The sequence below is a fragment of the Solea solea genome, chromosome 13, assembly GCF_958295425.1.
Source record: "Solea solea chromosome 13, fSolSol10.1, whole genome shotgun sequence".
Classification (NCBI taxonomy): domain Eukaryota; kingdom Metazoa; phylum Chordata; class Actinopteri; order Pleuronectiformes; family Soleidae; genus Solea; species Solea solea.
In genome coordinates this window covers 4,293,170-4,361,960 of record NC_081146.1, presented here as the reverse complement: position 1 = coordinate 4,361,960, position 68,791 = coordinate 4,293,170, and the positions used below count along the sequence as shown (strand labels likewise).

The 68,791-nt window shown below is 41.2% G+C and overlaps 1 protein-coding gene and 1 long non-coding RNA gene across 6 annotated transcripts; one reads left to right on the top strand and one right to left on the bottom strand.

The window, feature by feature from the left end:
* Nucleotides 1-8,967: 8,967 nt before the first annotated feature.
* On the top strand, nt 8,968-51,713 carry map7d1a (MAP7 domain containing 1a). Of its 5 annotated transcripts, XM_058647634.1 has the most exons (20): nt 8,968-9,338; nt 24,566-24,775; nt 29,406-29,474; nt 30,242-30,262; nt 33,148-33,311; nt 33,400-33,511; nt 36,283-36,387; nt 36,593-36,679; nt 37,540-37,662; nt 37,747-37,892; nt 38,188-38,318; nt 39,085-39,311; nt 40,656-40,938; nt 41,827-42,007; nt 42,597-42,701; nt 44,319-44,369; nt 44,459-44,519; nt 45,971-46,052; nt 46,418-46,656; nt 50,791-51,713. In XM_058647634.1, exons 1-20 carry the CDS (start codon nt 9,269-9,271, stop codon nt 50,799-50,801), a joined length of 2,478 nt encoding a protein of 825 aa, XP_058503617.1. In that variant the 5' UTR covers nt 8,968-9,268; the 3' UTR covers nt 50,802-51,713. The 5 variants fall into 5 exon arrangements, with proteins under 5 accessions (XP_058503617.1, XP_058503618.1, XP_058503619.1 ...); XM_058647635.1 differs by lacking the exon at nt 30,242-30,262; XM_058647636.1 differs by lacking the exon at nt 36,593-36,679.
* Nucleotides 51,714-54,650: 2,937 nt separating this feature from the next.
* On the bottom strand, nt 54,651-56,104 carry LOC131471608 (uncharacterized). Its single transcript, XR_009242005.1, has 2 exons — nt 55,651-56,104; nt 54,651-55,373 (listed from the first exon to the last, which is right to left on the bottom strand). It is a non-coding gene; the product is annotated as an uncharacterized LOC131471608 (long non-coding RNA).
* Nucleotides 56,105-68,791: the final 12,687 nt, after the last annotated feature.

The window sequence follows — 68,791 nt, the reverse complement described above, 5'->3', positions numbered from 1 at the left end:
TAACTGTTCTGGCAAAGCATGTGTTTATTTTCCTTTTCCATGGCCGGATATCACTCATGTTCTAATTAAAAGAAGAGAAAAGAAGAAAATGAGAGAAAACAAAGTCTTTGTGATTACATGTATCTTAATCATTTGGATAAATATGAATTATTATCCTTATCTATGTATTCTTATTTGTCTGTCAGTGATCCAAGTGCTACTGGGTGTGTTGACCTTGTTTAACCCACTTGAGTCATGCTGCTCAGAGACACAGCTGAAAACATGAAAGTGAATAAGTAGATAAAATAAGCCTCAGTTTCGTGTAGTCAAAGCATTTCTCTTTCTCGCGTTCATCTATTTATAACATCCCTTTATCATTCAGCATCAAATAAAAAAGCTTGCCAACACCATTTATCCCCTTAAAGCAAAAATACTGATGAAGCTTCTCAGAGAGAGGAGAGCACAGCCTCTGGTTCACCTCTGAAAGAATCCACTCTGCTCCACAAATATGGAGGAGGACAGTAAATCAAGGCAGGCGTCTTCCTCGTCTGTCCTTGGATTAGGGTCATGGAAGAAAATGAACGCCCCGTTTCATCGACAGAATTCAATTTGGGATGATTCTGTCCTCTCATTCCACCCTGCAGCTTCTGTAGTATTCGTGTAATTCCTTAATTAATATTGGGATAAGTACACAAAGAAATATTCTTTTGATGTATTTGAATTATGGATGTGCATGTAAAGCTTCTCAGCAACTAGAGGACTAGGGGTTTTGGCAGAAATCCTTTTGTGTATAAATATAAGATCACCGTAAAATAGAAATTGGTTGAATTGCAGCCAAAAAGCAGTCATGGAAACAAGTGACTCAACAATGCACGAAAACACAAGCACTGAGGTGATGAGTCAAAATTTGAAATATTTGGCTGTAGCAGAAGACAGTTTGTTCTCTTCAGGCTGCAACATACAGCCAATGTCATTCGTGTAAAGAAAGAAACGTGGAAGTGACGGTGTGGCCCAGACAGAAGGATTTAAGACAGCCTACATCCACAGAATAGTTGAGTGCACCATGACTTCTTCAAGGCCTTGTTTCTTTCATAAGTTATCACAGGCTGAAATGACATGCTGACATATCCGCAGGTGCTCACACATGCATGCACTGGTCAGTGTTCATGGTTCATCCATGTCCACTGCACTCAGTTTCACAGTGAAGTGTGAAACACGATCACCTGACGCACTAAGAGCAACGTCTCCGGCCTTGTTGCCACTCCCCTGGGTGTTGATGACACACAGCTGTGTTGGAATTTTAATCTGTGATTAGCTTGCACACGCCTAAGATTTGTGGATATATTTATACATGATTATTATTCAATTACGTGATCTAGTGTCACACCAAGTGCTGCCCACTGTGATGCTGACACTGACTGATGTACAGTGTGTCCGTTACATTCAAACCACTGTCTCTGAGGTGTGAGGTAAGTAGCCACAATAGCAGTGTTCTGGTGACTGAAGTTACATAAAGCAAAACCAATTCATTTATTTTCCATTTAATTCTGATATATTTAAGTATGTGTGTGAAAAACATATATCTGCACAGCTGTTGGATAGATTCTTCAAATCACTGTTAAACATATTCATATTCCCAATAGAATAACACAAATAATAAAATAATAATACATTGTGGGAACCTGTATGGTTTAATGATTCATATGAAGGATTTAAAATAAGATTAGGATTACAGCCAGTGTTGTTAGCCACTCTTTTTAGGGTTAGGGTTAGGGTTGTTTGACTCATTGAGGTTAAACAATCTTTGAGCATCTAATATGGGGCAGAAAATCATGGAGGGAATATTTGGAGTAATGATTAGACTAATAATTGATTCATAACCAATTATCTGCAAAGGGTTGTCATTAACCTGTTAACATGCTGACATAACATCTAGCTCCCTGTAATTATGACCTCACATGTTCTCTGCCTCCTCCCTCTCTTCCTTTTCCTTTATTGTGAAAAGCACAAATACAAAATGACGTAAACATGCAACAAACGTGGAAGAACGTGTGGACTGAGCTTTGGTGTTGCTGCTGGTGTTCTGTTGATCGGTCAGTTTAACCTCACGGAGACTCAGGCTGTTGTTGTGGACGTTTCCCTCCTTTACAAATAGAACTTGGGGTCATTCACGTTTTTTTTCCCCCACTTTCCTGCCACTGCTGACCTCCCCCCTCTCTCTCTCTCTCTCTCTCTCGCTCTCATTGTGGGTTGTCATGGTACTGGAAGCACAAAGGTGGGTGGGGGTGGGGGTGTGTGGGGGGGTTCTATTATAGAAGCAGTTGTGGGATTGGTAGTGAAATGGAGCGAATCACGCACTCATAAACAGGGAGTGCGTTGGAGCATGAGAGGAAAAAAAATCAGGAAAGAGAGAATAGCTTGGGGCCCCTTGGGGAGAGTGGAGCCGACTCCACGTGTTTTGGCCCCGGGGACTGACTGATAGCACGTTTGAAGCATTACGTCATGGTCTGTCAGGCAGGCTCTTACTGCTGCTGCTGCTGCTGCTGCTGCTGCTGCTGCTGCTGCTGCTGCCGTGGAACCACATTTCTCATGGAAGATGGTGAAACGAGCCATGTGGTAATGCCACCTGTTGGTAGTGGAGCAGTGGAAATGGCATTTATTAGCTGCTGTGCTCACTGCCATCATCACTGTGAGCCATATGAGGAACAGTGTGAAGTCAATGGACATGGAAAATAGCCCTGACATGTGCTTGGTTTGTTGGTTTTGAATTTGTAAATTATGGCAGAATTGTATTTGGGTAAAGAGGAAAAGGTCTAATCAGCAAACACATCTTTATATATTATCTATGCTGCATTCAAATATAATTAGAATGCCTTATTTTTGCTCACACACCAATTAGTGACCGTAAATTCGACCTCTGCATATAACACATCCTTGTTCAGGGGCGCCCCAGCCCTTTTGAACCCTGCAAACCCTCCAGTTACAAGCCCAATTCCTGGCCAAATAGGTTTGTTTACAGTTATAACAAGACCAGCACAAGTGAACACTCCTACATCACATTCACAAGTGGTTAAACCTGAGGTTACTGAAGGTGGTGCGAATGCTAATTGGTCCTTATTTATACACTGCTTTTGTAAACTTGATGCTCAAAAGTGCTTTACACTAGTTTCCTCACACTCATGCTTGAGTGCATCACAGCCACCAGGGACACATAGTTCTAGTTTAGTTTATTAAACTAGCACATTATATAAAAGAAAAACTGAAATGAATATAGATCAGAGTCAAAAGGGCTCATAAAGACACCACTAAATAACAACAGTCACACTAGCCAGCAATGAAAAGCAGGACATCAGCATGTAGACGAGTGGAGCAGATGATTGAACCCCAACTTTCAGGTTGTAAAACCACACGCTTCTTCACCACTGAATCACAGCGAGACAGTGACAGCTCTGTCGTGTGATACCGAACAGTGATGCTTTGATTCGGGCTGATGAACGTCCGTAAGTGTTTCAGGATGTTTCCCACACATGATATTATATTTATTTATTTCAAACGTTTCTGTTCGAAAGAGAAAAAGACAATCATTTTGAACACCCTTCACAGGCTTTAACAGGTTCAAACCAACTGTATCTAAAAACAAGCCAGTTCTAAGACTGTGAAAGAATGTGAAACGTGTGATACAGCGAGACCTCCTGACTCTATGCGACACTGCAGCCCACAATGACAGGCAGACTAAATTCAGATGATTCAAAGCAAACACTGCTCCTTTTCCCAGCACCCTAGAGAGAAACACAAAGACACAGGCAACTCTCCCACACTCCATCTCTCCCTACCTCTGTGCCCGCACTGTCACACACATTTTGTCAGGGTGACATGTGATGCAGTGGCCCATTCCATCACGCGGCAGCAAACAAAACATAACATGCTCGTAAATTATTTGTATCGGCGGGGCCCCCTACAGGTGATGCTGACCTCTGACTCCCGCTGAGTGGAGACAGTGATGTGGTGACAACATAATGTTGTCACTTTCTGAAACGAGACCACAGGCTGAACCGGGAACTGTTCACCGACTTGAGCTGGAATGTAAAAAAACTGCCTCTGCTGAACGTCTCAAATGTCTCCGTCTATGCTGTGACGGATTTACCAAACACACAAATGTGTTTCAACACTAAATCCTTCGTAGTTAATTAGACCTAAATCCACCCTTCCCTTCTGCTGCTTAAAATACTAAGAGTTGCTACATGGAGAGATAGTGAGTTCAGACGTCTATCACACAGGCTGAGTCCACGCTGAACATTCCTGCTATTGCTATTTCATTATGAGACTGAGGGTTGCCGTTCACTGCAGCCGACCTCTGGACTCACTGTGGTGGAGGGGGTGGTTGATTTCTTTGGCTGAGTAATGACACAAACATGTATTTGGTGGTTTTTGTAATATGCTTGCGAGGACAACATTATTTACATTTACTATCATAAAATGGACTGTGTTTCAGGGTTAGTTATTTAAAGTGTGTTGTATGAGTTATTGAAACATATAAAACATGGCAGAAAACCAGAATTCACAAATCAGGCAGGGACACAGGAGCTGCTGGTCTCCTGTATGGAAAGTTTGATCCATTTACAAAAATCCAAATGAAGAATTTCAAACACTTTGGTGCAGGGAGTGAACAGATTCAAAAGTAATATACTGTAAACTTTGCTTTGCACTCAGAAAAGGCTGTCTAATGGTGAGACAAAGCAATAAACATACTGATAAGACTTTGTAGACTTAAAGCTGCAGAGTGGAATCTCCATCGCCCCCTGTGGATCTCTGAGCAATTACCACAACACTGCAGTGCTGATTTGACCCAGTTTTCCTGCCACGCCTCTCCCCAGTCACACACACACACACACACACACACACACACACACACACACACACACAGAAACAGAGCCAAGTTTTTTTTCTACAGTTCTTGGATAAGTTTTGTGTTGTTTATCTGTATTTTACCATCGTCTTACTTTTCTGCATCCAGGAAACTTAAAGAGTCTGGGTCTCAAGCTGGTTCTCAGCACAAGGAATGTCAGTCATCATCATCTACCGCTTTATCCTCAACCAGAGGGTCGCGGGGGGTGCTGTGCCAATCTCAGCTACATCGGGCGATAGGCGGGGTACACCCTGGACAGTTCGCCAGTCCATCGCAGGGCCACACACAGATAGAGACAAACAACCATTCACTCTCACACTCACTCCTATGGTCAATTTGGAGGGTCCAATTTACCTATCCCCACATTGCATGTTTTTGGACTGTGGGAGGAAGCCGGAGTACCCGGAGAGAACCCACGCACACACGGGGAGAACATGCAAACTCCATGCAGAAAGGCCCTTGTTCCAACCGGGGCTCGAACCCGGGTCTTCTCGCTGCAAGGCGAGAGTGCTAACCACTATACCACCGTGTGGCCCAGCACAAGGAATGAATGAACAAAAAACCTAAACTATCACTTCTAAATGTGGATTCAGCCAGTGTGGTATGGGATGGGACGACGTTTCATATAAACGTGCTTTGAGCCTCGTCTCCCTCACACAGTAAATCTAGGAAACAAAAAATATCACCGCAGCATCTCTGGCAGATTTATACTGAATTAGAGTTGCCGTGTAGATGAAAAGCTTCCTTTGAACTCCCAAAGGTCTCTTTCAAAGAGACATAAGCTCATTTATGTGATGTGTAAATCAGATAATGTGCCTTCGACCTGAGCGTCCCTGAACACTTTGAGTTCACGGGGTCATTTGTTCTTCTGTGGTCCGGCTGCACCTTGACCCATCCAGGAGCAAGGGTCCTCTTAATCTCTGCTCGAACAAATCAGTGCTCAAAGATGAGCAAAGGATGAGACAGCACAGGCTTCACAATGCTATCTTTCTCCAGATAAGGCCTCATCATCATCATCATCATCATCATTATCATCAGCAGCAGCAGCAGCAGCAGCAGCAGCTCTCTTTTCTGCTGCAGTTCCTTTGAGTCTTTTTCCCTCTGCTTCATTTTCTAACAGTTACTTTTTTCAGGATGTGTATTTACCGATGCGATCATGTCCTTCTGTTTGTAACTGATGTTCTGTGTCTTACTCCTTGCCTGCTCACCTAACGGCCCTATTTCACTGTGTGATCCACTTTCAGCAATCAGTGGCACTTTAATGAGATCTGTCTTTCTCCCTCTCACTCTGTGAGACTGAGTGTGTGTGTGTGTGTGTGTGTGTGTTAAGTAGGGAGTGCAGCTGCAGCTCCGATACCAGGTCCTCTCTTGAGCACCCTAGGACTGATAGATGAGGAGGGGGCTCCTCCACTTCCTGTGCGCACACAAGTGGTTTACTTATGGAAGGGGACGTGGGTTCAGGGGCTGCTTACAGAAAACTGTCAAGAAATCAAAACAAAACAAGAGTGAAAGGCCTCACTCAAGACACCAGACTGCACGTTTGTGTCTGTCGGTCAATGCCAACGTTTAAGGACATGCACCATTTCAACACATGCGAGGGAAGCCAACACTAGTTTCTCCTGTTTGCATCCACCTTATTTTGAATGGCTCATTAGAACATCATGGCACAGTGAAGAGTGATAAATGGGCACATGCCTCCTGACTTTGAGGTATGCTTTCATCCCCGGCCCTTTCATTTTCCTATCAGACAGTTGGCTGAAAGCACAAGGTGTTCTGTCTAATGTGCAGAGTTGAATAGTATCGGTTTATCTGGAACTCTAAAAAAACTTACACAGTGGATGAAGTTTTTTGTTTTTTTCCATGCGTCCTAGGTTGTTCATATCCAAATGATATGATGATGATTTTTTACAGTTTATATTATAAGCATTATGGCTCCTCATGGACAAACTGAATGTAATGAATAGGTGAAACTCCTCCATCCTCCCTTATGTCCCACACACACATTTCTCTTGTTATTACCAAACTATTACTTGGTGGTAACTGTCTAAATAAGAGGGTATTACCAACTCGCCAACTTTCTTTTCCCCACAGAAAGTAGTTGTGCGCATGTGTGCAGTATGTGCACATGTGCTGGCTCAACAGGCCGGTAAAGGGATGAGAATGAAAGGATGAAAGGATCGGAGGGTTTCAGTACTTGGCTTAAGAGGCAGCACAAAAGATCTGTAAACGTCCAAAGAGCTTCCACAGATTACTTAGAGAGTTGAGCTCATTCTTACGACCTCTGAATCATTTCCTCAACACATTCACAGCAACGTTTTCTTATTACCAAGATGAATTATTTAGTATTTGTTTTTATTTATACTCTGTTTTCTCTCCAGAGGATTCAAAGGATACTATGAATAGGAAACAATGATGCTTCATTGCTGTTGGATTCAGTATACACACTCTGATGGGGAAGGAATTGATCCATTTTTCTCTCATTTTTCTTTCCACTCTACATTTAAATGCTCAGATCCTAACTTTCCAGTGTCTTGAGTGATTGTCCTTTAGTAACCATACTTTACAGAGTACTATATTATATTTAATTGTTGTTATCTATTTTCCTTTTTGAATATACGTTTTTTTTAAAGAAACTGACATACGAAAGAAAGTTTTCTTATATTTACTCTAAACAAAATGTTTTATGTGTAGCCTTTGATTTTAATGGGCACTTAAACACATTTCCTGCTCTGATTTGAATCTTTTGTGAACCTGAAAGGACAGGAAACGCGTGTCTTTTCGATGTAAATGAATAAAATATAGTTATCTGTGATTCAATCACAGAATCAACACACTGCAGTGTATTTACAGATACAGAGGGATCTTTGGCAGAAACCATTTGTTTCAGTCAACATGTGAATTAATCACAGTGCAGTTAAGAAGGATGTGGATGTAAAGTTGGAGATGCAGTCGCTATCTTGATTTGAATTAAACAACCACACACGCCACACTCTGTACCCAACCCCCCACATCCTTCTGCTTCCCCCACTTTCCAGTTGCAGTGACAGGTGGCTCTTGGGGGTTTGAGTGACCTCAAATCAACAGCTGCACAAAAGAGCCCCACTGGGGTCTTTTTTGACGGGGTGTTCCCTCTCAAGTGTGCCGGTCAGCCCCTGGCCCTGCCCCCACCTTGGCAGATGCTTCAAGACCGTCCACAGGTGGTAAATGAGAAGAGACAAACTCTTACATAACAAAGAAGCATTTCAAGTAACTGGTTTACATTGTCTCTGCTTAAGAGTATATGACTTTTATAGCTTTACTTTGGGGGGAATTCACATGTTTAACATGTCAAACGCTCATCATTCAAAACAAAACAAGTAGCAGAAAATGGCTGACGTAACAAGTAAAAGTGGTGTTTGTCAAACAACATTGAAGAAGTCTGTTTTTCAGTATTTTATGTTAAAGTTGTAGAAAATGTGTGTTTTATAATTGCATAATATGTCATGTATGGACAACACTGTAATAGGCGTCAGTTTGATACATAACTGCCTTGTGTGTTAACTTAATTTAAGAGGCAGAACATAGATTCACAGCTTTTAAAGCATCAATTGAAAAGCAAATAAAATGATTTTTATAAAACCATTACCCTTCAAAAATGTGTGAAATTCTGTATTTAAATAAATAAATATTTGATTTTCAGGTTATTTAAATATAACACTTTGTTTTTTTTATATCAAGTAACTTTAAATGACACATATTTTGGCAGCATTGTGTCTGCACACATGCCAGTAAAAGGTGTGTTTTCCAAATCTAGTTTCCAGCAGTGAGCATGTGAACTGTGGACTCTCTGTAGGAGCGTTGCAATATTACAGGTGACACGGGTGTACTTAACGGTGTATTTGTCTCAATGTAAACGTAACGCTTCTTTACAAACTCATACGTTATTCTTCACGAACCCTAGCGATGCATGTACATGTATTTGCTAAGGTTAAAAACGACACATTCTGTAATAAAGTCTTGTAAAGATAACAGCTACACCCCCTTCTTCTGATAATGGTGCAGTCCGTACTGCAGGCTCGTGCGAGACTATCATCATCTGCAGGAGCGGTGCATCAGCCGTGTCGTGTCGGTGAGGGAGAAAGTTCAGTCTCTCCCTTTTCTCCCTCATATTTTCTCCGACACATTTGTATTCAACTCCCCTGAGGAGCGAGCGGCCTCCGTCAACAGGCCGCCACTGTTGTTTTTATTTATTTGACTGTTTTTAAGCTTATTTTGGACGCTCTTGGGAGAGATTCCTACCCGGTGCGTTCAGGACAACTGGAGACTGGAGAGACTCGAGCAAGTTTCCACCCCCATACACTCAGCGTGAGGAATGAGAGGAAGAGAACTAACTCGCATGTTTGAATGAACAAAAGGCAGGAAAGCGAGGCTACTGGCGCCCAAATGGAAGAAAACACAGAGCCAGGAGCTGCATGTAAGTCTCAAATGAAATATTGCTGACTGTCTCACAGCAGAGTGTTTTATTTTCTTCAATTCATGCTTTGTCACGTTGGAACAACATGTTTATGAACGTTTTTATCGCTGGTGTCAACTTGAAAGCCAGGGTAATAAGGGCTGCGTGTTGCATTTGAGGGATTATGTATTTTTGTGGCATGGACAATGAATACTTTATGAGGAGAGGATGAGGATAGTCAACAAATCATGAAGCCAGTGCAACTTTCCAAGGCAGGTTGTCCTCAGTGTAGTCATGAGAAATATGACTCATGCATTTTCACATCCAAAACACCACGTCGATCATCACCAGACTGCTAATGTATGTCTTTTTTTTAATGTGAGCACAGTAGAGCTTAATAATAGCCCACACACAATGTGTTCTTGATGAGGTAATCTCACCCATCCCATCCCATCCCCCTCCTTATGTCCTGTTTAGCTCACTACTAACATGATGCAGTCCCCTCACATCTCTCCTCTGCGTCCACAGGATGTTTTTTCTCCCCCTTCACGTACACAGTGAATAGTTGCTGATGCACAGGTGCAGTCTGTGCTATTTTCAGATGCTGCAAAGACGCATCAGGAAAACTCCTGTCACTGAAATCTAGGGCTCGTACTGCACAATCAGTCCCATTTCAAAACAGAACCACAGTTTGGAACTATGCAATTAACAAAACCAAACATGTGTGAAGGAATTCATGTCCTTAAATATATGAATATGTTATATTTTAGCATTATAATATCCACAAAAATGGCAAGACTTAACCTGTGCTATATAAATAAAGACTAATTTGTATTTTGTTGAGTTGTGTACTTGAATTAGTCTAAATGTTTTCTATATGCCCTCTATCCATAAACATCTGTATTATTATTCAAGGTGATGGTCTGTTTCATTTTAGTCACATTTTAAGGATGTCACATATGAAATATATGAATATTCCATAAATATAGTTAACAGGAAGTTGTCACACTTTACATGCGCAGAACAAATTGGGTAATGACAGAGCCCTCTAGTGGCAGGAACTACATTCTGTATATTTAAGTTCTCATCCCAGAGAGTAGAGTTGCACCTAATGATTGTTTTCTCCTTTTAATTTATTACTTGAGTCATCCATACAATGCAAAAAATGGTTGATCAACGTTTCTCAAAACTCAAAATGACAACATGCTTTAAACCTTTGTTTTGCCCACAAACAAGATATATCCAAGCTACTGTCATCATAGAGTAGCAAAGAAGTCAGAACATCTGAAATCAAAGTAGTGATTTTTATTGTACTAAAAGAAACTCACTCACTTTGTGATTGATTTAGTATTCTATTATTGACTTGTAATTAGGATTGCAGGAATTCCCATAATTCCCATGGAGAGTTTACTATTTGGAATATTTCCTGAATTCCTAAACTCAAGATTCCAATCCCATGGAAAGTTTCTGGAAATTGACCCGAAATTGTCCACCGCACTGCAACACTATTAGTAATTGATTAATATTTCAATGCTGTCAAAAGGATGTAATGCTCCATCATGTTATCTAATCAATACACAGAAAGTATTGAAATGAAGCTTGATTTATTTAAAACATTATATCACAAAGCAAATGCAATATCAGTAAAATTGCAATTAGATATTTTCCCCCAAATCATTCAGCCATATTTAGAACTAAGGTGTAGGATAAAGAGTCACATGTTACACTTTTGATCTAGTATGTGATACAGTGATCAACGTCATATCTACTTGCTCAGTAATGACAAATATCTCAGTTTGAGATGAGATTAAATACCCGTGTTAGTGTCTGCTAGTGTAAAGACACCTTGCTTTTGCTCCATGACAAAACATTGTGTCTCGACATGTTTCTGGAAATAGAAGGGGACGCACAATGTGACCGCCTCCTGACAACAGAAAACTTCCTTCCTCCCTGCTGACATGGAGGGATGTCAACACTGTTTTGGCCCTGCATCAAGGAGGAGGAGAGTTGTGCTCCACCCCGATCGTGGGAATCAAAATAGTGTGTTCTAAACAGCCATGTTATATAGAACCATGATGCTGGGAAAAAATAATAATACATCAGGTCATTTGATGACTGATTGACTTTTCAAGAAGAATGAACAAAAACCTTTTCTGTTTGGATTTTCCTAACAAGCTCCAAAACAAAGTCTCACCAATAGCAATAATGTGGTTTTCACATCTGTGTCACACCAGGATGGTGACATTCAGAAGGGGAAAAGACCATTAAACCTCTTACAGAGACATGTTTCCCTGCCACAACAACTCACTGGTATAACCTGTCCACCTTCGTTTGAGTTGACCCCCAAATACAACCATTAGGAGCGTTTCTTAATGTTGGAGAGATGTGACACAAGTATTTGTGTCATTGTGTTTGTGAAGTTAGGGTTAAAAGAAGATGGGTAGGCAGTAAGTCACAGACAATGGCAATAACGCATAAAAAACAGACTTACCTTGGTTCAATCAAATAAACTATTTAATGACGACACAGCCAAGGTACCAGATTGCTGTTATTTATGTGACCGATAGGGGCGCCTATTCTGAAAATGTAACTATGAGTCATAATCCGCTGCCAACAACCAATGGGGTTGTTTGAATTGGAGGACAGACTCCACTGGTAGGTTGAAAATAAACAGCGTTAACACCTATTAGTGAGATATTTAAACCCAAAAAAGCAGAAAAGTTTCTAGTCTTTGTCGAAAACCAGCTCTCTAAATGTGTCTTGGTTGTGAACCAGATGCCCGTTCCCCGTGGCTGGTGAGGGCCTGCACTGGCATTGTGAAAATCTGCTGTCAGGACGTTTGGAGAAGATCTTTTAATCCCTCCATTCTTCCCTCTCCGTCTTTGCTCCGCATCCTACTACTCATTGACATGGAGCACTGTATGGTCGTCTCCTTGAATTTCTGTACCTGAACAGATAAGCTGTGACCAGCTGAGATGAACAGAATCTTTTATTTTGGTGGTTAGCACTCTCGCCTTGCAGCGAGAAGACCCGGGTTCGAGCCCCGGTTGGAACAAGGGCCTTTCTGCATGGAGTTTGCATGTTCTCCCCGTGTGTGCGTGGGTTCTCTCCGGGTTCTCCGGCTTCCTCCCACAGTCCAAAAACATGCAATGTGGGGATTAGGTCAATTGGACACTCTAAATTGACCATAGGAGTGAGTGTGAGAGTGAATGGTTGTTTGTCTCTATCTGTGTGTGGCCCTGCGATGGACTGGCGAACTGTCAAGGGTGTACCCCGCCTATCGCCCTGATGTAGCTCAGATTGGCACAGCACCCCCCGTGACCCTCTGGTGGAGGATAAGGCGGTAGATGATGAGTGACTGACTGACATTTTTAATGGGACATTTTGCTAAATTGTTTTGAGCAAAACAGACTAGCTGCTTTACTACAGCCATATTGAGGATAAAGGGCTTCAGAAGACTTGAGGCTACGTCACATTAGTCTTTTTTGTGCCTAAATTCAGCTATGGAATCCGTAGTATGGATGCACCTGCTGTTCACACTAACCTGAGGATATGGAGTCCCTAAAATTAAGAGTTTAAAAATGCTGTTAGCTCCATCAGCTTCTTCATTAGCTGAAGAAGTATATTCAGGTGATATACTTCTTCAGTTGTGAGTACAGAGTACGTCTGATACTAATGATCTATTGTATGATGTGGGAGAATCCACCTGCTTTTTGTTGTTAAGCCTGAAGTAAAAACAGGATCAGCCAGCTACACATCTTCAGTTGCAGGAGCTGTCACGCAATCAGAGGTGATTTATGCAATGAACTCCCATTTTTTTAGCCCATGCTTCACTGTCTTTACACTGTATAATGGCATTGGATAGGTTCCCAATAAGATCTCCACTGTTGGAGACACTGTTGTGAACGGTGTAGTGGTGACATTTTAATAGTATATGGAGTAAGTGTGTAAAACAACAGTTACAACATGAACATATTTGACATTGATTATTTAGACAATTATACAGTTCCAGTTAATTTCTTAGTTTTATTCTTACTTATTCTTATAGTTTTTAACTTTGTAATTTTCAAAAAAATTGCTGCTATAAGATTCGTTTCTGCTATAACATTCGTTACCTTTGTACACTGGAGCGCTGTGACGAAAGAATTTCCCGCAAGGGATTAATAAAGTATATTCTATTCTATTCTATTCTATTCCAAATAGCACCAAATCTGCCATGATACAGTTTGTTTCTATCAACAATTCAGGGTTCTGTTTTCACTTTTGCAACACGACATTATATTGTTTCAAAAATTAAAATCCAGTGAAGTAATAGGCTTGGTTATGCCAGTATTCTTTTGTAATGTGCTGTGTTGTAGGCTTGGAAATTGGAAACTAGAAGTTGCAAATAAGAGAAAGTAATGGTACATTATATTAGTCCAGCTGTTGTTCTTATGTTATTTTTTACTTCCAAATAATTCTGCATTTATGGCTGTTATAATCATGGATAACTTTGTCATGCAAATGCATATCAAAAGGTATTGTAATCCTTTAAAAGTGCATTTGTTATTTAAAGGATTTAAGTAGATTGTGTGTGTTGCTATAACTGATAATTTATCTAAAGCCACCTCATGGTGTAAGGTACTCTTTCCTGTTCAAAGTCTTCACTGAACCCTGAACCTTACAGAGGGAAGAGGAATGAGCAGTAACATCTGAGTCACAGAAAGTTGACTGAAGTTGTGCCAGCACTGTGGCGCTGAGGTCTGCTTTAGAAGCTACAGTGCAGTTTTTAGAGCGTGACACATCTTCAGCTGTTTTGACTTTTCTGTTCTCTGTTCTCCATCACACTGGATTCAAAATGAAAACACTGAGCTTCAATACGTGACTTTACAACTTCAAGAATATGAGACTTTTTCATATCTAATGCTATATATGACTTGGTCGGGCTACAGTTCCGGAACTGTTGAGTCATTGTTTAATTTCAAATCAATATTGGAGAGTACGAGCCAAAACATTTGGCACCATGCAAACACTGGAGGAGAGCACTTATGTGCGAGTATGATTGCCTGGTGCCAAAAAGAAATTGAAGGAAAGTCTATCAAATATGTCTTTTAATGCACTATCCATAGATTTGCTAATCTGTATGAGCATGCATGTGAGACACAGAATGAGAGACATTCATTTTTAGTTCAGTATTATCCAGAGGTGAATGCAGCTACTAAATCAAGACAGGTAAATACAAGAGTAGGAGGAGACAGAACTCTTCCTCAGAACTCTCCACGTCATTGCCATTCTATTCTGTAGCACTCAGATGGTGTAAATCAAACAGCCCAGGCACTGACCTTTCATCGAGAACACATCAGGTGAATCTCAAAGCCAGGACAGGAAAAGCAGATGATGTAACAAACAGTTCAATTAAGCAGCACTTTACGTGGTCCAACTCTGTCTCTGCAGTATTCTACCAGGAAATGACTACTGACCGGGGTCAATACATGTCTGCAGCCACAGTTCATGTCTGTATGTGTGAGCATTAGTGAGACTTTCATGAAAAGTTATTTGAGATTTTGAACCTGTGTAAAGTTCTTCAAATCTGGAGCCTCTTTTTTCACAGTGTAAGAGAAATCATGAAAAAATACAGTGCTTTCAAGTTGAGTTGAAGCTTCTCATGAATCACCTCTGACCTCTGTTTAACCCACCTGGTTACTTAAGTAACACAGGGGCAGTTTGTTCGTGTGGTCTTGTAATACATTATGGCAAAGGTCATGTCAAAGCAAATGTGACAATTACTTAAGTATGTGTTTTATATGCCCAGTGTGATAATGACTATAGTAACCGAGTCTCATATGTGTTGGTCACACTTAGGCCATGGGCTGGAAAAAAATGCACTTAGATACTTAGAACTTACATTTTTGCCCTCAAGAACATATCTGGGTTTTGGAGAATGTGTTTGAAGAATGACTTGAATGAATGATTTATGACCTTTCTTCACTTCTTCAGCTGTTTCCTTCAGTAGTTTTCTTGTAACAAGACCCTTTGATATATAATACAGTTGATGATTCATAGACCTATGCCTTGTTGAAGACCACCTGTAATTTGCTTTCAGGTGCAGGACTAAAAAAACTGACATAGATCCCAGATCATTTTGGGATTAATAAATGTGTTCGGAGGTGAGTTATTATATGGAACTATTTAGTGTAAAGTGTGGTTTGGTGGTGTTAGGGTTTATGGTGCTGTTGCTTCACAGCCATAGGGTGCAGGTTTCTGTGGCTACATCCACATTTATTCCAATTTCATATAAAAATTCTGGATAAACCTGCTGCCATTTCACCAACATGTTCACAACGAGTTCTGAATGATGTTGTAGGATCTATTTTATTTGAACACCCTGGGGCTGCTTGTTATTCTGGGCGGTCAGAAACAGACGATGCAGTGACCAGCTTATGGAGACTGTCCTCCAATAAATCGTGCATATAGGTCGTATGCAGGAATTACGACCTATGTTTACGTTTTCAAAACATGCGCCCCTAGCGGTTGTATACATAACAGAAACCACTTCCGCCTTAGACGCCGTATCTAGTGGCTTCGCCGATGTCAGCCCCGGCAGTCGGCTCAGTAGCGAGAGCGCTGCGCCGGAGCACGGTCGACAATGGTTCGGTCCCTAACTATACCACCTTTTTAATATTTTTTTTATTTTTACTACCTAACCCTGTCTTTTTGCCCTAACCCTACCCTCAGTAACATCTGTGCATATTCGAGTTGGAAAATACTACCTTTACGTCGCATTCAGGGGTTTGAAAAAAACCACCCACAGTCACGTTTTCAGAAAACGACCTATATGTACGATTTCAGGGGTTGAAAAAACGACCTATATGTACGTTTTCAGGGGTTGAAAAAACGACCTATATGTACGTTTCAGTTGGAGGACAGGTTGAGCTTATGATTTGTGATTGGTTCACATTGGCCACAACTCGGCTATGAATGAATAACTAAAGTTTTCACTTTGTTACTTGCCAGCCTTATAACACATATCCTTGTTCTTACTTTTCAACTTTGTTTCTCATCAGTAGAACTTTCTGAAACTAAGTAGAGAAACTGTTTGGCGTTTTCACCAGCATGTTTCCCCCTGGTACATGAATGGTGATGTGATATAAATTTTCAGGCATCTTGGATAGATATATGTATAGTATATCTGAAATGGAGCTGAAATGCTTGTCTGAATGCAGATTGTTTTTATCTGAAACCTCAATTTTCAAATAAAACCAACCAACCAACCCACCCACTCCACCCCGGCATAGCTAATTGTCCAACTAAATAACCATGTACTCTTGAAATTATTTCAAAGAAAACGCATTAGGTGGTCTCTGTGATATTAAAAAGGAAAGACAAGGCGAGTATATTGGTACAAAGTGCATCATATTCAGTAGACGGAGACAGTTGGAACTGCTTTAAAACAACAACAATCAAACACACTATAAGAGATCAAAACAAAAACGAGTCTATGCCAGCATCTGGTTCTAGATGCTGCACAGGCACTGCAGCTGTGCAGTATGAAAGTGACTGAATGGCAGAGAAACATGCTATTCTTATAATAATTTCCCTTTAAAAACATTACATGTAGACCTGCTATGTAAAATGCATCTGCTTGACCCAACCACTTTCTGCCTCTGTGTTAAGAAGGCACATGCTGCAGTGCCATTGTCAGCAATGCCTTTCTGGGACATTAAAAAAAGGACAAGGGGAGGGAAGTCTGGATTTGGGCTGCGTCACTTGTTCCTGCCACCTCCATCAAGTCCGAAAATATCAGCAGACATGTCTGCCCTGTGCTGCTTGGTTGTCTGAAAGTTCCAGTCACCAGACCTATCTGCTGATATTAGGTCACTCCCTATTGAGCTACAGTAAAGGGCATGTTTATTTTACAGCACATCTCGCTCTCCCTAAATATTCTTTGGCAGGTGTACCATTTGCCTTTTGGAGTCATTGTTCAGTCCATCTTGCAAGCACTTTTGATTTAATGCTTCATTTTTATTTTTTGAAAACATTGCGAATGCTAAATGGAACCTCATTGCTAAGGGATGAGGTGGGATTGGATGTTTACCTCTCTGTAATAACCTGTGTTTATAAAAGCCATGATTGGACCCAGAGAAGTTGTGGGTTTTTGTGTGGGCAAACAAAAATCCAGTTAATGATAACTGTTGGGTGTAATTGTACGTTGAACAGTCACAACATTACTGCGTAGGGTTGATTTTTCTTCGCTGTAGGTAATGTTCACGATAACAACACTTCTGGAACAAGGTGACAAGTAATGGCTCTGTGAGTCACATCTGACAAGAACACACATAGATCTTTGCAGTGGCATTAAATGTGCCACATGCAAAACAGAGTGCCACGATGTCAGACCAAAACAAACATGATTGAAATGGTATGCACATGCATAGCAGACATGTGACATGACTCTCTGCTCCAGACATCAATAATATTTGTTTGTAAAGCTGAATGTTGCACATTGGAGCTTTTTATGGATGATTGAGTGCTAACCATTTAAGCTAGGTCTATGTACCTCTTAACAAATGAAAAATTTTTATCGTCATAAATCCATATTCTTCTGAAAACAGTGTAGATGTTCATTAGTTTCAAATCCTGACCCATGAGAGCTCAGTTAAGAATTATTCTTCTTGAGATCAAAGGGACTTTTGTGAAAGGCAAAGTTCTCCATGTCATAGTAGCAGCTGGACTTTTATTTATTAGAGATGAAACATCCTCAATAAATCTCCAAGTCCAATTCCTACTAATACAACTATCTTTTGAGAGTTTTGTTAAAGTTGTATTAATTTCAGAATGAACGGATCAACAGTAATTGCATTACAGTTAAACTTTTACAACATTTTGATGCAAATGGGTTACACCCTATTCTGAAACACTGGTCCAGAACACCCCACACCCATTGACACCATTTAGAATTTGATCATGTTGTCACTTCCCAACCCCCAAAGGGGATATGAAGCAGGTTGCCAGGAGCAACTGACTGGCATGCCGATATACTGCTTCTAGTTATGAATGGCAGCTTGTGCACTCCAGGAACATTCTACCGCATCCTCTAATGTCACCCACAATGGTCTGAGTTTGGCAGTTCCTGACACAAGTCTCTCCCACAAGCTGGCAAGTCCGTTTAGGTTTCTTATTTGTTTATATGGGGGGCATTTTAGTGGCAAATGCGAGGTCCTCGTAGTGGAGCTACCGCTAATTCAGATAAGCAGAGCTTTTTGTCAGTGCTGCGGCTTTGGCACATATTCCAGAGAGAGCAGCATCTAAATGCCTGCCATTGTCTTTGGCCTGGGCCAGGTGATGGGATGAAAACTGTTCCAGCTACTGATAGAGACGTTAGGATTCATTGGCATGCCATGAAGGAATGCAGTCTTAGGAGCATCTGCCCTTTGCAGACCTTGGTTGGTATGCGGAACCATTTTTATCTATAAGGCAGACATCAGTCAGTAAATTTGCATGACATTAGATAAAAAAAACCCATCTAGGTTAGTCTGACTAAAACCAGACTATTAAAATCCATGTTGACACATTAGTCTGACTGAATTTGTACTAAATCAAATTTCTCAAAGGCGGATTAACACACCCAGATAATGCGATTGGGAGTTGACCTACAATACTGTGCAAAAGCTATACTTTCTTAAGCCACAATTATAGTTGTTTTTTAGCACAATGAGCATGCAGTATAATTATCCCTTTATTGGAAAAGTGTCAAGTATGTGTGACCCTTCCCGACCTTACACTTGAACATGATCTTACAATTTCATGTTGACAAATATCTGCTCTGTAAAAGGTTTATTACACCAGTTAAAACCCCATCTAATGAAAACTTTGGTCTCACACACAGGCATGGTTTGCTCTGGCATTGAGTCGGTGCTTGCTGTTTACACTGCGCTTCCTGTGTGTCTGGGCCCCCTTGCCCTCTTACGTCACCCTATTCGGTGCAGTAGGAACACAACAGGGTGAAGGGGTGATGGATTGGGGGTAAACGATGAGGTAGTTCATTAGTTTCTGGTCCATCCCAAATGAGATGCACATCCATTCAGTGTTTCCAGAGTTCCTCTTTTCTTTTGTTGCCGCCCTTTTCCCTTTCCAGTCTTTTGATTTCACACTCAATACAGCTTCCTCTGCACTTGTTTGCCTCATTTACATTTTTCTGGAGATTTAACTTCATTACACACTTTTTAATCATGCTCTTTAATGTATTGTTATTTACATTGTAATTATTATTATTTATAAGCCTTTAGTTAAATTTGTTGGCAGTTTGCATGCATGATAATACCTTTTCTTATATGTTTGGCTGGAGATGAAAAAGGGTTCCATTTTTAAAGGTACTATTCTTGACTCCATAAATAATCCATATCTTGCCCTATATTTTAACTGCACTGTGTCTAAACATGGCGTTGGCAGTGCGGGGTGTTGCTGTAACTGACCAACCAAAATCTAACTGAACCATTAGAATTACTTCCATGCATGTTCTTCACATTCCACATTGTTTTTTTTCAGTTCCTCCTCAGTAAAATACCTCCTTGTGCTGTTAAAAGGATAAACAGTGTCATATGAATGTGCTGTCATAGTTTCTGTCACACAGTGAGTCATGTGTTTTGCTCTGTCAGGGAGGACAGGTGCCATGTGAGGTTGATGAACAGGTAGAAAAATGTCTGTATGGCGTGTTGTCTGGAGGCTTTGCTTGAACAGTGCGTCAGATCCTTTAGTGCATGGAGCCACAATTACATAACTCCAATGATAGAGGGTACATACTGTTGCTCCTCCTTTTTTGTGACTTTATTATTATTTTTGAGAGTCTTTCCTTTGTATGGGCTCTTTTGTAATGCAGGTTTGGAGGTAAAGATCTCATTACATGAAGAAGCAGGCACTGCATGTGTGTCTTTATAACATGCTCTAATGATATAACATGGTGTGAAATTGGAATTGTGCTAAATCACGTTTTCTGTGACCAGTTTTCATTTTAATCATGGTGCCACAAGCCAAACTCCGGAGCAGTGAAGTAACTGCACGTTGGTAGTCAGTGAAGAATGGAGCCTTGCAGAAGCTGCTTTACACATTTCCAAATTAACCTATGGAAATATACAGTATTTACTGTAAACTGACATGCCTTTTATGATAGAACGGAAGCTACTTGCACCTGCTGTTTCCTAACCCACCATTCTGCTCTTTAACTGTGTGTGTTCATGCATACACCCACTTATGCAGGGGTTCTTTCACCATTTCTGCTGACTCTTAACAGATATCTTATCCCATTGTATCACTTTTGCATATCAACGACCAAAGAGGCCCCATAGGGAGACACCGTGGGGCTAACTGAGCTGTGGTGCAGTGTGACAGTGTGATGTTAAACCAGTGATCTCACACACACAACATGCTGCAGAGTCCTGACCTGAACCTCCTCTGACCCACTTTGTAGGTTCAATGATTCTAATGATGCAAAGAGAATTCTAATGTGATCATAGTGTTGACCAAACGAGGATTATCATGTCCCCTCTTGACACCTTCAAGCAGTTAACCACTTCAATACTTCTCTATAACATTTCTTTTTCTCCTGCTCTCAGCTCATATTTTATTTATTAAGTATTAAAGAAAAAAACATTGTACAAATGGACAATAATGGGTTGATTATACATAACCAAATTATTATATCAGAGTTGTGGAGATTTGGTTTAATTTGATTATGCTGTTTTAAGGGAGAGGCGCTCACAAAACAAAAGTGCATAGGTTATAATCATGGAAGAGTCAGAAATACCGAGCATGGATCCAGCTTGTGAAATGCTGACCAAATGTCCTTCTCAAACTAGGATACATCAAAGTGATTTTCCATGTTTAGGCTTGATGGAGACTCTAGCCTCTCAAAGGAAATTGTTTTGCATTGATTTATGAATATGAATAATGCAATTGTTTTCACAGCAGGGTGGTCTAAAGGCTTTTGGCTGTCGTGCAATTATTTAGGGAGCAGTTACTGAGGCGATACAAGCAACAATTTCAGTTGTAAAACCTTTAAAATCAAAACAGGCTGGTATGCAATTATTTCACAGTCCACATATGAACATGGATAGGTATAGAGTACTGATATTAAATTGATACTGGTGCTTTCTTGGTCAAAACTGAAGTGTGTGTATATATCAGTTTCTGGACAAACTATACCAATATTGATGTTTATGTTTGTTGTAACTTTGCTGTAAAATTGATTCATGTCACTTGTAAGCAAAAGTCTCAGACGTTTTCATGTTGAGCTAGGATTGTACCAGTTTTATATCATTGTAGATGATTATTTTTGTAATAACTGCTCAAAGCTATCTCTTTTCACTCCCAGTTGTCTGGTAGCCCAGACTGTTACTCACTGCATCAATCAAGCCCTTGTTTCAGTCCTCACCCTCAGCTCTCACCCCATTTTCCCCTCAGAGAGCTTCATCTTTCACTGGTATTCACCACCAGGGCCACGTACACACCAGAGCTAACGCTAATGTTAACGCTCGCTCCTTCACGTCACCATTGACAGGATAGATCTCAATGATTGACTCGTCTCCCTCAGTCCTGTCAGCCAGCCAAATCTGAGCATCTCCAGTTCCCAGGTGAATGACAAAGAGATCACTGGATATGAGACGACACAAAACCTGTCTGTCTGCTACTGCATCAGCTTTTATCACCTTTGATACCCCAGCTGTCATATCTGATCCTGGGGATCTGTGATGAAATTGTTTAATATGATAAGTTTGGCAATGTTTTTTTTACATGGATTTCCTTTGTAATCTCAGTGCTGTAACACACGTGCATGAAACAGAGCAACGATTAATCTTGTTTAATCTTCTTTAATTGGTTCCCGTAACGCAGTAAGAACAAGCAGTTGGATTTGAATGAAAACAGTGACAAAGTCAGTGTTATAATAGATACTGTATTTTCATCTGCAGAGAGCAAAATCATTTTTATTTCATCACTTATTATGTAACCGGTAACTATGTTCACATTTTTTCTGCTAGCTTGGATTTTGTCCTAAAATTGTACTCGAATTATCTAACAATCTTAAGTACAGGTTTATTTCTTGTCTTCTTTCAGTCTCATCACTGTCCTCTTCCTTCACTGCCACTGCAGTGTTTAGGCCACTGTCCTGTTGCCATGCAGAGACCACAACAATGGCTGCTCTCTGTCAGGACACTTTGCTGCCCCAGGAATGCTTATTTAATAGTGGCATGCTTCAACAAGGGAAACACAACGTCTCATCTCCCAGCTGAGCTCTTTCCTAGACTCGTACTGCTGTTCTCTCTGTGCCAATCAGGTTTTATCCATCTCAAAGTCATCGACTGCTTCCATTTCCTAAAATGGTGACTAGGGTTGCATATTTTTATGCACTTCCTTGATCAGATGCTATAGTAGAATGAGGTAATAAATAGGAAAGGGAATGAATATTTTATTATTCTGTTACTGTGAGTATTCGTAATATATTAAAAAGACAACAATTGTTCAGGGATTGAATTTATAAAAAATAAATCTTTCTACTTCATGTGGGTTTGCAGAATTGATTAAATTTAAGAGTGAATGCATCTTGAAGCTGCTCCTCTAAACTCAACATTTCGTAGATACCAGAACATTGATGAAATGTACCATGGTCCTTCAATGCATCTCATTAACTGCTCTTGTTAGATCAACACACTGTAAACCCTGCATTACTTTTCACTAGATCTCATTTGCTGGAAGGTTATGGTAAGCAAGGTACTATTACTGCAATGGTGTCTTACAGCATTTCAAATGCAGGCTCCCTTAAAAATTTACAGTTTTATACTTTAACTTGTCTTTATGTTTAGACTAGTTCAACTTTACCTTAGTAACTGCTGTTACTTTCTGCAGGCAGCAGTTCCATCACAGTAATGGCAGCTCTGCAGAACACACAGATGCAGTAGGTCATTAATTCAGTCACAGCAGTGATAAGCCGATGGCTAGCCGTGCAAACTTTAGCGTTTTACTCACAGTAAAGGGATAAATTAAAGTTATATGGCACTTTAAGGCAGGGATTTCACATTTTTTCCAATACAAGGAGCAGAAAGTTGTCCTGTTGTCATATTTCTGACAGACCAGTAGCAGAGGCCATAGGACTGATGATAACCAACAACCAATGTCATGTTTTTGTGGCTCAGCTTGGCCCATCCGAAGGTTCCCTGCCCTGGGGGTTGGGAACCTCTACTTAAGTGGAGATTCTTTGTGGTTTAAGAAGCACATTGTACAGTTTCATACTCTATTCAAGGATCATTGAAGTTGCACAGCATTTATCCTGCTCCTCATTGGTGCTCCTCTGTGCAAACTACTGAATAGCACAGCATTTGTGTAGTAAATCTTGAGTGCACTCACTGACTCAGTGTGACAGCCCCCTACCGTCTGTGTTGTTTTTAGCCAAAGTCTGAATAATTTACAGCATGTTGCCCCAGTGTTTACCTTCAGAGACTATGCAGAAGACACTGAGCTCCAGCATGGTTCCACGGGGAGCACGGGGAGTATGGTGCTGAGTGGACAAAGCCAAGTGTCCCTCCCATGAGGGTCTTTGTTTGGCTGTCAAAGCTTGGGCAAACTAATGTTTGAGTAGGAGATTCAAGTTCAGCAGCCTGTCGAGTGTGAGTCATGGTGCAATGAGTGAAGCTGATGTCCCAGCTAACCAACCCAGTTCTCATGTAATCCAACATTTTTCAAAATCTCAGATAGTTCAGATAATTATGCACATGCTGTAATTGATCGATTGTCATCAAAAAAGGGTGATAATTCTCATTCTGTTTTCCTCAAAGCAATTCATTACTCTTCTGCAGAAACATCAGAATGCCAAAAACAGTCACTGTGTTATTATCTTTTGGCATTTGCTAAAGCCTGTTTGTCGATAAATCAATCTCTATAGATTGAATGCCTTAAGACCTATTATCATGTGCTGTGGAGCAAATGATGTTATCTTTGTTCAACAGCTGAGATAAGCATTATAGAGAAACGCAAGATCTCATATTTAGTCCTTTGTTGTTGGTTGTTTCATTATGTTAAAATAGTCGTCTTCTTGGAGCCAAGTTCTCCACCCCTCACACTGATACACACTGCTCTTGTGGAAGTTAACGTCATCCACACTAAACTACCTCATAGGCCCAGTGGTGAAAGGAATGAAGGCCAACTGGTTTGAGCTCCATCTGTGCTTGTCTCACCTCTTACTTTGTCATTTCTCACTTGTTATTCTGTCTGTCTTCAACCAGCTCCCCACTCATATCTGGAAATAAACCCCACAAGGCCTGAACCAGAGGGGGAGAGCAGCCCCCTGAACACAGACAACTGCCAGAGAATGGAGTCTCCAGCTAAGAAGGACGCAGGCCGAAGACTGACTACCCCCAGGAAATCTGACATCATCGCTCGATCGCCTGGATCGCCTGCATCACCTGCATCACCTGCCCACAGGTCCAAACAAGGTACAGGACTAGAATCAGTCTTTCATAGTAGTATGCCTTCATTAAGCAGTGAGGCCTTCACTATTCATCCATGTCAGAGTCGTATTAGGTTTTAGACTGAAGGAAATAAAAGGTATTGCTCTTGTAAATTACAATTAACTACAATTAACAATTTTTTTTATGCTATATTTTAAGAAAGTCCCTTAAGATGTTCCTGAAACGGATTGTACAGACAGTTCTCTGTGTGCCATGACTCTCATGGAGGCATTTAAGCTTTAGATTTTGAAGTAGCCGTGCAACTTGTTAATAGTACAGTTGCTTAAAGGTAAAAGCTGCAGTGGAGGCTGTATTGGGCTTGACGGTGCTCTGATGATCGTGCTATTATGGATATCTAGAGTCAGGTCAACTCCCTTGAGGCAAAAATAATGCCTCACTATCAGAGTAACAGTGACCACATGCTTTCAGACATGATGCCAAATCCAATAGACGAGCTGCAGGTTGTCTTTTAAGTGCTGGAATGAGAATGGAAGAGAACCTTTTGTGAGAACAGTGCAGATTCTTGATTTCAAGATTTCAAACTGAATTAAATTTGTAAAGGAAATGAATGTCAAGTACGGACATGTGAGCTTTCTTATGGGGCTTTTCCAATATACAGTTCTAGCACTACTCATTAGAGATAGTACCTGTTACCTGGTGCTTTTTTTGGTACCTGCTCTGGCGTGGGTTCCAAGTGAGCTAAACCGATACTAAAATGTGACGTCAACAGACTGCCGGCCACTGACTGGTCAGAGAGTGTCGTCACTGGAAGAGTCATGTCCATGACATGCGACATGAAGAATCAAACCAGCCATTTTTTAAAAGAACAGCAAGAGCGTTGCAGCAATCATACATAAATCATACAATCAATACACAAACAATGTGGTCCGTCACAAGGGGCAGATATCGCTGATGAGAGGATCCAGAGAGAGTTGGACGGAGCTACTCCAAGTGAGAAGGATTTATCAGGAGGTCGTCAAAGCCATGGCACTTTTGTGCAGCCTCACTATAACGCCCCCGTCCACGTTAAGGAGGTACTTTGAAGTAATGGAAAACGATGTGCCTGACACCCAAACCGAGAAGAGTCAAGTAGAGCCGAGTGGTGCTAGAACTGTGTAATGGAAAAGCGCCATTAGGGAACAGCTAATGCTGGTCACTGCCATGTGCTGGTACATAATTAAGGGTGGGCAGAGGGAAACTGAATAAGAATGTAATGAGTGAGTGAAGTGAAGAAGGCATTTAGTGCTGGCCCTGAAGTTGAACCATTGCTCTGTATTGCCCTAAGTCTCTATTCTATATCCATTAATCCAATTAATTGTTGTCATGGTCTTTATTTTTTTTTTCCTTATCATGATGTAATGAAGATAAACCTTCAAAAGAAACCGTTCCCAGAAGTGTAACATCACCTGAAGACATTTGTAATTTGTTTGTTTAGGGACTGTTTTCAGATACACGTAGTTTGAGTCTTATGAGTAAAGGGTTTGTTCAGTTTTGTTTCAAGTCGGTGAATATGAGGTTCTAATGTCTGCGTGTTACATACAGTAGACAACATTCAGTGTTATATTTTCAGAGGGTGTTCTGGCAGCATGGAAAACCACTTGCAGTATATCACATATACTGTACATTCTTTTATGGGGCTACAATGTGTTTTCTTGGCTGCTAAATATTCACATCATAACAATGTGTATATCATGTTATGGTTCACCTATTTCCATTCCCTTTGCAATGCTGTAAGTACCTCATACACACCCACTTGAAAAGACCTGAACTATTTCTTTATGTGTCTTTATTCCAAATATGACCCATACTTCCATTTTGTTTGTCAGTTCCCTTTTACACTTGCTCATCAAAGCTCATTATGTGTGAGGTTTTATTCAATCCACAGGGGTGAGAGGAACATTTGACTAAATAAGGCTCCTTGATTTGTTGTTGAATCAGCTTTTACTAAAGAAAATGGTGAAAGAAACCTACTTCTTTCTTATGACCCCATTTATTTAAAGGCGCAGGACTCACTGCACTTCATTGTACCCCAATTTAGAGGTGAACACAAAAATCCAGAGGTGACATTTTAAAATAATAATGTGCGAACAGTCTGTACCTGACGGTATTCTCTGGGCCAGTCTGACGCTTTGTGCATATGACATTATGATTAACATCATGGCTGTGAGTTGCAAACAGCAGCACATCACAAACACTCTCTGTGGCCCTGTGAGTATCAAAGTGGGTCAGAGGTTGTTCGAGGGGAGGCTGCATGGCAGATTGTTTTCATGTTCATCATTCACCCCCCCCCCGCCCCCGCCCCCCCCCCCCCCCCCCCCCATTAGATGCTGCTGTAAGGATTGTTCTTTGTGTGTGATGCTGAACATCTGGTCAGTAAAGATTGAGGAGGGTAGCATGACGGCTCAAGAAAGATCAAGGCTGCAGTGAGAGTCACTTAATTGTCATTGTAAACAAAAAAATAAGATGTATGACCATTATTTTCAGTCTGTACACCTTTCAAACTAATTTATTAGGTTAGACATATGAAATAAAGAAATACAATGTTCATAGAGAAAGAAAATGAAATGACATGGGTTCAGGATAATGTTATCATTGTAGATATGATGATAAATATTTAACCTAGATCATATTTGAGTTGAACATAAACATAATTATATTTATTGAAGATCAGTTACAGAGAATCAATTATCAATACTTTGGTTTGTCACTAAATGTCATCTATAGAATATAAGGCTTTAACTACTAATTATTTTCTTGATTAATGACATAGTTGTTTGCTGTATATATGTAGGAAAATGGAGTAAAGCAAAAAGAAAATATTCCAATTTAAGAGCTGACATTTGAGAACGTTTCTTTTTAAATTAAAAAAGGCAGTGAAACTGATCCATTGTTAAAATAGTTGCTGATTCATTTTATTGATAACTCTTGAAGTCTTAATAGAACATTACCATAATCAAAAATTATTTTGTGAAAGATATTCAAGTTTTATTTTTTTATTCTCTCAGTCTTTTAACTTGAACATGCACATTTTATTTACTTAGAACATGTATTTGTTTTTAAATCCCTTGCCGTGCCCTACCTCCCCTCTACGAGCTGCTACACCCTCACCTCTTCTCATTGGCATTTATTTATTTGTTTTGATGTTGTTTTATTGTATGGCTGTTACTTAAATCCATGTTTTACGACTTGCATCACTTTTAAAGTGCTTTACAAATAAAGTTTGATTTATTTATTTATTTATTTTAAACACATCATCTTATTAAATCATTTCTTTGCCACCGGAGATTAGTTGTAATTTATTTCCTGTGGCATATTTTCAACAAAGGTCATGTTTTTTTCCGAGGAAGTAGCGCTAATTATCACAAAAAGGGCGCAGTTTGAATTCTTGAAATGGCTCGTTTGCTCGTACAGCTCTTTTCAGTCAGTGAGCTGTTTCTCTGGGGTATTTGGAAGGTGTGTTTGTATGAGCATACATCATGGATGTCACATGGAGAAGTGCTCCCCTGTTGTTACAACATGCCACTGTCACATACAACATACACCCAAAGCCAGATGGCACTGGAGATTAAGAGGGCCCTCCACATGATCCAGCTTTTATTCACACATTTCTTTGCTTGTTATTATTTAGTTTTTTTTTTTTAGAAAATCCAGAGATGTTTGTTATGGTTCTAGTTAATGTAAGCTGAAGCATACTCTGACTGTCACAGTGTTGTATTTGTTTTTTTCTATCCCCATGAAAACACACGCACACCAGCATTTATGAGTATAACATTTCTGACTCGCCATCAACAACAATCAGTCCTTCTTAATGAGCTCTTGTTGAACTGTTACCACTGATAACTGTTTACATAATCTAACCATTGTGGTTTATTTTGAGTTGTTAAATGGCTTTAATGGCCTGTGTGTTGCATTCAATGTGCTGTCGTGAATAGGAATCCCTGGTTCTAAACAGAAACACTAGGACAAACACTTCAAATCAGTTTCTACTATTTATTTATCATTTATCCTGTCTTTTCAATAAAGGAATAAAAACAAACAAACATTTGAATTCACCCTATTTTACTTTATAAGACTAAAAGATTAGACTGAACCCGACCTGAGCCCTACAATAACTTCAGGCCAGAATCGGGCTCGGGTCAGTTATCCAGGTGCTAGTTGAGAATCAGAGCTGTATTTAGCGATCACTCATTGTTGCCTGTTTCAGTCAGACAGAAACTCAGTCTCCAGTCATTGTCAGGTGTCATGCATTTCCTTGTGGTTTAAAAATAAAAAAAAAACCTTTGCTGAATTTGCACGAACATCTTAAGGTGCAAATACTAATCAGAAAAAATCTCTATGCAACAAATGACGCGTATTTCTCGTGCTTTGTTAATGACGCACAGATATTGATATTGTTGTAGTCGTGTGATGATTGGCTTGTGCAAAATAAATATTGTAACACACAGTGTCCTCAAGGGAGGAATGGTTTCAGCCTAAGCTTGTTTGACCAGCTTTACCTGGGTTTTTATTCTTCTGTTAACCAGGGGTTCTTAAGCACTACACGTGAAGTGCAACTAACATGAAGAAATGTCTGTACTTATTGATCATGTCCTTGTTTTTCCCCCTTCTTACTCAGACATCATGAAGTCAGAGGAGAGGCAGAAACTCGCCAAGGAGCGGAGGGAGGAAAAGGCCAGATATCTGGGTAAGTAAAAGCAAAGGGTGAGAGGAAATGCCCTTTAAACAGGAAGATAGTGCCCCCTAGTGTTGGGGTGATAGAGGTTGTATTGTGTCTCTGCTTGTGCTCTTACTGAGACGATAAAAGGCTACTTTTTGCATGCACAGAAAGATAAAGTGGACAAAATGGTAGTTTGGACTTTTGCAAAGAAATTAGCAAAAGACAAGCGACAATTTTACCAATAATAAGTGAGCATCAGTGTTGTGCATGCCTAAATACTTATCAGTGGTGTTAACACAATTGCTTAGTGTTTGTTGAACGACTGATAATCACTTCTGCTCACCTCTGCTCTAAAATGTATATTGTTACAAACATTTATTAGCGATTTTTTTTCTCACACTGTCAACTTTAGTATTTTTATGATGAATATCTTATGATAGCAAGACATAGAGGTGCAAACGTCCTATTGTTACTGGGGCCCACAGACTGTCGGACTGTATAATTTTTAGTGCCCTAGCACAGAATTTAGTATAGGCCCTATTGTATTTTTTCCCTGGAGATTATTTGTCTCCTTCCTATTCTCCTCAAATAATGACATTTTTGGTGGCTTCAACATGCATGATGAAACCTAATGAAACTTTAGGAGTCACATCAAATGACACAGCTGTAGTCGGCGTGGCACTTGATAATACTGTCCACTTTATTTAACCCTTGGCTGTATCACCTGGCTACCTGCGAGCCGTGCACTGCTTTGCATGAATGACTGTCTTTTCTCTCACCTCTTCCCCCTGCAGAAGAGCTCAGCAAGTTACAAGGTAAGCCACTCATGTATGTGCATGTGGTGGTGGTGGTGGTGGTGGTGGTGAAGGTCGATACTGATCATTCTGTCTCATGTGGGTGCTTGGAGAACAAAGAACCTGGATGAATGACAATTTAAATCTCTCCTGCAAAACTGCTGCTTTGACCTTAAAGTTGCTGTCAGTGATGTCTTTTGGCCCACATGACTACATTTGGGGGGGGGAGTATATATACTTAAAAAACTAAAAACTGGACTTTTTATTTGAATTTCTCAACACAAACTGTTTAATTTAATAGTAATATGTATGCTAATAATTTACGGTGAAACAAATGTGACAGAAGTGACAGAAGTGCCATCGACCGTGATCTCGGGATCATCGTGGCTCGGTCACTCCGGATGTTTGAGTTAGAAAATCGGAATTCCGAGGACATTCCTTACACATGACTTCAGAAATTCCAAGCTCTGACTACAAATGGAATGAGTGGTGCTCAACATGCTAACAGATAGCTGCTAGGGCTGCAAACTTACTGACTGATGAACAGCCAGACCTTGACAAGAGGAGAGGACAACCTCTTTTGTGGCTCTTGGATAAAGCATTCCGAGACTGAGAGATCCATGTCACGGAGAAGACGCTCTACATCAGTGAGATCTATTAGGATATAGAGCTATTTAGAACTCAAGGATTTCACTGACGGCAGCTTCTGGTAAAATATCATAGGTCATATGACCCAGCACTAGTGTTCCACTGATTCAGTCCTCATCGTGTTCCTTGGTTTAAGAAATTTCAACTAATTACATCATCGTCTTTCACATAAATTCATGTAGCCATAGAATACGATAATCATTCGTTTCTGTGTGAATAACCTTTTTTTTGTTTGACTTCCTGTTAAACAGGACTGGGTGGCTGGCTCAGCATTTATTCACACAGTGGATGATGTGGCGTGACCTGACTGTGACCTTTGTCTATCCACACGTTGTAGCCACACACGCCCCAGAACTCTGTGGACTTTATAAACAAAGACGCCATGTTTACAGCACATGTCATGAAACAACTGTGATTACCGGACAAATTGGAGGGTTTTAAAAATGCCTGCAGCCAAATTTATCACTGCAGTGAATTTCCAGCCAAACTAATTTGGATTGTCATGTGAAAATCACATCATTCCAAACCTTTACTGCTCAGAGCAGTGTACTGTAGAGAATGGACAGATATTTTTGAAGGTTTTGTAACTTTAAAGTAGGTCTTCCTCTCGTGATGCAGGATTATTTTAGATTAGCTGTCACACACATTTTCTAACCCAACTGTGTGTTCGCCAGCAACGAGAGGAGTTTAACTTACTTCATTGTGTGGTTCAGTCTAAATGGACAATCACTGGGACATGACAGATGGTACAGGGCTGATCTAATATTCTCCTTCACTCTTGGATAAAAGATAAGATCCTGCTAAAGCTTGTGTTTACAGTATCAGCTTAACAGAGATTGTGTTGTGGAGATGTGGCCCATCACCAGTGACTGGAGTATTTCTAGTTTAATCATGTGTGGGAGTCGCGTGGGAGGTTCAGAAAATCCCCTCAGATTCTTGCTTGTATATTACTGGATCCGTGTTATTTAGATTGAATCACTGAGAGATTTGCACCAGAGAATTTCCTGCGACTGCACAGCCATTACTCTTTCAGCCTTGGCTGTCTCCGGTGGAATGGTATTAAAATAAATACTTCATGCAACAGGGCTACAGTAGCCCTCTGTTTATGATTATTTAATAATCTTACTATATTAAGTCCTGATGGTCCTTGTCAGCACTGATCACCGTCAGCATGGAGATGAATGCTTTTTAAAGTAGGATATCCAGATTTGGACATTTGTTTATCATTTCAAGCCCTTAAATAGATTTACAAATGTCTGAAAAGTTACAGGGAAAATTGAAAATCATGTAAATTATTATCAGAAAAAGTATCCAGGGCTCAGTTTTCATATTACAGTCTAAGCAAAAAGCCTCCAGCCAATTTCCATCTCATTTTCCTTCCTGCAAGCAGCACCTGTCATGTCAGTGAGCCTCAAACACTGAATATGTGCACAGTCAGGGCAGTTTTCTTTGTCCCCTCTTTTCTCATCACAACACAAATGGTGAAGCTGCTTCTACTGCACTTCATGTACAGTATCCAGTATCAATGGAACGTAAAGAGACTTGTTATAAGTTAAGGGCATCAAGCTGTGACGAGCCAGAATCGCACTGCAGCAACCAGTGGCAGTGCCTCTCTATAACTCAGCCTTCTTTCAATTAATCTGAACGCCTCTAGCCTCTAGTCCACAGCCTCTGCAGTGATCCATCACCACAATCTGTTGTCCACAACCAGTGTCTCCATTTTGTTTTACTTTGTAGTTGAAAGAAATATGGTAAGTTGTGTACACAGAGTGGGGCAGCTGCAAAAGGCACCTTTATACCCTCTCTGAATGGACAAGGAGATGATTTCCATATCAAAGTGTCTGTGTTATTGAAACTGACATGCAGGCTTGATACGATTAGTGCAGTATTAGTCACTGCACAAGTACTGTATGTAAAGTCACATTATGCACATCTTTGTGGAGTCAAGTCACACAAAAGGAGACGGAGGAGGAGGAGGAGGAGGAGAAGAGTGCAGCTTCAGATGCAAACTAAACTGCTGAGAGGATTAACTCTGGATATGTTCAGATTCTTCTTCTTTTATTGTGTCGGATAACAGACGTGACCCAACGTTGTCAAGACGAAACTGACTGACACTGCTCAAAGAATGCACGTTTGAAAAACGATGTATATTATTACACATTTAAAAAGAAGCAGATAATAGAAAAAAGGAGCTCATTTGTCCTGTGCCTCTTTGGTAAAATCTTCCCCAACTGAACATTTGTTCTCTTTCATCTCAGCCGCCAAAAAGACCCAATGGCTGGAGAAAGAGGAGAAGGCACGGCAGTTGAGGGAGCAGCAGCTGGAGGAGCGCCGCAGGAAGCTCGAGGAGCAGCGGATCAAGACGGAAAGGCGGCGATCTGCCTTAGAGGAGAGGCAGAAGCAGAAACTGGAGAAGAATAAAGTACACCTGAATGAGACCATGAGCTTTGTTGAAAATAAACGTATTTGACACTTAAGTAACTGATGTGGGGTTTTTGTAACCTTTCCAGGAACGCTATGAGGCGGCCATCCACAGGTCAACTAAGAAGACGTGGGCAGAGATCCGCCAACAGAGATGGTCATGGGCTGGTGCACTGAGCCAGAACTCCAGCCAGAAAGAGGGTGAGTCCAGCTCGGATTACACTTCTGCATAAAATCACACCAGACAGTGATTTCTAATAATCACTGAATAATAAGTTGATGAAACATTTGTGTTATATCCTCTAAGGTTTTTATCGGTATTAGTCTGCTTGAGGTTTTTTATTTACTGTATCATTAATGACTTTTGAGTTTCAGGACTCTCAATTCAGTTAGAATTCTTCTATTAGATAGGGTGTCACAGGATTGATTATTTTCTCTCTATTTATAGTGCTGCAATAATCCACATGCAGTTAATATGAACTGCACGTGCTATTATATGGTCAATGCTCATTTTCCCTGATTATAGGCAGGCACAGTGTACTGTAAATGATGGTTCATCCAAACACAGATCTCAAATAAAAAGCCCAGACAACGTGACAGAAGTCAGCCCAGAACAGATTGTCATTCTGTGATCAGCTGTTCTGGGATGAGAGAAAACAAAGTAACACAATGCATCACGTTCCTTACGACTCATTTTCTCTTAAGGTGAAAAACAAAACTGTCAAAGTACACAGGACAAAAGAAAAACTTGTCAAGAAAAGGCATGTTTTGCTGTGACATAGTAGTGACTTTGACTCTATGTAATGGCAGTACTGCAATAACCATGATAGATGTATTATTTACCAGACTTGAATTATCATAGTATCCATCAGCCTTCAACAAATAACCAAACATATCGTGTCTACAGCTTTTTATGTTTGCTGCCTAGTGCACAGTCAGGAATAATGATGCAGGTAGCACTGGAGGATTTAGTTTAATTTTAGTGTGGTGCCTTTTTGCTGCGTCACACTCCTTCACCTCGCCACACCCTTCCCCTCTTATGTATGAGTCACTGCAGCATCGCCCCTGCAGACTGTTCACGTCGTGAATATTGTTTATTCATCCGTAATCATGATGAGACTGCATCAGTGTGTTCAGCTGCACTAAGTATTCTTAACTTGACTTGAGACATTATTGATGAATTCACGGCTGCAGAGAGGAAGTTATACTGTAGATCCAGGATACTACACCTATTCTTTTTTACGTATTATGTACCAAGCTCGCAGCTCGTCGCATATTTAGTGCATGTTATTTTTCTTTAGCCTTCAGATTTAAAAATGTGAGCCAAGCTGCACTTTAGTCAAGTGTTCCTCTCTTTATCTGTGGATATCATGGAGCTGTGAGTGTGTGACGACTGCTGCTTTTCTCTTTACACATTTACCGCAAAACACACGCACACTCTTTACTTTTAGCTCACAAGAAAGAAAATAATCGGTTGATCCCCGAATGTGTTTTTTGTGAGAAATTCCCACTTTCCCCTCTACCCTCCCATGGCTGCATATATATGAGTAGCCTGTCCACGCTCCTGCAGCAGACAGTCTGTTTGCACACACTATGTCTAGTTGTTACACCGACAATGCTGTGGATTAATGTGTGAAATGCACAATCATGTCAGAGCATCTGGTCGTTTGTGTTAACGGTGCAGCTTCATAGAAGCTTCTTTGTTCCATCCTCCCCGACTGACGGCTCAATCTGAAAAGTCTGTGGGGGCATCTTACATCGTGTAATCGCTTCTGCCATATGCCCGGGGAATTATTGAGACACAGATCAATCTCTCCATTCCTTCCTCCCTCACCAGTCTGCGGTCTGTCTCACGATGAAGGCAGACAAGAGTGAACAGGCACTGGAATCACTGACCATTCAAGATGCGACTCAGGAAATGCTTCAAAGCACCCATCTCAGACTCAGAGGAGCATGCTGTCTCTCGTCTCGTGTTAATGACACAGTCACTGTGTCTGCTTTCTCTAAAACCTCTACTGCTGCAGCGTTGTCTAAACCATGATTCATCACGTTCAACATTAAGGGGAAGAGAGTGCTCATTTGATTAGAGTGTATTAAATGGAAATGGGAGTTGATGCAAGTGTTGCAGTTGGATGGTTTGCTTGGAAACGAGTGTTTCCCGGCAGCTGCTGTCCATCACTCGTTTTGTTTTGTGCTTATTTTTAATTGTGTTTCACTGGACACGTGCAGCCATTAATTAGCTTTTTTTATATTGGTGTTGTTGCCAAGTAGACGTGAACCTGAATATATTCATTAGCAACTTGTTTTCACTGAGTTATATTGAATGAACCACATACCTCACTGCACTTGCTGTTAGTGCTGTGTGCATTATCAACAACAACAAGTGCACAGCTTCTGGAATAAGATGTTGTGGGTAAGGTCATTTTTTCTTTCTTTCGTTCTTTCTTTCTTTCTTTCTTTCTTTCATATTACATATTGTTTTTATCTGTTGTGTGTGCCAAATACTAGGTGTGTAAAGAAATGTCTGATACAATATCTGTATTCATGGTGATACTGTACTGATTCTTTGACGCACTACATCAATATGGAAATGTTTCAGTCGGTGTATTTTATGTATGCGTATAAAATTGTATCCCGGTTGTATCAGGATATGTAGAGCGATATACAGCTCTACCAAAAAGGTTAGGGAGGAAACGTGATTTAAATTGAAAGCACTGACCTTTTTTACGAAGTATTACAACATCCTTTTTTAATCACATGTTCTGTGCCACACGTGTGTACACACACCTTCAGGCTGTTTTGTGCTGTGACGCACTGAATGTGAATTTCCACTAATGGGGTCTTCTCACGTTACAAATACATCATCCTGTAAAGCGTATGCTCTGAGCACGCGGCCTCAGGATCCGCCCCGCCTCCGCTGAAACCCACGTGACCTGTCTGAACATCTGTGTGGCGCTCTCTTGGCTTCTTAGGCAGATGCTCTGTGTCAACGGTCAACCTCCCCAAACACGTGGACTCTGTTATAAACAAGCGTCTCTCCAAGTCTTCCGCCACGCTCTGGAACTCCCCCAGCAGAAGTAAGGCAACATGTGGAATGCCCCCTCTCCCTCCCTCCCACTCATTCAGTGTATCCATCGATCCGCCAGCGCCAACACCTCCGAACCCGTCCATCATTGTCCTGTATATTTTTTTACCTCCGTTCCTCCTCTCTGATTTCAGTCCCTCTCCTGTGCTTGATGGTTGACAGCTGATCCGTTTTCCATCATTTGTTTCACTCTTCAGAGTTTGGGTCGGGGCATGGCATGTTGGACATGCTCTGCATGCTCCGTGTTCGTGTGTTGTTCTGTTCCGTCCTTTGGTTGGTTTATTGTGAGTTTGAAATCATTTCATTTCCTGGTGTGTTAACCCTAAATGGGCCATGTTGTGGTTGGATGTGGGGGATGTGATTATTGATTTTTACAATAGCAGTGGTGTGATGAACGTAGGACGTGCATTTCTTTGAATCAACCTTTCTTTATACTTCACATTGAAGTAGCTCTTCTTAATCAGGTCACTGTGTACTCCTGCAAACACTAGACACTTCTATGTTTGAAAAAGTGAGTGGGTGAGTCAGCACTTTTCAAGCAATAATGTATTCTGCAAACTCCTTGGGGCAGGTGGTATTTCTGTGTGTGCTGCTGGGGGGAAACAAAGATGGGCAACTCGTTTATTTATCTTGTCAAGAGTTGCAAATAGAAGAAAGTTTAACACTGATGAGTCTTCTCTCATCCTCTCTGCTTGTATGCTCAAGGCTGTGGTTATAAATAACTCACTCCATGTCTAGACAAGCATTTCAAATAACTCCTTCTCTTGGGTGGTACCCATGCAGCCCAAGGTTAAAGTAGACACAGTAACTGGGCTCATTTTCCACCTCTCTTCCCCTCATAATCTCTTTGGGTGGCACATATGTGTCTTATAAGGATCAAGTCCCTAATAAGGGTAGACATGTCCTTTCAAATGTCCCTTTTCCTAAAAATAATTAGACATTGTTTTGAATGATGCAGTATATTTTCATTGGTAAATGGGAGAGTTTTACAGCCCACCTGAGGCCCACACTTTTGGGAAGTACTGGACTATGGTTTGGGGCTGGTATACTAACAACAGCGCTCTGGTTCAACATGCAAAACGACTTCTTCAAGGTTAATTTAATTAGATGCATAACTTCATGTTGTTTCCTTCTCCAACCTCAGCCCGTAGCACCGCACTGAGTCCATGGGAGAGCAGCATTGTCGACCGGCTGATGACACCGACGCTGTCTTTCCTGGCCAGAAGCCGCAGTGCCGCCAGCGTTCTCAGCAACAGCAAAGACGGCCGTAAGCTAAATATTTATCACTTTACTTTGTCTCGCGATACATTTGTAAGACTGGGATTACATTCTGTGTAATCTTCCTCTTCAGAGTCTCCTCTGTGCCCACGTTCGGCCTCTGCCAGTCCCCTCTCCGTCTGCGCCCACCAACCACACCACCGGTGCTCCGACCGCTGGAGGGTGACGTCCAGCACACCAGACATAACCCAGCGCCAAGGCAGGCGTAGCTCCACACCGGTACGTCTGTCATGTTTTAACTGTTTCCTACACTCACAGTCAAGTGTAGTTACAGTACAGCAGGACTAGAAAGGAAATCTGAATGTATATAGACATTTTCAATATGAGAGTTAGGCTAAAAAGCCATTCAATTAACAGCTGATTCTGTTTTTTAATGGCTTTTTAACTGATCTCTAATGAGATAACCTTTGTTGCAGAGAGATAAAAACACAACTGCACAACTTGCCTCATTATCTCTATCATAATTCAATATTATTTCATGAAAGTATGATGTTGTCCTCACTCTGTCATACAGCTGGATAAAAACAAGAAAGAAAAAAGAGACAAAGAACGGGAGAATGAGAAGGAGAAGAGTGCCCTCAGTAAAGACAAGGTGCTGAAGAAGAGACAGTCTCTACCCAGTATGAGACACAGACCTGATCCAAGGTAAAACTTGGACTATATTTATATCTTATACCTTTTATTGATTTATCTTCTTACATACTTTTTTTATTAACTCAGATCCTTCACATGATTTCTTTTTTCCTCATGTCATTTTCACCTCTTTTTTGCCCCTCTTCGTTACTCGCGTGCACACACACAAACAAGCTGATAGCAGACACATCTGTACAGACAGACTTGTTAAAAACACAATTCTGTTCCTGCAAACAGTCATGACGTCAGGAGCCCAGATCTGATCATATACAGTCACAAGAGAGATATCCAGGACGCATTTTAACGCTATATTAAGGCCATTTGGCCATGATTGAATCACTTAGAACGGATAAGAGATATGAACGTGACCTTACTTTAATCCAAAACAAAATGATCCTTCTATAGCTTGACCCACAGCTTGTTTCTAGTCGGTGACTTTACATTTAATGCACATTTTGAGTTTTGGCATCAAGTGAGCGATTTTTCAGACCTCTCATACCCCCAGGCCACTGGAATAAAAGTCTATAACGTATACACAGTTCTGTGACTCAACATTAAGGCACCAAAGAGCCTGGCAGAGCGGTCATTGACAGAGGCACACAGGGCAGAAAACACTTAATGGACTTTCCCTGTGGGATGCTGACAGAGGATGCACTTAAAGAATGATGCAATGTTTGAGTGGTGAGCCTGTTGGGTGAAGCCAGGTCTCCTCAGGACGCGTTACACACTTTAGCCCATTTCCCATCAGTCTTATATCACGTATGTTCCTTTCTTTTAGTCCCAGTCCTTTATCAAGACAACGGCCATCATCCCCAGCCACACCCAAGGGGAGAACCGCCTCCCCCAGCCCAGCTGCCTCCCCAAAACCACCGTCTACACGTGGAAGTCCGTCGACTCCTAAGGCCCGGCCCAAAAGAGCCAGGACCCCTGCAAGAACCTCGTCCCCCGTTCCTCTGGAGAGACTGAGGGAGCCTCGCAGGCCCGTCACCCCTGAGGGGAGAAAGGGTGAGTACAACAAAAGCACTTGATGTTTGTAGTTAAGTGAAAAGTTTCTCCATTAAATCACAAATAGACAGCGTCAAGTACGACTGTTTCCACGTATCATTACAATGTGAGGTGGATGTCGTGATCATGTGTTTGGTTGATGTCATGTCTGTGTACGAGAACAAAAATACGTTTATCGTGACTGTACAGATGTGTCCACTCACAGTGCCAATAATTGGTTAAAAGTGAGTGAATCAAAGCTCTACTCATGCTCATCTTTTATCTTTTCCGTGGACATGCATGAGTTCATGCAGTTCAGAATGTGACCCCATATCTTCTCAAACCACCTCCAAACATGTTTTTTTGTTTGATCTGAGGATGCATTCACACCTGTCCGCCTGTGATCGGATCATTCAGGGGAGATATTAATACCAGATCTGAAGACCGTCTTCAGATCCAAGCACTGACTGCTGTTTTCCAAACCACATGTCAGAGTGTATTAAGTTGTATTAAGGCACTGGCTCGAATGGTTGACAACACGGTTGATATTTGAGGTCATGTTTCCAGCTGCATTGTCACCGCTGATTTCCTAAATCGATTAGATTCCAGTTCACTCAAAGTCTCAATTTCATGTATTTTCCGACTTAATATTGATTCACTCAGGGATATTTGTGTTACAATACCATTGTAGTGCAGACATAAGCTCAAAGACATTGTCCTACTCCTCTCAGGTATCTAAGTAACTTTAAAATTTTAAATTCTGGTTTCACACCAGCAGATCCTGTGAGACCATCAGCGTTACGCACACAACAATGTATTTTAAAAGACTTGACATTGTGTTTTAAATGTTTGATGTCACTATACAACACATGAACTGGATGTCTGGGTTTGGTTTGAGTTTGACAGACAGCCTATGTCAATAAAACACAGAGCCTCTGGATTTTTGGGTAACTTCCCACTGTGGCTGAGTCACACACTGTTGTTTTATCATTGTGATGCACACACAGACATTTCCCACAGTCTCTTCCTGACAGTGACCAGAGTAATTCAGCTAAAGGAACATGTGACTGAGTCTCTTTGTTTCCAGGAGCAGTAGTTAAAGATTAGCATCAGTGTTAATGAGGCATGAAAACACAGAGCGCAGACTGAGTGAGCCACACACAGCTCCACAGATTAACAGGCTGCACTAATCAGCTGTAATTATGTAATTACTAAGTTCTTGGATTGAAGCTGTGGCTGTTTTCAATTTCAGGGATGTTTGACAGTGCACTGGTTCAATGTGCTTTTAATAATGATCATGTAGCTCCTTACTGGAGAAACATAAATAGTCTAATTGAATGTATATTTCATTTTTCCATGTTTCAGGTTCCCCCGTGGCTCCTGCTATAGTATTATCCTCAGCTGCTGCCTCACCCCGTGCGTCCAGCTCAGCAGTGACAACCACAGTCACTTCCTCCTCACCTGAGCCGGTCCACTCCGCTCCTTCTGTTCCCGCAGTGTCACCAGCGCCCTCTCCGTCTGCCAAACCCATGGCAGGCACCAACAACCCCGAGGAGGCCGCGCGCATCCTGGCAGAGAAACGCCGGCAGGCCCGAGAGCAGAGGGAGCGGGAGGAGCAAGAGCGGCGTGAGCAGGAGGAGAAGGAGAGGTCAGGGTTTTATACTCATTTTATTTGATTTATTTTTTTAAATATATACACTTAGAAGTCAGTCAGTGACTATGAAGTGGTATGAAAATGTTTATTTGCCATCATCCCCGCAGACAAAGATGATGAATTATTGTTAGTGTTTGTGTGATATTGTGGAATTAGCGGTGCATATGTTCTACTTATACTTATACTTTATAGTCATATTTGAGTGAGACTGTAAGTTTAACCTCAGGGTTTAAAGCTTGTGTCTTGATGCGATCGCTTGTTGGTAGATATACTCGTCATTTACTGTTTTGAGTATTTCACTTGCTTGAATAGTGTTTGTTTGTACATGACCCACTTTCGTCAAATAATAAACCACGGGAACTCAATTTACATCATAAATCAATTTCTGTAACACACGTTATTTTGACGAGGTAAACTTGCATTTCCAAGAGTTATGTTTGATAGTCGAATGAAAACATTGTATGCATGTTATTGACTTAGCTCAGGATGTGTGTGCAGAAATGCTTTTTTTACAGTATTTCACCTCACAGCTGCTAGTTTGACTTAAACCGCAGCTTTCTCTTCAGCTGGGTGCTTTGTAATGAGCCAAGCATCCATGTGTCTGGCTGCTGAAGTGGATGGATTATTATGGCAGACTGTGGTGGAAAAGGAAAGCTCCCTCATGTGGCTCAAAGTTGAACTGCATATGTAAATCTTTAGTAAAAGGCTGGAAAAATACTGTAAATTCATTTGGTGACATAAAAAAAAAACATTTTGTGCCATCTGGTTCTCAAATCCGTCTGTCAATGGAATCATACAGATTTTAAACTCTTCATTCAGAGTGTTTTGGCGAATGATTTTGTGGAAAATGCATATCCTCAGCCTTATGTCTGATGTCTTCAGGGTCCTGAGAGAGGAGCGAATAGCGAGGGAGGCAGAGGAGAGGCAACGCAGGGAGGAGGAGGCCCGTGCTATGGCGGAGGAGCAGAAGAGGAGAGATGAAGCCCAGCGGCTACAAGAGGAGAAGGAGGCTGAGGAGAGAGCCAAAGCTGAGCAAGAGGAGAACCTACGCCTGCAGAAACAGGTACGCAGAAGTCCCTGAAGCATCCTTACATCTTTCCATCGCACTTTGCCCTTCACACCACAAACCTCCACACTCCTGACTTTAGCAACTTGTCTGTTATTGTCTCAGCTCAGCTGTTCACCTCACACTGACCTCATGTAATGACAGACTCGCCTGAAAGCAGTGAAGAACAGTTCTTTTTGAGCTGCGACTCACACTGAATGTGTCAATTTAAGATCTGAGTTTCATCCCGATCATCCAGATCAACCATGGCATGTTCTCCATATTCAGCTCTTAGTCTTTGCCACCCCCTTGTGGTCTTACACAGAAGTGTCATTTGTGGTTAAACATGATTCAGTTCATTCATGCAGAAGCTTTAGTATTGTATTTCACGTGGTATGGTCCTTGTGACTCTGTAAATGTTGGAAATGGATATTTTTGGCTCACACGTACAGGAAAATATCCCTTTTGTGGTTGTAAACAACAATTGCAGGGAGCAACCACACCCTCGTTGCGTAAAAGGCATGCTATTTTGGCTGGAGTGTTTTTTTTTTCCTTACTTCTGCCAGCATTAAACTTGTGGTTGGATTCTCGCCTGTGTCTATTTCAGAAGGAAGAGGCCGAGGCTAAAGCACGGGAGGAGGCGGAGAAGCAGCGTCTGGAGAGGGAGAAGCACTTCCAGAAGGAGGAGCAGGAAAGGCTGGAGAGGAAAAGGGTAGGGCGATCTGTCGGTCCCTCCATCATTGCTCTTTTCTTTCAGCCAAGTTCCAGTCACATGAATATAATCTCTGTAGTAGAAACCGTATATAGTCCCCAAAATAATATAAATTGTACTAATAAAAATATGTGAAATCAAAGTCCCACCACTGCTCTGAGCTGCACACATCTCAGGCTTGAGACAAAGTGTATTCTAACTGTACACATGTACAGTGCACTCTCCCTCCCTCCTATTATATTATGTGCTACATTAACTCTGAGGTTTGTTTGACTTGACAAAAGCAGCCTTGACAACCGAGTCCCTGAAACCAAGATGAATGATGTATATGGGCTTTTCCTGGATTAGCTGTCTGCATGCCATGATTTAAGACGGCTCAGAGCGCGTGAGCTTGAAGTTATATAAAAACATTAATAAACTAGGCCTTTCTCTGCCACTCATCTTTGTGGGAATGTGTGTGCACCATGGCCGGCTCCTCAAGGACGCCACCCACATCTACACTGAACTCAGGCCTGTGTGTGTGTGAGAGCTTTCTTTCTTTCCTCATCCTCCACTTCTTATTGAAGTTTGCCAGGCCAGACTTCCTCCTGATCAACATGTTCTCTGCCCTAAAGACATTCTGCTTCGACACACTTTACAGTACATTGTTGCTGTCGTCGAACATAAGAGGGAAAACTTGGCAACTTATTAGTCAAGTGCAGATGTTTCGCAGCCAAACTAGATGCCAGAGTAATTATTGTATGAGTTGTCCATGGAAAAAAAAAACAAAAAAAACAAAACAAAAACACTTTTATGAGTGGCAGCTGGTCTGGCTGTGTCCTGAGATGAAGGTCGCATCATGTGTAAAACCTCTGTCTTCTCTGCATACAAATCAGCCATGTAGAGTGGTTTTGTGTTTTAGTTCAGCACAGTCCTCTGTCCTTCTCTTCACTGCTCACTCATCCTACGCTGATGTTCCAGCTGAATACACAAGAGCTGCTTCATCAGTGTTTAACACAGCTCGCCACCTGAAGACCCCAGAGCCACGGGTTAACTCTGTGTATTGTCTGTAAAGCAGTAGTTTCGGTTGATCCATAAATGTTCTGTTGTTTGAACCAGCCTAGGGACCAGACACTTTCTCTCAACTCGGCTGCCTGCAGGGACACAGATTTGTAACTCAACACAAAGTCTCACCTCATAAAATCTACACCTGCTTAAGTCTGTGATATTGTCACTTTGTCGCTGTTGGAGAGCTTTTTACAGCTGGGAAAGAAGTATGTAAACTCCTCTCTCCCAAAGTCCATAGAGGAAATGTTCAATTTTACACACTGGTACTCAGGAGTTGTTGATCCACTCCTGCCTCCATCATTCAGATCAAATTTTAAAACATTTAAAACACTGATTTTCTCTTAGGACTTTGGTGCAGTAGAGTGAGCTGTTTACATATTTACAATTCTAGCTGAAAAAAGACTGTCTAGTGTGATAATGTTGAAAACATACATTAAAGAAACGATATCTGACTACAGTCATGGTTTTATTGGAGAGTGTCTGCAGGTCCGTCCACAGTCGTAGGTATTAGTGTGTAAAAAAATAAAAAACAAAAAAAACCCTCAACTATTTTCCTTCTTCTCCTTTTAGCGTCTGGATGAGATCATGAAGAGGACACGCAAGACAGATGGAGGCGAGAAGGTAGATTTGTGGTTCTGCTTTAATAAGCTGAATTTTATCGTGCCATTAATAAGAAAAAACAAATGACTCATTATCTCTGGTTTTCACAGAAAGAGACAAAGTCCTCCCCACTGGCACATGTCAATGACAAAGAAGCAGAAAGCAGCAAAGGTAAGCACAACATCTGATGGGACTAACCCACCTTTTACCAAACATCCTCAAGGGATGAAGGGAAATCATTACCAACCTCAAGCCTTTAATCCACAATAATCACAAGGATAACGGGCTAAATTGATTACTCAGTAATCTGCTTGGGAAGTAGTTATCTCCTTCCTCTTTGAAGTGCAAATCAGCAATAACTACAAATTAAATGTTAGACTCCATTCATTTTTCCACTTATCCCACCTGTAGAGTGATGTCTGATGACACATCGCTCTCCTCTGCTTCTTTTACATCTTCCATATGTTTGAATAAACACACTCACAGGTTATTTGTTTCACTTTTGTTCTCAGTCCGCCGTGTGAGTCATCGTCACACCGAGGCCTTAAAGGGTTATTAAATGATCTCTCTGTCTCATATCCTGCACAGCTGCACTTTGAGATCTTCTTCGCACAATGGGACCCATGTGTGTGTGCTTGCTATTCAAGATCTGGGACTGTGGGGGTAGAAGTAGAGGAGTGGGATCACGACTCCACCGTTCTTCTGACACAAGTATTAAAATAAGGATAAACGTGACTTCACGTCTGCTCTGCCTACAACCTTATCGTTCCGGTTTTAACACAACCTCGCACAGCTCGTCACGTACAGCAGATTGAGAGGATCAATGTGGTCTCAGAGATATATATTGTTAGTGGGAAAATTCTCCAATGCAGGAAGACATTAGGCAGCCACTGATGTGGTCAGAGGTCTAGCAGGCATGTCTCCATTCTACTCCATTCAGGGGTGTGGAGGTCTGTTTCAACCACAGTCATGTCTCAGCAGAGCTGAATAAGGGGGTTCTGAACCCTCCAGAGAGGATGTTTCAGAGAAGTCTGGCAGCACTTCACTCAGTGTTAAAAATCAGCCTTGACAAAGCACATGGATGCTGATTAACAGTGTTAATGTGTCACCCTGTGGTTTATCAAACAGTGGATAGATTGACCATCGTGACATTTTATGCCAGGCCAAGAACAGAAATGGTAGATTACCGTTTTTCTCTCTCATAACACAACTATTCAGTGAGCAGATAAATAAGAACTTAATTGATTAGACAGTTGTAGAAAATGTTTCCTTTTTTTGGTCTATGGGATGCATTCAAAGACTCTGGTAAATATCATCACTTCTGTGGGATCTACAGTGTGTTGGGTTTAGAGGAGCGGCTTAAAGATGCATTCAAGGGACCTCTTCATTCTTCTGCAAATACACAAAGTCCACAAACTAAACGCTTGCTGCCATTTGTTTTTATAATTGCATTCATCTTTGATATGTTACAAAAAGTAATAGTAACTGATTGACTTTTTAATAATCAAGCAAATACACTCCTGCCATCCCCACTCGAGTCAAATCATCACATTATTCCACATTACTGCAATAATATGTCGACGTGCACTGACTAAATGGCTGTTCTCCTTTGTTTCTTCTAGCATCTGCTGACAACCAGCCAAAGCCAGAGGTCAATGTGTCCAATAACAAGCTAGAAAATGGACAAACTGCCGTCAGAGAAAGGTACTACTCGCCCCCTGCTTTTAATCAATGTGAAGTGTCTTTGTGATCATGTGAGTGGATGAGTCAGGACCACCATGAACAGTTCAAAACTAAGTCAGGGGGTTGACTGCTTAACTCTGTAGGAGGTTTGCACTGTTGCAAACCTCAGTGGAAAACCCTCAGAGCCACAGGACTGACATCCACACTAAAAGCGTAGTGATACTAGGAAATGCCTGTTTCTTGAGATGTGTAATCTTTGTATTTGAACAGCACGTAACACACGTAATAGATTTGAAAAGACTCTTGGGATCGTGACTCATGCTGGATGAGTCATTCTCACCCATCGTAACTATAACCAGGCCGTGCTCTGTGTTTCCTTTCTACAGCAGCCCGTCAGCACCAGTGGTCAACGGGGTTCAGCCTACGAGACACGAAAATGGCCTGTCCACTAAAGAAGACACTGCCCACTTTGAAGACATCATCCATCTCACCAATCATGGCATCACCACGAACGGAACACGGGACAAGTCAGAGACCAGCATTACCGCGGAGCCCATACTCACGTTTGACAGCGAGGAGTCGTTCATGAAGAAGGCCGGACCCATGAAGCCGCAGCATGTTGCAGGTACACACGAGATAAGCACGTGAAACATTGACGTAACATTGAAAATGTTAAGGCAGGGAGTTCCACAGCTGGTGGATTCTGTGCAACAATCTGATCTGGTTACGATTTGTAATAATGAGCTGGTTAGGAAGTCTGGCAGAAACCTTCCAGCTGATAATTAGCCTAAACTGGATTCAGGAAAACAGCCACTGTTTACCTCCAGCACTGGAAAACAAGACTAATTCATATATTAAAGGGTTAGTAGAAGTAAGGGTGCATGAGGTACTTATGCATAGTTGTAGACAGTAGACTGTGGTTCAGCACAAGGTATATGCTAGGATGAAGTGTGAACAGGGACAGCAGAGCAAATCAATAACATTCTGACAAAAAACTATTATCAGAGGTACAAAATGGCGTCTTTTCTTTGGTACGGCATGTTCTCAACACTCTCCTCCACACGTAAGCACAAGAGTACAGACGCTGTTTAGGTTATACTTACGAAGGACTGTGTGACATGTTCAACAATCCAAAGTATGAAAAATACAGTGTAAAGTCAGAGTTCAGTGCATTCTCTCTGCTGACCCCATTCACATCAAAACAATGCATAAATCATGTTCTGTTTTTCTCCTCTCCTTCTCCAGACAGCCAAAGATTTGAATGTTTACTTTATGTAACATTTACAATATGCTCCTACGTTCCTTATACATTTAAAAAAAAAAAAAAAAAACTTTAGCTGTCCCTTAAAATGTGCACAACAGGAATAAAAAAATATTTATCTATAGTTAAACCATCGCTGACCTGTCAGACTAAAGGAAGTTGCTGCACTTTTTCAGAAAAATTGCTTTCTGACATTTTTTTTTTCCACATAATTTGAACAAACAAGATAAAGCGCGTTAATTGTTATAAATAAGAGATGCTGCATATATTTGAACCTTGATTAACTGTTTCCCAATACTTAAAGGGGACATATTATGCAAAATCAACTTTTTAACCATTTTAATACTTATATTTGGGACTCTGGAGTCCCTACCAGTCGCCAAAGTGTGGAAAAAGAATACTCAGTCCTTTTTTCGTGGTTCCCCTTAGTGTAAGTATAGGCGAAAAAACACGCGATGTTGAATTCCCTGCGCTTATGACGGCAGCATGCGCATTTCACCGCGAATGTTACCGCCCACCAGTAAGTTTACTTGGAGAGCTCCACCTTAGCTCCACCTTGTCCCTGCGAGAGTGCAGGCGAGGGAGGAAGAGCGGTATTATGTCAACGCGGAGGGACAAGTGTGCTGTTGGTGGCTGCACAGTGGAGCACAGTGTTTTACACAAACTTCCAGCCTCAGAGGATTTTATATATGAAGCTAATGTGCCGGATAAAGTCAGCAAACGTGTGTTCGTGTGTTCGCACCACTTCGCATCAGACTGCGGCCAGCGGTCGCCGTATTTAGTCAGCGACCGTATTTCACCGACGTACAAACACACACATTTTTAAGAAAAGGTCACATAGAGCTCATAACTGACCATTCTGACACGTGCTAATTAAAAATATTTGTTCAGTACGTCCTCCATGACCGGAGCACAGACTCAGTCTGATACAGTCACATACAGCAGCAGTTTGACGGCACTCTCAGAGAACTAGTGGAGGGAGGGGGAGAGGAATGGAGCGGAGGGAACAGGAGCTGAGCAAGTGAGCGCTGTAAAAAGGACAAATCAGAAACCCCCTGGAAGAAGTGGGTGTGTGTTTGCCTGTGTCTCATTTGCATATAAAGGGACCATGCACAAAACCGAGCGTTCTGAAAGGGGCGGGTTTAGCAGGGTTATTGAACTGCTATGGTGCTTCATCCTTATGGTATTTTGACCAAAGCATGTCACTGACATGTTCATTAGGACACCAGGGAACTATTTTAACTTGGAGAAATAGGGTATAATATGTCTCCTTTAAAGGATGTGAATTGATCATCTCACCTAATATTTGACAGATTTTTTTTTTTCCAAAATGTGGACTTTCAAGTTTCAAAATGAAATGTCTATTGAAGTTAAGAGACGCATATGTTGTGTGTGAGTTTTATAACATAGTTTATGATACTTTAGATGTTTTCTGGCTGAAGAAAATAAGAAAATAAATTTCCAACTCAAACACAACAGAAGCTTCAAAAATATCCTTGATATTAATAATAAAAAAGTTGCATTTGTGTAAATGGAGCCGGTATGAAATGTTGGCTCACTATAATTAGTGTTGTTGGCACAAAGAAAACACAAACCTGAACGTGGTCTGGGTCTGACGTGCAGGTCACGACCTCAGTCACGGTGAGTCGTCCCTGTGAGGAGGATGGTATCTGTGGGAGACTCCTCTTGCACTCACAAAGGGGTGGAGATGTGATATGGAAGAAATGGAAGTGTGAAGATAGGCAACGTATCTTTCTACTGATGACAGCTTTTATTCAGCGGCCTCACTCACTTGGACCTGCACCCAGTGAGGAATTCCTAGAATGACTGAGGAGACTCTATCCACAAGTGCTCCAGTGCCAGGGGTTAGAAACAGGACCCCGGAGCAATTAAGCACCATATCACTCCTCGCTCACCCCCGTCACTGCAGCACCGTCAGCAGTAGCCGACTCTTCCTCTTCCTCCTCAATTTTAACCTTCACCTGTTCATCTGAAAACAAGTCAGAACGATCAGATCGAGCAAAGAGAGTGCGATCCTTTCATAATGAAGCATACTTATGGTTTTTCCTTTTTCAATCCTTTAAAATGGTGAGCGCTGTTCTCAGTTTCACTCTTAAAATCCATGATAGTCAAGACTTTGAGCGAATTAATGACCACATCATAAATGTCGTCTCCCGTCAGATATTTCATGTTACTAAAAAGGATGTCAGTGGCATTACTGTTTATTAGGTCTGTGATATATAGTTAACGACACTACTGGTATCAATTTTTATGTGGTAAAAAAAAATAATAATAAAAAAAAAGCCATATCGCAATATAAATGATGCAGTACTGGTGCCATGAAACGTCGTGTGTGGTCTACAGGACCTGCTGCTCTACTGCCGCCTCGTCTGATAAGTCTGTGTCACTTGGATTAATCCTAATAAAGGATTTCAAACGTCACAAAGTAACACGACCGAACGTACTGATGGAGACAGCAGTGGATCAACATGTTGCATTTCCCCATGAGAAAAAAAAATCACTGGTTTTGTCTATGGACCCTGGTGTGGAGGAGTGAGCCGTTTACAAAGGGACACAAACTTCAGTGTCCTAGTAAATTTGAATCTTCTTCACAGACTTCCCTGGAATATCATGATATAATGGCATTATAATCTAATAATCTCATGCTGTAAAAAAAGAAAATATATATATACAGTATGTATGTGTGTATATATATATATATATATATATATATATATATATATATACAGTATGTATATATGTATATATATATACATATATATATATATATATATATATATACATACATATAATAAGATGCTGGGCCAAAATTAATAATGCCTCAGAAAAAACACCGATAAACAGACGTTACAATACTTTATGAAGTAAACTGGCAACTGCTACTTTTACTGTTTGAGTTATATACAGTATATATATACTGTATATATGTATATATTATATATATGTGTGTATATATATATATACATATATACACACATATATATATACATATATATGTTTATACAAATATATTTGTATTGTAGTTTTAATTCAAAGATTAAATGGCAAGAATTAGGAAAAATATTAGAATAACACGAAAAATAAGAATAATTGTTACATAAATTGTAAAATAACAAAATCGCAACAACACAGAGCAATAGAGACCAAGCTTTAACAACAGATGCCTTTAAACTTAATGTTAAACAAAGCAATTCAAGCGTGTGCTTCAGTTAGCAGCTTCATATACACAGTTCAAATGTCTTATGACCTTTCCCTTCCCTCGTGTAAACAGGCTGGTGAAGGTCAATGTGCTTGTGCCTCGTGTAACATACTCTACATCCTTTCATAATTGGTATTGTCACCAGGTCAGAGGTTTACAGTCTGCGTCGTTACTCAGGTCAACGTCCTTGATCGATGAATGTTACTCAAGTTTTGATTAAACCTCACTGGCTGCGACCCTCATCTTGACCTTTAACCTCCGTGCTCACTCTCTCACAGAGGTCCTGTGACAGGTTCCAGTGTGGAAGTGCTCGTCGCCTCAGGACCCTGACCTTCGTTGGCCTGAGGACCGTTCAACAACTCTCATCTGAGCCTGTGGGAGCAAAGCAGCGTCTGTGAAGATGAAGTGAACTCCGGGAGACGACGACGGCTACGACGACAACGACGACAACAACGACGACCAAGCAACGCGACAACCAGACACAAGAGGATAAAAGGAGAGTGACAGGTGCAAATTATGTGACACTGACTCCAGACACTTCATCACCCGACCGTGTCATCCTTTGTACATGACAGTACAGCTGTGTAATTATTATGAGAAGCTGAAAAAAAAAAGAAGCTTTTAATGTCTTTCCTTCTTTAGTTATTTAACTGAAAGAGAGACTTTAAAGACCGGGTACATTTTGTTTTTGTGAATAATGTAAATGAACTTTGTGTGAAAGGGTCTGAGGATCAAAGCTGAAAGAAAGGGAGACATTTTAACGACAAGGCCGAAGTCAAACCCAGGTTTTTAAAATCCTGGTCTGTAAAAAGCGACGTTACGGATTTTTGTAAATTGAAACAGAGAAATCTGGAGAGAGAGAGAGAGAGAACTGATGCAACGGCTTCTGTCTGTGTGAAAACTCCTGCTCACACCTAAACCCCAGCTGGGATTGATTGTACGCAGAATTGGATGTAACAGCGATCATGCAACCATGACAATAATAATCATTAAAAAATAAAGATCAGAGGCCATCTAAGGTCAGCTCCACCAGTGAACAGTTTTCACGTTTACAAGCATGACTCTCAGATTCTCTCAGTAGCAGTGAGATTTCATGGACTCATACTTATTTGGTGCGTGTAAATGCTATAAATATATTTTGATGTGTGTTCTAAGGTCAGTGGGAGTATCTTAAGTCTTATTAAAGACGATCTGTCCAGTCTGTGGTCTCATCCTTTCTTTGTCCTGGCTGAGATGCGTTCAGTGTTTTCTGAGGTGTGGGAAAAACCCATTCCCGCTGACTGCAGCGACGGAGCGAGCACGCTAACCATGGGAAAATGGTACTAAAGCCCGGCCCTGCAGTGGATGTTCCAGGCATGCATGTTGGCTCAGCTGTCCATTTCACTTGGGGTCTCCGTTTACAGACTCTGCTCAGGGGGAACATGCCACTCTATCTGCTGCTGCCCCCTCCCCCTCCTCCTCCTCCTCCCCCTCCTCACTGAGTGTATTCTGGTGGGCACCGGGAGCCTGGCACTCTGTGCCACCAGCCTTTTACACGCACCACAAACACGATTTACGTTCCCTTCTACTAAACATGCCACACTCATCATCGTGTAGAACTTACGATTTAAATGACATCCCGTCGTTAGTGAACTTGAGCCAGCGATGCTCAGGCGACCTCTCAACTCTCAGCGACTACAGAAGATTTAAAGGGAAATGATCTCGTTAAAATGAAACAAAGACGGAAAAGATGAGAATTCATGAGAACAAAGATTGAAAGTAAACTGAATATTCAAATTAAACATGACGGCCTTATTTGGGAACAGTGTTCGCTACGACTGAACTGTTCCTACTGATCATCGGCCTTTTCATTAAGGGCCTCAGAGAAGAGCCTTATTTTCCAGACTGTGGTGGATTTCTACTATCGGCTTAATCCTCAAAGGAGAAATCATTAATATTTCCCTTCTGTGGCTGGAAAATGGAACATTTTCAAATGGTTTTTTTTTGTGTGCGTTGCCAATGCCAAGTTTTAGAAATCAGAGCAGCCAATGGCTGTTAATTTATTTTTCTGATTTTCTTTTTATCTGTTGTTGTTCAGCTTAGCTTAACTAACCTAACGCTTAGTTACTACACTCATGATCTGTCTTTCCACTCTGCATTTTATATCTGCACTGCAGTGCAACTGTGTACAGTATTTTTAATTGCAAACTAGATATTAATATACATGAAACTGGTCATGAAAGAACTTTAAAAATAACATTGGATGGGAAAAAAAAAAGTATCAACATCTGCCAAGTTTCTGAAAACAAAAATAATACTATAATAACACTGATTAGTTCAAATTTTGGAGGGATTTTTGAAAGAATTATTTAATAAAACATACATGTGATATATCATCTATATTGTGAATTTGGTTACAATGGTTAGTCATCTTTAAAAAGCAGGTCCTTGTATAAAAAGTCAGTCCAGAGCCTCACAATTTTTAATGATGTTATTTAAAATACCACCATTAAAATAGTAAATAATATTTGAAATATTAAAACATTAGTTCATCTCCGGTCAGAAAGCCCTGCGTCATTTTTCCCCCTTCATATGTGAGCGGAACAAAGACGTCGCTCACAGTTTCATGTACAACAGCCACTGAGCAACATGCCAACACACACGAGTGCATGTTGTCACACACATGATCTCTGCAGGTGACCACATGAGTGTGTGTGTGTGTGTGTGTGTGTGCGTGCTGTTAAAAGCTGTATACATCAATCCCAGCAGAGGGTGCAGCGTGCGCTGCAGCGTGGACTCTCTCTGGATTCATGCCTGCTCTCAACTTAAGACACTCACTTTTAACTCTTCAACATCAACGTAATACAAGTGCAGGGATTTATTTTGAAAGTCTCTATCTCTCTAAAGTGTTGGAATGCATGAAGTTCTCTCCCTGCAGTTTGGGGTCAACCTCTGCTAATGTGTGCTGAACTCTCAGAGGGGACTCGAGGATTAGTGGGAACTATTTTTAGGGAGACGACAGCAGGGACCTATGCGCAGAAAGGATGATGTGTGACTGAACGCATTCATGCAGAATAAGGATTTAAGTAGATAGATAAATACAGATAATAAAAGGAGCCGTTAACACCGAATAAATAAAAGGTTCTGCCAGTGAAGTTTATAGTCCTACTGTACACACCACCAGTCTTTTCCTTTGATTTATGGCTGCATTATCTCTGTCATTCCCAGTGACTGGGCTGGCGCACACACACACACACATAGGTCACAGGAGAAGTTTTTGTTGGAGGGAGTAGCCTTTGATTTATATCTGCAGTACAAAAGAACACGTCTGAGCCACGTGACAGCATTCATTTCCCACCGCAGCCACAGTTTCTGCCATGATATTTCATGATTCAGCAGCCGGTCACAGGAAATGAAACTATGACTATGAAAAAGCCCCAGATAAACTAAGTTAGGTTAGTTAGTATAAGGATGATAGGAACTCGCCCTGTTAAAGAGAGGGATGAGCATTTCAAGCTAAAATGCCAACTCCAAAAAACATTGTTTGAAGCCAGTAGAAAGTTATATTTTTACTATTGTTTACAAAGACAGGGCCGGATATCGTGTTTATGTATTTGGTTTAAATGGTAAATGGTCTGTATTTATACAGCACTTTTCTAGTCTTGATGACCACTTAGAGCTACAGTTCACATTCATACCACACATATTGAATACACATTCACACACTGCCAGCACAGCTGTCAGGAGCTACGTGTCTTGCCCAAGGACACAATGTAGACAAGTGGAGCCAGGGAATCAACCCACAACCAGCTGCAAGACCACTCGCTCTACCACTGAGCCACCATCAAACAAATGCAAAATAAAAGCGAAAAATGTTTGTTGTTTGTTTTTAAGAAGGAAAAAGAATTGATAAAAAAAAAAAACATAAATCCAATTTTAGCGTGAGGACATTTGAGATATTATATAAAGACAAAGCACAGAAGAAAGAGAGAGATATGCGTGCTCCAGTCTCTTCTCGTACACCAAGTGTGGTTTTAAGAGGAACTCTCACAAGTGTGCCTCGGCCGCTGTGAACCAGCTCGGGACCTGGACTCTTGTTCTCAACATGGCTGCCACAAGGGACACAACACCGCCCAGTCAAACACATTCTAACAAGATGTAGTTAGACTCAAACAGGGGTGGAATTTATTAGGTGAACCAGTTTTTCCCTTGTCCCTGCTGGCAGCCACGCTATCACTAAGAGCAGGTGCCAACATCCTGCACTCTGTGCCAATAACTCACACAAGCACACTTTAAAAACAAGGAAGCAGACTCACCTGTCACACTGATCACACAAGGTATGCGGGAAATTCATATACATGATACAACATTTCATGGAAATCTCTGCCCACATTCAAAATATTATTACTATTATTAGAAAAATACTCCACGCAAACATTTACAATTATGCAAAAAGTAGCTTGTTTTCTATTAACTTGTGTGTTGACTTCAAATGATGGCACTTTAAGGGATGCTATGCAGCTCTAGAGCGATTCTTCTCGGGTTGGTATCAGACACCTTTTTTTTCCCCACAGTTCCTCCTCAACGTGGGCGGAGTCATCATAGCACAGCTGCAGGAAACTAGTGTTTACGGTGTAACTGAACCATTAGAATCGGTTTGTCCACAGAATGGTTCAGTACTTCCTGCATGACAGACTGGGTTGTGAACGGGTTGTGTCAAGTCCCTCACTGTGGAAAGGCTTTAGTGTGCAAATCTCCCCACTTGAAAGGGCTGCTAATTTTTCAGGAAGACTTAACAGGAATCCACTCGTAACACTTGCTCTCTTTTTCTTCTTTCTTTTATTTAGAAGATTGATGCAGTATTTACAGCCAGGTGAAAAACCTTTAAACACAAACAAAATACCATTTTAATAAATGAAACCGAGATAAACATACTCCAAACCTTGTAAATAAGTAGTAAATAATCTAACAATATCTTAATAAACAAATTAAATACAGAAATCACATGCAATATGGCAGTATGGAATTTGAGTTGAACTCATGATTTTAACTATGGAATGAATTAATCATCTTTTAACTATGTTTTCCAACATGGTTAACCCATCATTAAAATGACTTGCAACCAATGGACTTCGACGATGCAACAAGCTCAAGCTCACCGGCTGTGTCTTCCTTGAAAGCTTTGATTTGCACAGTTGGTGTTTCAGTCCAATCCACCGGATCTCATTCCTCCTCATGCTGCTTGCTTCCACTGCTGCTCTGTAGTGATTCTGTGTGTGCGTGACTCCAAACTCACTTGATTAGTAAATCACTTCACCTGGTGTATCCAGGCTGGAGGGGCGTGGCCCACAGCTCAACTCAACAGGTTGTGATTGGGCTCACGATCGCCGGCTTTCAGCAGTGCTGTCGCCAAATACACCAGACTCCTCTGTTAAATATTTTTAGATAAACTTTGGAGATAAAACGCATGTTTTTAGTATTTTGAAGTATTTGTAGCTGATCTACAGTTGGGCATTGTTCGGTCGGATTCTTGTGACACGCTCATGACTCTTCCAGTGACGACGCTCTCTGACCAATCAGTCTGACACCTTCACATTTTAGTATGGGCTCAGGTGTCAGGTGCTATCACTGATGGAAAAGCAAAAAAGAGAGTCACGCCGTGCTAGAACTATATAATGGAAGAACGCCACATGTGATTCTCCATACATAACGTTTGTCTCTTTAATCTGAACGCTCTGACAGGTGAGCTTTAGTTGTCACTCTTGATGACTCTTTCTTTCCACACGATGAGCATAAACAACATATTAAGAGTCATATTTCAAGTAAAATGACTACTTCCTGTCATGTGTGAGGACTTTACAGCCGAGCCTTTGTGCCGCTCTCGTCTCGCCCTGTGCCAACTATGCAGCCGGCCTTCACTCGGACACACGCGCGCTGTTGTTTCAGTCATAAATCTTTGCACTCGGGGACTGTGAGGAATCTTGCAAATATCTCAGAATGGCGCGTGTGCCAGCTCTGCCTCTGTTTTAAATAAGAGGGAAGAGGGAAGAGGGAAGAGGGAAGAGGGAAGAGGGTGGCGGTCGGCAGCGGGTCACGTCACAGCGTCCCACTCCAGATAAGACCACCGCAGCTACAGTTATGCGCGCACATCAAAGCCGACGAGCCCAACCTCTGCTCAGTGTTTATGCTCACACCACCTCCCCCTCGCACACGGAACCGTCTTTATCTGCTCAGCAACAGGCTCTCTCCACACACACACACACACACACACACACACACACACACACAGCTGCTCTCAGATGGCACTACATTAGTGAAAGGCCACAGAGCGGCCGGCACTCACAGCAAGCCTGTTCCTTGATCCCTGCCAGAGCTGTCAGAGGCGAGTAACTTCTCAGCTATTCTGATGGGAGATGGCAAGATTTAGAGCGTGTGTCCCCCCCCCCATTAGACCCCTACAGGGCCTCGATACCAGAAAGCTGCCCTCTGAGGTTGCACTGGGAACCCAAGGCCTCGCATCCCATCAGGGTGGCCACCAGAGACCGGGAGCAGCTGAGTCTAAATAAACAGCTGCTGGGTCGTTGTCACAACCTGACGAATATGGACACTCTTTGATAAGGCCCCCCCCCCCCCCCCCGAGTATACCATGTTCCACCACACCTCGAGTATTAAAAGGAGTCTGACGTCAAACGTGGATTTTATATCACGGCATCATTTAAAACCTTCTCATCGTACAAATGAAAAGATGGGGAGGTTGGTTTATAAACTGCTGATAAACAACTGGAGGGAGTATTTGCACCATACCGTGTTCTTTTCAAGAATCCCTTTAAGAAATCCTTACCTCCATGACACCATGACTTAAAAATGAAACTACCGCAACGATAGTTTGGTATAAATAATATGTTTGTTTAATAATAGTTTTTTTTATTTTTTCATCCACCTTGTAAATCACACACTAACACTTGAAGTCCATAGAGGAAATCAACGATTTCACACACTGATGCTTTTATTAGTAAGTTCAAATGTGTTCTTTTGTGACTTTGATGTTTGAATGACTTCAGTCTAACTCACAAACTGCAGCAGCTCCCACATGTTTGTGAGATATAACAGGCGTAGACATTATTAGTTGAGCCTTTTGTTATGTTGCTAAAACCTGTTTTTCAACTGGTTTGGCATCCATGTCTTTGGCTAAAGTCAGTGCTGCTGATATACAGTGTAACCTTCGAAAACTGTTCAAAAACAAACAAAACAAACAAGCGGGAAATACCGGTCAAGTCAAAAGTGGAATGCAGCGTGACAGTGAGTGTTATCTGAGAGAGAAGGAAACAGGTGGAAGAATGCAGAGTGAGTTAATAAGGAAGATAAGTAGTAAATAAGGAAGACTCCACACCTTAATAATAATGACTTTCTTTGATTGACAGATGGACGCAACAGCCACACATCAAAGAACAGACGCTTTTATAAGTTTTACTACATGTTACTTTATATTTAGTTTAAAGTATATCAATGAAAATTAAAAATGTAAAAATACAAGATTAAAGCTAAAGGCTAATTTTCATCTTGTCCCTAAAACACAACAGTTTAGAGTTGATAGTAAACATATTGCACTAGTGTTCCAGGTTTAAGATGCTTGAAAAGGAAATACAACTTGTCCAAAGACACTTTACCTGAAGGGGACAGAGTAATCTCCTCCACAGTCTGCTCTGGTGACCCGTTTAAGTTCTTTGTAATAAATCCTTGCTGTGGAGGTGGTTCTACACCATGAAACGTGTATTTAACAGCATTATCCCAGCTTAGAAGTTCATGTTTCTTTAAGATCTTCGATATGGTGATGGTACATTTTGGGTTTTGAGCTTGTTCGTATGTTGTTTCAATGGACTTTAGGGTCGTCTCACGAGCCGAGGCCAGCTTGTTATATAAGTCATGTGTGACACAGTCATTGCATTACAAGCCTAGCTGAATCAAAAGTTAAGTTGATTCTGATGTATCGGAAATTCTCACTCACATGCATTGTCTACTGCTTTATCCTCCACATGAGGGTCGCTGGTGCCAATCTCAGCTGACATAGGGCCACAGGCAGGGTACACCGCAACCATTCACTCTCACAGGCACACCTACAATTTACAGCGTCCTAATCCCCAAATATGTATGTTTTTGGACTGGAGAACATGGAGAACCCAATATCACACATACACACACACAGGGTGAACATGCAGAACCCAGGTCTTCCTGCTGCAAAGGCAAAGTGCTAACCACTACACCAACCGTGTGGCCCACATCTGAATTTGAACAGGTTTAATTTCATTCTCTTCATGTTGGGGTTTTTTGTACAGGATGCTTGAAACTAAATTGTGAGTCAAAAATCACCTCAAGCTTTACATCTCCTTTACAATACAAGTACCTGTCTGTTTTTGGATCCTTTGCTTGTGTGTGGATCTGTTTCATAGTGGGAGGCCAGAAGGGCAATTGGTCTCAGAATCTGTCTCTTTAATACCTCTGGACTGATGCCGGGCCAAGGACGTCCATTAGACGTATTTAAAGAGCGTAGCCTCACTGCTGCACTCTGCATGACATTATAGTGAGCTGAGGGCATGAAATATTTCCTCTGAGCACAAGCAAATAAAAGCTTGCTAAGTGTAAGTGGGAACAGATTTATTGGCGTTGACATTTACGTTACGGGTGCATCTGCTTGGCAGTCGATTAATAATGAGATTCTTTTGTTAATCGCTAATGACAGAATTAGCACCGAGCAGCTGCCTCGCTAATAACGTCACTTTTATTGCACTAGATCGGCACCAGATCAAGGACTTTGTCATCATATGGACTGAAAAGCTTCATATCAGCGAATTACTGATCCAGTTTGGTCATGAGGAGCAAAATGCATTAGATATTTCACTAGACGAGCACACATTTTGTAATAGAGTAGAAAAACAAATCTATCTGGTGCTGGACAAAAAGTGAGATCAAAGTCTGAGGAGCACTTCATCCTCTGAGAACCATGAACGTGGGCACCAGGGCCGTCACTTTCTTCTGAAATTAGGAAATTAGGACATTGTTCAAATGTGGGAGGAGGAAGTTCGAACCCCAAATATCCATTCAAGTTCAGAACGTAAAGCCTAGAAGTGCATCAGACCTACGGTAATTAATTACCACGTGCTCCAGCAGAGGGCACTGTGAGCACAGCTTGGCCTTAGACCCACTTTGAATGCCCTCTTGGCCCAACAGACAAATTATATGGTGGTTGTTTTGCTGTGAAAATGGAGGACACGAGCTAAACTGTCCTCCTGAGTGGACAACTGTGACACCAAAGCTGCAGACTCATCTGTCAGCTAACCTCTTAGCGCCATGTGCGCGAGGCAGTGGAGAAGGCGTCACACATAAGCAGTGTGACGCCTTCTCCACCGGGTGTGATTGATGGTCGTCTCCTTCTCTTTAGGGGTCGCCACAGTGCCTCATCATTTGCCTCCATCTTGTCCCATCCCTTGTGTGGTGTGAGTAATACACGTGTTTGTGAGGTTGGGGGAATATTCCAATATGAAACATTCACTCAAACTTGTTTTTTTGCAAAAGCGACCTATGCTGCGTTCCCATCATTGTACGGTTCACTTTGGTTCAGTACGGTACGGTTTGGAACGGTAAAGCCCTGAGTCAAGCTTGCGTTTCAACTGAGAACAGTGCCTTTAGAACGACATTGAACTCTACACAAGAGGTCAATCTCTGTATCAGAATAGACTGTGGGCATTTTGCCTCAAATTCCATGGGATATTTACACCGATCACAAGGGAGTGACATTTTTCTGTCGCCCAATCAGATAACTGTCGTGGGTGGAGCCGGCCTAGCTCCACCCTGACTGTATTATATACCATTTTACTCTGGTTCCCCGAGGGAAGGGTGCCAAAGAATGGAATGGTTGGGGCTGGTTATTTTGGGTACTATTCCTAATGGAAATGCAAAAAAAGACGTGTCATACTCTCCCAAAACTGAACCATTCCACTCGGTGGAAACACGAGTTTCTTGTCGAATGTAAATGTTAACCATTGCTGTGTCAAACTGTTGCTAAGTTCTGAGGAAGCACCATAACAAACTGCCCGGCAGAGAGGGTTTGACATTTAGACATTGACACACAGGTTTGATTTCAAAGATCTGTTGTCTCTTCATCTTGGCGATGACAGCTTTACAACTGTCATCTCCAATCAGCACACGGCGGACGAGCAGCTTCAATTTTGCTAGCTTGCAGGCTCGGTTATTTTCAGTTGGAGGAATAACTGAGAATGAATCCCCGTCGCACAGTCGCTGCCAGCTGCAGTCAAAGAGCCTTCGGGTCGCTCAGTTTCCGTTTTGTTCCATTTGGAAGGAAAAACTCTCAAACAGAGGCTCACGAGGAGAAACATGAGGAGCCAAATATGTGTAAAGCAGAAAGAGGATCCTCCCTGGTGTCAGCTTGTGTTAGCTTTGGCTCTGTCAGACTTGACCCTTATAGATGATTTCTCTTGCCTTTGGACCGGTGCCACCTGTGGGGTCCTGTGTCTGTGAGGTATGAAGTCACTCTGCTCACATGTTCTGTCTTGGTTGCTGGAACATCACCGTCACATCAAATGAAGCCTTTTTTTGTTCCGTTGTAAATTTCACGTTAGGAGATTTTCTCACATTTGAAGTAGTTTTTGATAGACCAACTTTTATTACATTCCCTGCACTGCAAAAGTTACGACTTCCATAAAAAAGACCATAAAACATAGTTTGAACATAATTACTTGACTCTTAGCAAGTTTGATCAATTTTGTTAAAGCAACAGTGGACGGGGGATCCAGGAAAAGTAGTGGGTTGTTAAAATACTAATGTGTTGAGCTCACTTTGGTCAAGATTAGGGACGCAGGATATTATCATATTTAAAATGTTTTATCAGATATTGAAAACATGCAACATATTCATTTATTAAATTATTAAATATTAATTACTGCAATAATTTCATTACATAAAAGACAAAATAACCTCTGGTGTTTGGCTAATATATATATATCGGTATCAGTATCGATATCAGAAGATCGGATATTGGCAAAAAGTCCAAAATCTTCCAGATTTGGACACAGATGCCGGCGTATATGGACAGACCTGCATCTATAAATCGTTGGTAATAGAATTAAACTGTCTCTGTCTCTCTTTTTCTAGCCTTTTCAGTGAAGAGGTTGTGATTACATCGTCAAATCGTTCAATAATCATTTAATCAAAACAAGGAAAAGGAGAGATGCACTCGATACAAGTATCGGGGATCCGGGGTTGTGCTGCACCCAATATCACTTTACGTATCTTCAAGTAAGCTGATCAGGTGTGCGGCAATAAGTTGACATGTGGCAATGACAGCAGTTCGCAAATAATTTTAGAAAAGCCATGGCGACAAAAGTAGAGCAGACTGTAACCTGTGCTCTGCTACAGTGTCAAGAGGAGGAGGAGACAAGTCGCTCCTTCAATAAAAAATCTAGAATCTAATGAAGGCTGTCTGTTCCATTACAGGCGAAGCGATCTGAGCCGAGTTTTGAGTTTTTTAACATATCCTGATGTAAGTGCTGTAAAATAAAACCTAAAATACTCATCTCCTGTCTTATATTCATCATCTTTTGATGTCAAACGAAAATGTTTTAAGTGAAAAGCAAAAATAAAGGAACTGTATTCACTCTTCCAATACTTTTAGATAAGACTGTAAATGTTGCAGCAGCAATGGTATCTAATGCTGTTTTTGATTATGGTATTATATATTATACATCTCATTTTGTTTATTTTACTAAGTCATTTTACAATTTTAAATATTACCTACAGTTAAGCATGTTAGGATTCAACCCATTTAAAGTACTTTATTTTGAAATCCATTTGCATTTTATTAGAGATCTTATTTATAATGATTAGAAATATTGTCAAAATATGATTTTTATTTCATTATTATTTGAAAAGTATGACTACATACATACACTGCTACAAATATTTAAACATATTGCACTTGATTGTAACACTGTCACTTTATCTTGAAATTCATTCTTTATTCCTGGTCTAGAGGAGGTGCAAGAGTTGAGTTCTCTCTCTCAGATCACGTGATTTACATTACGCTGAAAAGTCATAACTGCCTAAATGTACAAAATATCCCCAGCTTTAATGTTTTCCAGGCACTTCATATTTGGGATTTCCATTTGAACTTCCATTTATTGTCAAGGGGTCACTAAAGTGTGGATTATACGTGAGGTTAATGTAAAGTGTGTTTTCCCACACTTGCGTGCACACACTGACTACTGTGTGTTTGCATGACAAATGAGAACAGCCGTCAGAGACCCTGGAGAGCAGAGAGAGGAGGAGGGGCTGAAACTATCGTCCCGCCCGGTGACAGTGGCCCTGACTTGTCATCGATGTCAGAGTGAAAGCATTTAAATGGTGGAAGCAAAGTTTAAGAGGAACAGTGACACCGTTGTGTTTCACTCTGGGACAAAGTGACGCAAATGTAACTGAAAGTGCAGAGAAATTTGACTAAACTGGCAAGAAAGAGCAGGTGAGGCTTCACTGATGCTGAAGAGAAAAGTACCAAAGAGCCCGCAGTGAGCTTCTGAAAGCTCTCGAACAAAGCAACGTTTAATGAGCCAAATTCTTTTCCGAGCACTTCACAAGTTCTGATGACACAACTCTGCGACTCTTGGCTGTGCATCGGTTTCTCGTCCTCACAGGAAGACAGAAAAAATGAGTGACAGGCTTTCTGCAGGTTATTCAATGCAGGAAGTGAAGGTGTGATGCACAACAAAAAAGAAAAGGGAAAAAGTTCCTATAAACACTCATGTTTATAGTAAATGTGACAGTTAGTGCTTGGGGTTAACAATTATAGTTTTTCACTATATAAAAGTTATTTGTAAAACATAGAGCTGGATGATATGTTAAAAAAAAAGGGCAAATGAAAGCGTAAATTTAAAAATTTAAATTTGAGTGGCAAAGAAAATGTTTTAAATCTCAAAGTACAAACATATGTCGAAGGTTTTTGCAATACTGATTTTAATATTGGTGTCTCATTGCACAGCCTTGAAATGACATTTAATGGGACATTATAACCCATTCCTACCCTTAAAAAACTATTAGATCCCAGGTTTAAAGTGTTTTTTTAGCCAGTTGGTTTTTAAGAGACATTCACTCCCAGGTCTGATGACAGTTTCATGCGTGCTTCATCAGCTTGTGCTGTAATCACAAGTCCACGTGAACATGCCAATTTCTTTGTCATCTTAATTGTTAGCAGCAATATTGTGTAATTTCCAGGACAACATTCTGTTGATCTTTCAGCCATGAATGTTTGAAGCCAAACTTACTTTTTTACAACTCAGGACAGCGATCAATGTTCTGGTTTTCATTCACTGGATCAATAGATTGTTTGAAAGAGGGGCCAAAGTACAAAAGTGTTATCACTGTGCTCCGTGTCCCTGTTTTCTTCTAACTGTGACTCATTTTGGTTCCATAATCCACGCATGAGTGACATCACACCACAGGGCAGAACAGGTTCATCCACTACACAAATACCTGGCGTACCCACTCATAAAGACACTTATCTGTCGGGTTCTCATAGACGTTCACTTGAAAAGAACACTGAACTCTCTGATTATTTAAAGAGAGGAGAGAAGTGAAACGAACACAGATCTAGAAGATGCTGAGTGTTGAAATCCAAGTGGCACCCCTCTGAGATTTGCTTTATTGACTGCAGGGGAAAAGATCAAGCAGCTATGAAGCAGATTATTGCCATTTCTCCTCATCCTTCACATTTACTGTAACTCCCTGCTAAGCACAGGAAACAGTTTGCAGCTGTGCTGTTTTGGGACTAACATGAACAATGTGGTGCTTTGTCATGTACCTGAATGTGAGATCCTCCTGCAGCTACTGAACGGTAGCATGACAAGTCTGATCCAGTTTCCCTGACAGACACCGACCACACCAGGCCACAGAGACGACTCCTCATGGAGGTAATGTGAATACATTACTTGAGCAGATTAGATTATTCCACCAATCTGTGCAGATTGACTTGAAGAGGACTTGATTTACTGAACATTTTCATTTTCACAGCGAGGACATCAGGCACAGCTGTTCTCAGTGTGAGAAGTGGAAAGTCCCCATTTTGTGTATCATTGTGCTTTTTCTTTTTTCTTCTTTTTTTATGGTTTCTTTCTCTCTCTCTCTCACACACACACACACACACACACACACACACACGAGAGGAAACTATCCTGCCAGCAGCGTCAGATGTGTGACAGGGTCTTGTGCTTGGTGATGCTGGCTGCGACGTGGCTGTGTGCAGGTCTCTGTGCTGATACACGGGGATGAACGGTGGTTTCTTATGTGAAAATCCCTCAACCCATCTAGCAGCATGAAATGACATCAAGAACTATGAACATACTCTATGGTCCACCACAATCAAATCTAAATTATATATTATTTATTTCATGAACACATAAATAAATACCTGTCCTGCAAAATTCATTTTACATACAATAACATGTCGGCAATCGATTGCTTTAAAAATGTAAGAAAATGGAACTAATACGCTTTGTTTGCTTCATTTCTGCTTGTTAAATGTACTTAACTTTGTAAAGTTTGCATCTTATAAACAGCGATGTTGGTTTAAGTTCAGGGTAAACATAAATAAAGCACTCATTTTCCAAATCTGTACTTTTTAAAAAAGAAATCTCCTCAATTATAATCCTTTTACTGTAAGCACATGGTGCTTCTGCTTCAAAGAATATGAAACACTACTCCAACTCCAGTCAAGGACAAACACTTTCCCATGCTGTAGCCACTGACAAGCTTCATCGCCATGACAACCGACACCTCAGGCTCCATGAAAAGTGGTAACAATGCTTTTCATTCACCGCTGATTTGTGGATAGTAAGACTGATAGAGTATCAGGCAGAGAGATGGATGGCAAGGGTTACAGTGACATCAGCACCCACCAGCACACAGCATGACTGAGTGTGAACCCACACACACACAAACAAACACAGGATGGCAAACACAAGGCCCCCAAGGCCAGATTTGGCCCACAAAGTGGTTTTCTGTGGCCTGTGAAGGACGAAGTGTGGGTTCAAAGGCAGAATGTTGGATATACGATACATATGATGTGACGATGCTCAGCTGAGGTAAAACTGTTATAGTGTTTCAATATCTTACTTCTGTGTTTGAATGTGTTAAAAGTTTTATTCTATTGTCATATTAATGTTTACTTGTGTCGTCTCGTCTTTAAACCTGTGAGCCCAGACTTGTGCTGAACGTCTCCTCACACCCCCTGACTTGACCTTGAGTGACCCAGGATAAACATGGGTTCCAAACGGGAGGCTCACTTGAAAACTACCGTGTCACAGCAGATAATGAAATACTTTGCCTCTAAATACAATTTAGTCAGCGCACACTCAAGAGCTGGGTCTCCTCAGCTCAGCCACAGCCTCTTCTCTCAGCGTCTCATACCAGCACTAATTAAAAACAAACACAACCGCCAACCTCATGGTTCTCGGGGGCAACATGAACGTTTTCTACCGCCGTGAAGGAAAAATAAGTCTGCGCTCTCATTTAACATCAGAAAATAAACTTGAAACATTACAAGCGGCGCCACAGCTGGGTCATCGGTCTGCTCTCCTCTGTCCTGTGTTCACAGATTCTCATTTTGAATGGCAGAGCTAAGCCATCACACTCCGTTATGCACTCCTTTTAAATATCCACAGGTTACATGTGTTAAAAAAAAAAGAGTCTGACACGTGTTTGTTCTCCGTCTAATATCGCCAAACAAGGAATTAGCTGCCCATGGTTGGATTCAATAAATCTTCGGGGTTGGCTTTGAGGAGACAAAGCTGGTCCCGGTTACTTTAAAACTGCCTTGGCCTTGAGTGAATGCATGAACTCGCACAACTCGGATCCAAATGCAATAGTTGCACAGCCAAGACGGGCTGCAGTGAGCCAGCGCCTGGCACTCTGAGACCTGTACCACAAATATACACGGGCTGCATGCAGGCTCTCACACTGGCCATCGATATCACTCCTGACGTGTCGGTTTTTACTAGCGGAGCTTGTCGGGTTCTTAAATTGAAATTTGTCAATTTGTTGAAGGTGTAACATGTACTCGGGGCGTGCATGAGCTCTGCTCAAGAGACGAGACACGAGGTCAAGGCGAGACGGGATTTTAACCACGTTTTCATTTAAACTTCAATGGAGAAAAAAAAATCTAGAATGTTCTAAAAATCTAAAAGTAATAGTATTATTATATCTCTCTTTATACATATGAACCTTTTTTGTACGTTTAAATTCACAACTTGTGAGTTATTTCTGTGATATGAACATACAAAACAGATATTTACGTACGTTTTTAAAAGCATGTTCAAAACAGAAGAGCTAATCATCTCTGCCATGAAAAAAAGAAGAAATCAAATTGTATTTCAACAGCTGTTTGTTTGTCCATTTATCTCTAAATGGGAACACACATTACAAAATGTATGTTCTTTTGAAGAAGTTCTTTTCATGAAGTGAGTTTTTGAGGTATTTTTGCAAACAGTGGAGTCGCCCAGTCGTGGTGATTCATTACATTGTTGTTTCGTGGTTGGCTTCAGAAGAAACTCAGAAGACTATTCAAAAAAACCTTAGTCATGTTTGACCTTTTCAAACAGAAGGTCAAGTAATTTATCTGTGTTGTCCTGAAAAAAAGTAAAGAAAGTGAGATTATGTATATTTTTAGCTGTGTTATCTGCTGGACCGAGTGGTAATTACCTCAGATGGTGTGATGGGCTTCCAGGCTGTATATCTCCAACCCATAGATATGAAGAATATAAGCAGTGCTATCATGACTTAAGCCATTTTCCCACGAGCTCCGGGTAATGTCTGGAGAATTGAGTCCAGACTTCAGAGTTACTGCCCCTGTGGACAGTCTCAGCAGAACAACACACACACACACACATTTTATTTGGCAACTCCTGCGTTCCTAATGGAATCCGTCCGAATACACCCATGTTTATTTATCCACGGTTAAAAGTGAATGACAGCACAAAAGAGACTTCTGTCCTTCTGTCTTTATACAAACATATACACACCAGACACAAAAGTCCCCTACACATGTTCTTCATCTGGTGTGAAAAAGGATCTAAATGCATCAAAATACACTCAATTGTCTGTGGGAACTGTGGGAGGATGTTAAAAAAGAGAGAAAAAAAAAGGATTAAGCATCATATTGGAGGATTTCCTTGCAAAGCCAAGCAGCTTGGCACATGATGATCATAAAAAGATAGAATTTCTCAAAAGACTGGTCATGCATGATGATGGTGCAGACGGACAGAAAACGTCCAAATTGTGCAACCTCTTACTTTTCATAAACACCGGGGGAATCACCGTAAAGTTTTAGAACTGGGGGGAAACCAGAATCCGTTCCTCCTGAGACTGTTTCACAACGAGGGATTGGTAATCTGGTCATTTTGGGACAGATGGTCAGATTTATGCTTATTCCTCTTTTGATTCCACAAACACTGTTGTGTAACACCGTAAAATGCTGAGCGTTCTCCTTATTCTGCAAAAAAAAAGAAAGAAAAAAGAAATGGCACAAATGCTTTTCTTATGTCGACATGAAAGGCAACATTTAGCTCCATGTACGGCTGTGTGCACATTACAAGCCACATCGTTGAGTTCTGATTCGGTACAGATCAGATTTGATGTTTCACCAGGGTATTACATCTGACTTTCATGTAAACGTGACTCATGTGTGCACTCCGCTCCATTGTTGTTCGTCTTTGCTGCGCTGCCAGCGGAGGATCTGGGGCAACATGCTGAAGTGACACAAATCTCAGGTCCAAAAAATGAAATTGATGACGGGATTTCTGCGTCCAGACAGAAAGTCAGATCTGAGTCACTGCAACGGAAAAAAAAAGAAGTCTGATATGAGTCACTTCAGCCTGATAATCTGAACGTAGATTTAAAGGGCCAGTGTGTGAGATTGAGTGACATCTACAGGTAAGAGTGTAGAGTGCAACAAATGGAAGACACCGCTCACCCCTCCCATTCCCAAGCACATCAAAAAACTTCTGCATACCAGAAAGGATGTAAACTCGCTTTTCCGTTATACAGTTCTAGCACGGCTCAGCTCGACTCTACTCGTTATTTTAGCTTTTCCATTAGGGGGCAGTACCTGATGCCTGGGGCTTCTTTTACTAACTGCCCTGGAAGAGTCAAACCTAACAATGCCGAGCTGCAGACCAGTTAAAAAGACTTTTAAATCTTGAAAACTTGCATTAACTGATGGGCTGGCAGCCATTTCCAGCGCAG

Excerpts from the sequence above, each read along its gene's own strand:
- map7d1a (XM_058647634.1), top strand. The coding sequence starts at position 9,269 with ATGAACAAAAGGCAGGAAAGCGAGGCTACTGGCGCCCAAATGGAAGAA. Across the intron at positions 30,263-33,147 it reads AGAGCTCAGCAAGTTACAAG|CCGCCAAAAAGACCCAATGG; the intron begins GTAAGCCACTCA and ends CTTTCATCTCAG. Across the intron at positions 37,663-37,746 it reads CAGCAACAGCAAAGACGGCC|AGTCTCCTCTGTGCCCACGT; the intron begins GTAAGCTAAATA and ends CTTCCTCTTCAG.